Source organism: Lathyrus oleraceus, chromosome 1 (assembly GCF_024323335.1).
Source record: "Lathyrus oleraceus cultivar Zhongwan6 chromosome 1, CAAS_Psat_ZW6_1.0, whole genome shotgun sequence".
Classification (NCBI taxonomy): domain Eukaryota; kingdom Viridiplantae; phylum Streptophyta; class Magnoliopsida; order Fabales; family Fabaceae; genus Lathyrus; species Lathyrus oleraceus.
The window spans coordinates 433,361,080-433,422,027 of record NC_066579.1 but is presented as its reverse complement, the minus strand read 5'-3'; the positions used below and the strand labels follow the sequence as shown (position 1 = coordinate 433,422,027).

At 37.2% G+C, this 60,948-nt stretch overlaps 1 protein-coding gene across 1 annotated transcript; it reads right to left on the bottom strand.

The window, feature by feature from the left end:
• Positions 1-24,607: 24,607 nt before the first annotated feature.
• On the bottom strand, positions 24,608-26,713 carry LOC127080314 (heat shock 70 kDa protein). Its single transcript, XM_051020647.1, has one exon. It carries the CDS (start codon positions 26,645-26,647, stop codon positions 24,836-24,838), a length of 1,812 nt encoding a protein of 603 aa, XP_050876604.1. The 5' UTR covers positions 26,648-26,713; the 3' UTR covers positions 24,608-24,835.
• Positions 26,714-60,948: the final 34,235 nt, after the last annotated feature.

The window sequence follows — 60,948 nt, the reverse complement described above, 5'->3', positions numbered from 1 at the left end:
CTCTTCGAGCATAACCAAACTGGCGTAGGGCTAAAGCTGGGTTATAAGTAATACCTCCTCTTATCCCCAGGAGTGGTACATTAGAGAATTCTCCACAACGGTCAATGAGGGTAACATTTCCCTCGAGATGAGGACACCAACGGATGTCTGAATGGGAGAGTGACATTATCCTTTGAGACCATTTCAGATTTTGCTCATTCTTCAAGACTGATTGAGGAAGGTGTGAAATAAACCACCTAGACAATAGAGGTATGCAGCACATGAGAGTCCCTTGCCTTTTCATAGTACGAGTGTGAAGGGAATGCAGAATATCTCCGAGCAAGGTAGGCACAGGGTTATGAGTGAGAAATATCTTAATAGCATTCATATCTACGAATTGGTCTGGGTTAGGAAATAGCACCAAACCATAGATTAGCAATGCTAGAACATCTTCGAAAGCATGGACATTCATATCCTTTAAGAATTCTCGGGCCTTATTTATCAGAAATTTGGCAAGTAAACCCTTAATTCCACTTCTTGTTACCCAATTGGTTTCAATATCGGACTTTGTCATGTGTAAAGCCGCGACAACTTCTTCAGACTTCAGAATCTTTTCTAACCCATTGAAAGGTGTTCGATCAAGAATAGGTATCCCAAGCAGCCTAGAAAATTCTTCTAATGTGGGTACCAACTGATAATCTGGGAATGTGAAGCAATGATGTTTAGGATCGAAGAACTGGAATAGAACTCTCATCATATCTTCTTTGAAATCAGTGGTAACCAAATTGAGGATAGAACCATGTCTCTTGATGAACTGAGCATGATCGGAAAGTTCTGACACTAAATCCTTCAGCTGAGGAGAGATTGCTACAAAATTGATCCGGATGGTCTTCCTGGAGGCCATAACCTGTTTAACAGAGCAAAGCTAAATTCCTAAGTCCTTGAAATGGTTAGTATAATGCCGTGATGTTATGATGTTATGATGTTATGATGTTATGATGTTATGATGTTATGTAAATAACAAGCACAAGCAAGTCACACAACAATCACTCCTAGGTTTTAAGGCTTGCATGAGTTCCATAGGTAAGTACCCTCCCCACTGAAGTTTGGTTGGTTTAACCTGTCCTAGAATAGTAACCGGGTTCTAGAAGGATCTCAAATCATTGACCTTTCCTTAAGTCCACTTAAGTGCAACACCAAGTGGTTGACCGAAGCTTCCCTAAAGTCCAATCTCAAAGAGTGTAGTATCGAGTCTCAACCAACCTCAGTCGGAACCGAAGCCAGTTATCTCACTACTTTCTAATGGTTAGGATGAGTCAATTAGGGTTCTAAAGGTCTGGTTAATGCTTTGATGACACCACGCGAATGCCAAATTTTTCCTCAAGTAAACATGAGGAACATCAGGACATCCAAAGTGTCACATTAACCGTAGCCATCATTTTGACCATTCCAGTATACGCCGGATAGTCGCGATGATCTATTGCTACTTACCTAAGGCACACTAGATCCGGGTGTAGGATCTTTCACTCAAGCATAAAATATCCAAGCAATCCCTTAAAAGTAAATCAGACGATTTAAATAAGTGATCTTGTTTTTAAGGTAACCTCTCTTTTTAAGTCCCCAGCAGAGTCGCCAGTTCTGTCATACGGTGAACTGACTTGGGGTGTTTTGCTTTTAATCGCAATGTCGCGGATAGCAAGAGTCGCCACCGACTTTTCTTTTATCCAATAAGGAAAGGTGGAAAAGAACAGGAAAGACCTTAATTAGATTTTGGGTTCGGGAGGTACATTATACAAAGGGAAGGTGTTAGCACCCTTTGTATCCATGGTTATCCATGGGCTCTTAATTGCTTGATCACTTATGTTTGTCTGGAAAAAGTGGTTGTGCATTGTTTAGAAAGTGTTTTGAAAAGAGAATTTAACTTTGTAATGATTCTTGTATGAATGTATACAAAGTGGTTATCTCGTTTAGTTTTGAAAGTTGTTTAGAAAAATATAACTCGGTAGTGATTCTAGCATGAATGTATACCAAGTGGTGATTTTCTAAAAGATGTTTTGAAAGGTGTGGGGTGTGAAAAATATTTTAGGTTGTGAGCCAGCAATTAAGAGTTATACCTTCCTAGGGTCTTTAGGGGCATTTCCTATCCTTATGAGGGTAAAACTGTCCTTACTATTGAGAAGTAAGTAGTCTTGTCCTTTTGGATTTAAGGGTCATCGTAGGGTCATCGATTGGTCATTGAAGGCAACATTTGTAAGGTTACCTTAGCATTCGAAGGGACGATCATCATTTAACCGTAGGCTACACCGAAGGGTCATCGAGGGACAAAATCATATATTCGAAGGTAACATCCGAGGGACTATGATTGATTTTATGATGATTTAATCGAAGGGTCTTGGCTAAGTATATCCCCACATTCGCGGGACATGACCATTATACCGTAATACCGTAGGGCAACAAAGAGAGGTCCAAGATCACATATTCATAGGCTGTATTTTACAATCAATTAGGTAATTAGGAGGAATCCCCACATTAAAATTAATACATTAAGATTAATTAAGCAATTTAGGGTGGATCTTTGCCATAAAAATTAATACATTAAAATCAATTGAGTAATTCAGGGTGAATCTCCACAAGGGTATCCCACAAATAAAGTGGAATACCTAACAAGCAATCTTTTCCTGGGGTATGTGAACCTTTACAAAACTCAACAAAACATGTTAGAACACCAAATCTGGGTGCAATCGAGGATTACACCACACAAAAAAAAAATCACAACAGTAAATAGGGTCGGGTAAATGATGCATGGCTATGATAAAACATGAGTGAAAACTCAGAATAGAAAAGTCAGCTACTGTCACGTTCGCTCCTGCCTCGCCTAGCGAAGGCTTAGCGAATACTCGCTGCATGCTCGCTTAGCGATGTGCTAGCGAGCGGCTGCGGATTCTGGTTTTGACATCAGCACAATTTCAACCAATTTTATGCCTTATGGCTTTCATTACAGCAATTATATGGTTAATCATTTAAGGTATTCAGGTACATACCAAAATTCACATGCCAACCTTAAGATATTTTCAGAAATTTAATCATAATGCCATATGCAAATTAAGAACATAAGGCGGTAATAGCAATGCAAACCTGTTTGCAAATTGAATTGCGACCCTGGATTGGCAAATCGGATTGAATTGGGCAGAGATAACTTTGATGCCGCCGAGTTCCTTCAGGGTTTGCCTCCCGTGAGTGTTAGGGTTTGCTTACTAGGGTTCTCCTTTCTCCGTTTTTCGTCCGTCTCCTTCTGTCTCCGTCTTTCTGACTGAAGTGTCGGTATTTATAGTGATTGTGGTGACCTAATGGGCTCAGAATGAAGCCCAAAAATTCTGTTATGTCGCAAGCTTCGCTAGGCGAGCGTTGTAGCGAAGGGTTCGCTAGGCGAAGGATTTGCTCGCCTAGCGAGCAGGCCATTTGTGACCTAATGGGCTCAGAATGAAGCCCAAAAATTCTGGTATTCGCAAGATTCGCTAGGCGAAGGAGTTGCTCGCCTAGCGAGCGAGCTAGTTTGGGCCTTTTTCTAGATTGGGCCTGTAGTGAGCTGGGCTTTTGTTCCTTTAAGGTCAGTGCCTTGCAGAATAAGTTGGAGTGCTTCGAGAAATGTTTTGCAAGATTATTGGGCAAATTTTGGGGTATGACAGTGTCCCTGTGTGTAAGCATACTAATCAAATGCATTTGTCGTAACATAAAATAGTGTGAAGGAAGACAAATTTAAAAACCCTGGCGAAAGTCATCGGGAGAAAACAGATGCAATAGTTATGGAAATACATCTGGAAAGAAGATGAGCAAGGGTTTTGAAAATCGGACAGAGGGAAAAATGTGAACATTTTCTTTAACGAGTGAACAAGTCGGGTAGCTAATGGGGGCGTGAAGAGAATTTAATTCAACCCCACGTTTTATTTTGACACCCCACATTTTTATATAATACCCAAATTATTCTTGTCAGATTTTGACCCCTACTAACCTCATCTTTAGTTTTGCAAATTCTAACTAATAATAATTAAATTGTTCGAAGCACTGACTATGACTATTTCAATTCGTCTAAAAATGTACGAGCATTGGCGAGTTCTTTTTTGGAGGCACAAACTAAGACATATGACCATCATATAAAAATGAAGGGAGATGGCAGGGGTTCTTTTTTGGTGCATGTAAAACGCATATGTAAGTCAAATAACTTGCAAACCCAAGAATAAATGGGACTGTTAGTAAAATAATATTCTGAAATCATGTGACTACTTGACAATTAATTTGTTCTATCTTTTAAGTTTCATTATATAAGTTAGTGGAGTATTAGTGGAATCACATAAGTTAGTGTATTTGTTGTACAAGAGTAAATCGGTGCATAGTAATTTTATAAACACATCCTATATTAAACATATTATATTTTCACAGAGTATATTAATGTGTTTGTTGTACGCAGTAATGGATTTTCATTCTTTGTTTATTAGAGTATATTAGGGATATCTTTGCTTTGACTTTCAAACCATATTGTTAAAAGTTACAAACATCGTCAAAATCAAAACTTACCGGAATCACTCAACACATAAATACGTTGTATGGGGAAATTTAAGATTATGTTTGGATTGATGAATTTGAACAAAGAAGAAGAATGAAACTTAATGGAATTGAGTGTAAGGGAGCAAAATGGATCAGATATTCCATTTCATTGTTTGAGTATTTTTTATAATTTGACGGAATGGAACATAACTAATTAGTTCATTCAGTTGCATACATTCCATCATGCTCTATTCCGCTCCATCTATCATTTGCAAATCCAAATAATGGAATTTGATTATTGGTCACTCCGCTCTATTTCATTCCATCACATATCACCAATCCAAACATATACATAAACAAGACATAAACCAAAAGGATTGTAGTAGAACCTGTTGTGTATTGATGTCAACACCAGACAACCAATGTCCAAACACAGGATGTGAATGATACCAACTAATAAACATCTATTGTCTGCAAAATAAGTCAATCAATAACAAATGTATACAAATTCATGAATCTAATCAAACACAAAGAACACATAACTAAAAAAACTTCAAAAACAAAACAAAATATCGTCCAGTTTGTTTGAGCATATCAAACATATTAGTCTGAAAGACATGATCAACAACTTCAACACTAAAACCAGTTCCACTCTGTGGTATTGCAAACACATTAACAACACGAACAATGTACTCATCAACAAACTCTCCAAGCATCAAACCCATAACCTCCATGGGAACACCAACATTTCCTATTATATTCAAGATATAACAAAATAGATATTGATGAAACCCTAGTTTTAAAAATTGGATAGATCATGATTTGATTAGGTTAAAAAGGGAAATTTCACATTATGTAAGCATCTTTAGAAGAGCGAGGGATGAGAAGTAGACTTGCTCGGAGGAATTTAGAGTTGGGGAATCTGGAGGTGGGTGACCTAGAGCTCCACTAGCGCCAACGAACATCCGTTGAAGCCTTTCAATGTTGATTCGTAAAATCTACATTTGGATTAAGTTTTGAATTTGAAATTAGAAGTGGTTTTAGTGAGATTTTTGAAGACGGGGAAAAGAGGGATGAAGGAATAAGAACTATTGCCACTTGATCTACTTTAACACTTCTACGAAGGAAGGAGTATAAAAGATTAAAAAGTTAAGTTATTTGCGGTTGAAAATCATTTTTAAAATAAATATCGATTATTAAAAAAATTATTCAAAATAAATTTTTATTTGAAGCTGTTTTTATTGTTTATTTTATATTCTCATTTTTCTTTAATTTAGAAGCAAATGATTATAGTGATTTTTTTATGTCTAATTTAGTATATAGACTATTAGTGTAAAGTGTAATTTTTTTACAATGTTAGTAAGACATAATTGTGAAATTGTACAAAAATATTTTTAATTCCATCTTAAATTTTTGTTTTCTTTGTAATATCATTTTTGGATAGAGATGGCAAATAATAATGTTCGCTCCACAAAAAATAGAGTGGGTGGTGTCGCATCCTGCGAAAAATCAACCGGCGAGGCTCGAAAATAAAACACACACAGAGCCGCCACTAAACGTTATTTATCCCAAGATAGGGAAAGGAAACGCTCAGAGAAACCTGGAAAGACATGGTCTCGCGACCAGAGAGAAAAGGTTCGGGAGTCGGTTACGCAAGGGGAAGGTATTAGCACCCCTCACGTCCTAGGTACTCCTAGGGATCCACGTTCTAGAATAAAGAAAAGGTTGCTAAACATCACACACACACACGGGGAACGCAGGTGGGGTTAAGAGAAGGAGCTCGATAAGGTATCGCACCTTATGCCTACATATCTTGTCTGGAACAAGAATCAGAGTCTCTGTAGTTCGGCTTATGCACGCCAAACAACACAAAACAAACAGATAGATGGCAAACATGGAGCCCGACAACCACTGGATGGAATTACGTCAGCATCCGAACCAAAACACAATCAAAGCGGCAAACGTGGAGCCCGACAGCCAATCACTGGACTTACGTCGGCATCCGAACCCAAACATACGATCAGATAACAAGTTAACACACGCAAAAAGAAAAAGGTTGCCCGGAGAGGTCTCGTACGACCCCCTGCCTACATACCTTGTCTGGAACAAGGATCAGGGCGATGTAGTTCCCCTGAAAGGGAAAGAAAGAACATGCAAACTAGTAGGGAGTCAGGAACTCGAGCCTACAAGTCAAACAACACACACAAATAAATAAAAAGGCGCCCGGAGAGGTCTCGCACGACCTCCTGCCTACATACCTCGTCTGGAACGAGGATCAGGGCGATGTAGTTCCCCTGAAAGGGACTAAATTGCTAACCAGAAACCGAGGGGAAAACACGACACTAGGGAGCTGAGACTCGAGCCTAATGTTGTCATGCAAAGTCACCCTAAGTTCGGTTTTCTATCCTACTTGCATAAGCAAACTATCCTAACCAGGAAATAAGAAAGCATACAAGCATACATCATATACCAAATGAGAACAGGCATCTCAAACAAGCATGTCAATCAGAGATTCACAGAGCACACGCTATAACCAAACAAGAGGCTCAATCAAAGGGGTTTGACCGCCGAAGCGAGTCGTCTGTACATGCTGGTTTTGCTCTTAACCTTGCCATTACGAGGCTAAGGTGAAGCAGATGAAAGGATGAAGTGAGGGTAAGACCTCACAGCTCTGATCCCTGACCAGGGAGAGCTTCTGACAAATGAGCATGGGTCCAGAATGGGGGAACCCTTCTATACTCGAAGACTCTGACACAACAGATCTTGGGCTTTTGATCTCAATGCTACAACCATGTAATGGGAGCAAGGAGAAGACTCAACTGAATAGTGGGGGGTAGACTGCATACCCCTACCTTCCACCAATTGCCTTATTTAAAGGATTTTCACCTGCTTGGGCTTAAAAATAAACAACCACAATCATTGCCTCTTAAGGAGGACTTCAGACATTGATTTGCCCGGCCCGGTAACAGCCGGGTCTCCAGACTACATGAAGTCAAGAGGACCTACCTCAATGCAAGTTGCTTAAGCAACGCAAAGCAAAAGTTCACAAGGAACTGAGCAACTAAAGTACCTGGAAACAATCCAACACAGTTAGTAATCAGACAGACAAAACCAAACAGCAAGTGTTCAATCAATCAAACTATACAAAGCAATGCACAATAAAGCAAGCTCAAAGCCCAAGCCTAAGCTTCACCACCTACAAAACAATGTTATGTTAGTGTACAAACATCAACAACATCAATTAAATTTAACTTGATTCATTCTCCATGTGCATTATGCCTTTGATCCTGAAAAATCAAGCAAATATTAGCAACAAGACCACTAGGCTAAGCCTAGGGTCCAAAGCAAGAAAAAATTCCTAAACAGCAAGGTATTCACCAACCAATCTCAAATTAAAGTCAAACAAGAGCAAACATCATTGGCCTCATGTTCATATCATTCATCATGTTCATGTTATGCACAAAACAATCCACATTGGCTCAAATGAAGCATCAAACATACAAACAGAAGTATTGCATTCAAATCCATACCAAAACACATCCAAAAATTCTCAAATAAATTACACCTAAACAGGGGGTATTCAAGGTCTACCATGTCAAATTTGAGCTCAATTGGGCAAATGGAACCATGTCAATGAAAATAAACAAAAACAGACACAATTACATGCTTCAATTCACAACATCAATGCATACATCCACTTCAAAAATTCATATCTCAATGAAAACAAAAAAGAAATGGATGGGACCAAAACAGGGATGTCACATTATGTGTCTACAACATTCATACCAAATTTCATGATCATACAGTACCACATGAGCAATTCTCAATCAATCTACCAACCTATGTCACACAAGCTTGCACAATTGGTTAACAGAAATGAAAAATCACAATCAATTTGAAAATGCAATGAAAAATTCCACAAAAATTCACAAAGCATCTTAACATGTTAATTAACCATCATGCAAAATTTCACATTAATCCAACAAGTATAGGTCACTCAAAAAAATCCAGCAAGTTGACATAATGAGGTGTGACACAAATTGTCACACCTAAGTTCCAGAATTTGCTGCTCAATGACCAGGTATCAAAAATGCATGAAATTTACATGTAAATGAGCATCAATGAGTCCACAATCATCACAAAAATTTTCAAGAATTTATTTAACACTATGTGCATTTCACAATGGAATTAGTCAAAGGTAGCAAAAATGGACATGTATGGAAGAACCCTAGGTCAAACACTATTTACACCAAGCACAACTTTGACCAATAGGTCAAAAAAATTCTACACAAGTCAACAAAGTCAAGGAAAAATTCCTCACAATTTTCTGAATTTTCTCCTATTTTTTATGAATTTTTTCATGTGTTAATAATTTTTTATGATTTATTTAAATTAATTAGAATGAACAATGGCATTATTGTAAATATTGCATGGCGCCAGCGGGAAACACAGAATTTGAAAATTCAAATGGATTTGAGAATCAAACATGCTTTTGCGCAAACTTTCATCGTCTTCCTCCCAGGATTTCCAGAATTCGACGAACACAAAATCTCAACGAAAACAAACAAATGGATAACCGTTCGAATCGTCTCAACGCGTACAATCCAAATATGAACCTCATTTCAACCAATTCTTCCTATGTTCTTCAAATCGTGGAAGTTAGGGTTTGGACATAATAATTCATTTCCAGATTTCTTAAGCTACAGTTAATCATTTACAAAACTAAGACTATCACCATAACCTACGTAACATGATCTTTCTAACGCATATAAGCATGGATCAAATAGTGAGATTCGAATTTTCCAAACCTGGATATGGCAGCGTGCAAACAGCGCGAATCCGTGCTCTTCCTCCTCAAACAGTTGCGCCAATAGCTTTAGGAAGTTGAATGATGTGTTCAGAATCAATTGCTACGGTCTCTAGAGCATGAAATTCGCATTTCACCATTGATGCTCCATATGCAACAGTCGAGATTCGATGCACTTTTCCTTGCAATCTCCCAAAACAGTCCGAGAAGATGATTAGAGGAAGTGAATGCAAAAAGAATTTCACGAATTGGTTCAAGATTGAGGAAGATTGATGAAGTTTTGCATTTGGAGTGTTCTTGAGATTTTGATGAATGTGAGAGGTTTTGAGATCCAACTTTGGTAATTGTGAGAGTCTGTTAGGATTATTGTGTGATTAAGATTATATATGTTGCACTAAACCATGCTTAACCAAGTTAATTAGCCAAATTGAATTGTTAATGAAATGGCTAATTTTCCAAGTAGGGGCATAATTGGAATTTCCACATGACAGCTCATGCCACCTGTTTTGACAGCACATACACCTTCCAATTATCATATGTGAGCTGTAGAAACTTTCCTCATGCCCATTGGTTGTGTAAATCTCAAAATCACCATGTGGATGCATTTGTCCATTTTTAACCATTCCACTTTTCAAGCCAAATCTCAATTTACAAGGCCTATGCAAGAAATGATGATTCCAACACACTCTAAATTCCATTTATGAGGTGTATAAAAAAGTCCCATCTCCAAATTCCAATTATTTTGAGAGTTGGACAATTTTGCCCCTGGTCCAATTCAGCTGTCCAGTTGAAAAGTGACTTTTTGCCTTGGCCACTTTTGGACAAATCCAATGATGCACCCTTGTAGTACATATCAAATGGAGTTTGTGCATATAAAGAACTTGCAATTTGGACAAAGTATGTGGAAATTATGGCCTCCTGATTACGGGTCATTTTTGAATTTCACTGAGCCATAACTTTCCAACCATACATTGGATTTTCAAGTTCTTGGACTTTTTGGAAAGGTGAGAACAAGATCTACAACTTTCATGTTGAACAAATTTTCATTTGAAGCTTCCTTGGACACGTGGCTTTGAGGTCCAAAACTTTCCATTTTTGGAAACTTCAATTACAAGTCACTTTCTATTTTTGGCAGTTTTTGTCCTGACTTGATTTTCTTCATTCTTAAGCTTTGAGATGTCATATAACACTTGTTCCAACATGAATGAAGTGTATCCAACTCATTTCCACCTCCAAATCCATCAGATCATGTACAGTTGACCACAGTTGACTTTTCAACTGACAGATGAATCTGGCAATGCATAGATCAATTTAAGCACCAATCTCCAACTGAAATGGCTCAAGGGTGACACCCTAGCCTCAATAAGCACCATATAATCACAAAATGAACCCCATAACCATCATAAACCTCATCTCCTGATCCAGCCCTGACTGGCCCAATACAACTGATTAGGGTTGACCAGTGGTCAAAACCCTAACCTCAAGGAATCTTCTTCAATCTCCTGATGACATCCAACCATGATGATGATGATGTATCACTTCAATCAAGATGAAGACCAATATCCATGGAGAATCCTGAAACCCTAATTCACAGCCCAATCCTCAGATGGCCAGTGATCAATCAGTAAAACCCTAGGCTTGCACTTGACTTCCTCATCCTCTGATCAAGACTTGGGAAGATGGCTTGCACAATGTAACCACATGTTATGCAATATGAAATGCCTAATGCCCTAAAATGAAATGCAAATATGTTAATGCTAGTCCCCAGAGAGGAGGGCAAATTTTGAGGTGTTACAGGTGGGGCGAACATTGTGTAAGGAGAGGCTTAAAATCTTTTCTCTTTCACAGTTGGGTCATATCATGAGCATCTCCTTGAATATATCCCGAATATTTTAAAGAGATTCAACTTGAGCGATTAATACTCGAGTGTAATTTCATGTTGTTTAGGGATGAGTAATTCTTCAAAAGTGTTTTTCTTCCATCACCATACTTGTCCGCCAGCCTAATTATCAAACACTCAAAATATTTATTTTGGTTGGTTGAAGATTAATACTTGAAGTATAGTTTTGGAACTCTTGTTGATGGTTCTATTTTAAGTGAATTTTTTTTTATGATTTTAGATTTTTAGTTGTCATTTTAGTTAATTCTAGTCATTCCGATTTTTGATGGTTTTATTTTATATATTTAATTGTGAATATATGCATTATTTTTTAAGTAAAATTTGTTTAAAAGATGCTTTATAAAAAAAATGTTCTAAAAAATAAGTGAAAAATCTAATTGAAATGTTAAAAAAAGTCTATTAATCTATTAAAAGTGAAAATAAATAAAATAGGCGGACAAGCCCGCCAATCCGTCACCTTGGCGGGGCGAGCTAGATTTTTAAGTCTAATTTCACTTAGCGAGCTTATCTGCCCCGTCCCTTTTTTTGCGGGCTTAAGGCGGGGTGGGACAAACGACCTATTTTGCAACCCCTTGGCCCAACCACGCTCCCTATAAACTTCAAAGTAAAGAGTACACCCTCCTCGTCCACGCTACCGATACGATGAAATGAAATCGTGAAATACTATATGATGAAATAAAACATAAAATATTAGACTATGAAATAAAGGTGTGAAAGATTATATGATGAAATAAAATCCTAAAAGGTTAAACGAGAAAATAAAATTGTGAAAGACTATATAATAAAATAAAACCATAAAAGACTATACGATGAATTAAAATCTTAGACAATAGTAAGAAATCATAAAGAACAATGCAGCAAAGTAAAGTCATGCAAAGTCATACAACAAACAAAGATAAACAAAAACGAGGAAGGAAGCACTTCAAAGCTATCTATGATAGAAAATAGATCAATAATAAAGTAAAACTACATGTTTGAGAAATATCAATACAATCTCCGAAACCAACTGAAAAATTACAACTATTGATAAGCAAAACAATAAGGATCATTCTTCCGCACCAACCAATTCCCTACTTATGACCTCCTCTCTGGATCTAGCTTTCCACGGGGAATCATGATTCTTGGAGAAAACAACTCAATCTGACTTAAGGCGTTCTAGAAGCCAATATGTATGGATCTGACATTGTCTTTGAAAGAGTCGTCGGGATCTTTCTTTATCTCCGCCAGATAGTCTTCAAGAGCATTCATCTCTTGAGAACGATCATATTTCCCTTTTTTGAAAGGATGCCTCGAGCTCTTAAATTTTGTAGGAAGAAGAAGTCACCGCTTTTCGGACTTCAACCACCTCTTCCCCATTCTCTACCAATGATCCCTCTAAAAGAGTGACTTTTGCAGTAAGGTCAGAATGAGCTTCATGCATTTCTATGTCCTTCCAAACATCGGTTAGTTGTTATAGGAGTTGATTATATTCATAAAGGACAACATCATATTTCCCTTCAAAGCCTCATTTTCCTTAGAAAGGTTTCCAGGTGTCAACATCTCATCTCGACTGACAGCTTCCATGGACATCAAGGTAATGCCTTAATACATCTAGAAAGTAGTATCTGCCATCAATTCTAGCTTAGCCATATCCGACAGATTTTAGATATAGGAATAATCCCTTTTAGACAGGAAGAACTAGACGTCCTTAGATATATGCATAATCCCCTATGAATTTATTATGGTCCCTTTTGGTGGTGTCACTAGCGGAAGTCAAGGGATGGCCATGGGACTTCTTGCTCTACCCTTCAAAATACGGACATTGATATGTTTGTGCTTACTATACAGGTTAAGCATCCCCTCTCTTTGGATCGCCCCCATTGTTGTCTTTGTCATGATCAGATTGGAAGTCGGAGAAGGAGACGAGGAGGCATTCTTTGTCTCTTGAGATTTCTTCCTCTTGAATATATCATGGACCAACCCCATGTTATCTGCAAGATATAAAAAATAGTGTTAAAGAAAAATGATAAAAGGACAATGAAGATAAACTAAAATATATTTCCCTTCTCTCACCAAAAAGATCCTTCTTCTTTGGAGCAGTGGTTACTTCAACGATGGATCCGATATTAACATACTGCCTCTTTTATTATGTAGGTGGTACATCAGATGGGCACGCACCATATTCGTAGCCCGGACTCTCCCAAAAGGATAACAAATCCTTTTTCAACGTATTTTCTTCCGATGTAGAAGAGTCATAAGAAAAAGCGTAACTTTTCAGAGGCCGAAAGAAATAATCTCAGAGCCAGTATTTTTTAATCCTGTTTTCGCATTTCACCTGCTCAGAACAAGGGGACGGAGGGACCATTATCGAGTAGAATTCACAAAGATGAAGAGCTTATCTAGTCTAGTGAGTAACCAAGAAGTAGTGATTTTTAAAATTCTCCCAAATCTCGAGGTAAATGTCAAACACCTTCACCGTCTGACATAGCGAGAGTAACCCTTTCTCTCATTCTGCTCAAGCCGAAGTACGTGTCATATTGAAGATGTTGAAGATAATCTAAGGATAAACATTCCTCCATGATACTCGCATCAATATTGAAATATATTTACAAAGACCTAAGCTACCACGTGCATTTGGGCCAGTGTAATCCTCAAGTGATTTAAAAAGTACGCCTCAAAGTTGTTAAAAGGTTGTCTAAACTTCAATTTGGGAAAAAAATCATAAAAAGGCATTGAACACACTTCAAATGGACTACACGCCCTCTTACCATGGTCGATGGAGGAAACTAACTAGTATGAAGGTGGCCATACGTCTGAATAAACATCTTTCAAGATTTAAGCGTTGCTGAAGCTGGAAACTATCCCCGCCAATTAGCTCTCCATCCAAAAATATTGAGTATCATCGACATGCAACATAAGACCTTGTCATTCCTTTTGAGCCATGTCTACCCTACTATCAATAAAAAGACAATGGTCATCATGAATTTAGGAATGATCCCTGAAGTGAATATGCTCCCTAATCTCATTACCATTGGGTTATCGGCCATTCAAATACCAAAAAGATTTAGTGAGAGCGCGAATCCTCAGACCATTATGATACGCCTTAAGACACTTAAGATCAGTCATGGGTAACATAGAAGAGAAGGGGACTGTCATACGGTGAACTGACTTTTTGTGTTTTGCTTTGGAAAGCAAATGTCGCGGTTAGCAAGAGTCGCCACCGACTTTTCTTTTATCCAATAAGGAAAGGTGGAAAAGAACAGGAAAGACCTTAATTAGATTTTGGGTTCGGGAGGTACATTATACAAAGGGAAGGTGTTAGCACCCTTTGTATCCATGGTTATCCATGGGCTCTTAATTGCTTGATCACTTATATTATTTTTCTTGTCTGAAAAAAAAAGTGTTCGTGAATTGTTTAGAAAATGTTTTGAGAAAGAGAATTTAACTTTGTAATGATTCTCGTATGAATGTATACAAAGTGGTTATCTCGTTTAGTTTTGGAAATGGTTTAGAAAAATATAACTCGGTAATGATTCTAGTATGAATGTATACCAAGTGGTGATTTTCTAGTGTTTGTAAAGTGTGAAAAGTATTTTTTGAATTGTGAGTAAGCAATTAAGAGTTATACCTACCCAAGGTCTTTATGGGCATTTCCAATCCTTATGAGGGTAAAACTGTCCTTACTATTGAGAAGTAAGTAGTCTTGTCCTTTTGGATTTAAGGGTCATCGTAGGGTCATCGATTGGTCATTGAAGGCAACATTTGTAAGGACACCTTAGCATTCGAAGGGACGATCATCATTTAACCGTAGGCTACACCGAAGGGTCATCGTGGGACAAAATCATATATTCGAAGGCAACATCCGAGGGACTATGATTTATTTTATAGGGACATGATGATTTGATCGAAGGGTCATTGCTAAGAGTATCCCCACATTCGCGGGACATGACCATAGTACCGTAATACCGTAAAGCAACAGGGAGAGGTCCAAGATCACATATTCAAAGGCCGTTTTACAATTAATTAGATAGCCGTAATCGATTAATTAATTAGGTCCACATTAAAATCGACGAAATCAATACATTAAAATCAGCTAGGGAATTTAGGATGAATCTCCACATAAAAATTAAGTAATTCAGAATCCATCTCCATAAGGGTATCCCACACATAAAGTGGAATACCTAGCCGGCCGTTTCCTCGGGAATATGTAAGCCTTTACATAATTCAGCAAACGGGTTAGAACATCGAGATAAAGTACAATTGAAAATTGCACCACAGCATAAAAACAGCAGTCATAAAGTCAGGCCAAATGATGCAGAATTATAATAAATCTTGATTAGATAAACATAAGGCGGAACAGAAAAGAAACGAAACAGCTACTGTCCCGTTCGCTCCTGCTTCGCCTAGCGAAGGCTTAGCGAGTGCTCGCTACAGGCTCGCTTAGCGATGTGCTAGCGAGCGGCTACGGGTTTTGAGTTTGACAGCAGCATGATCTCCGGAACCCTGAACTTTATGGCATTTAATTACAGGAATAGCATGGACAAACATTCAAGATATTCAGGCATACTTAAATTCATATGTGAAATCAAATTACATATCCGAAAATTTAATCATGATGCCTTATGTATGTAGCGATTACCGATCAAAAGCATAAAGCAGTAGAGATGCGCAAACCTGTTTGCAATGGAATTGCAGCTTTGGATTGGCAAATCGGGTCGAATTGGGCGGAGGCAACCTTGGTGCGGATGAGCGGCCTTCAGGGTTTCTTTACTCGGAATTCTCTGAGTTGGTCTCCAGGGTTTCTGTCCGTCTTCCTCCGTTTTTTCGTTCTCCTTTTCGTGACTGAAGTGTCGGTATTTATAGTGATTGTGGTAACCTAATGGGCTCAGAATGAAGCCCAAAAATTCTGATGTTCGCAAGCTTCGCTAGGCGAGCGTTGTAGCGAAGGGTTCGCTAGGCGAGGGATTTGCTCGCCTAGCGAGCAGGCCATTTGTGACCTAATGGGCTCAGAATGAAGCCCAACAATTCTGGTATACGCCAGCTTCGCTAGGCGAAGGAGTTGCTCGCCTAGCGAGCAAGCTAGTTTGGGCCTTTTCTGAATTGGGCCTGTTGTGAGCTGGGCTTTTGTTCCCTTAAGGTCAGTGACTTGCAGAATAAGTTGGAGTGCCTTAGACAAATGTTTTGCAAGATTAACGGGCAAATTTTGGGGTATGACAGCTGCCCCTGTTCAATATTATTTGCCAATTAGGGTTCTAAGGCTACGGTTAATGTGACACTTTGGATGTCCTGATGTTCCTCATGTTTACTTGAGGAAAAATTTGGCATTCGCGTGGTGTCATCAAAGCATTAACCAGACCTTTAGAACCCTAATTGACTCATCCTAGCCATTAGAAAGTAGTGAGATAACTGGCTTCGGTTCCGACTGAGGTTGGTTGAGACTCGATACTACACTCTTTGAGATTGGACTTTAGGGAAGCTTCGGTCAACCACTTGGTGTTGCACTGAAGTGGACTTAAAGAAAGGTCAATGATGGGAGATCCTTTTAGAACCCGGTTACTATTCTAGGACAGGTTGAACCAACCAAACTTCAGTGGGGAGGGTATTTACCTATGGAACTCATGCAAGCCTTAAAACCTAGGAGTTATTGTTGTGTGACTTGTTTGTGCTTGTTGTTTACTTAACATCACAACATCTTAACATCACAACATCATAACATCATAACATCATGGCATCGTACTAACCATTTCAAGGACTTTAAACATTGAAAACATTTCATACATTGCATAGCATAACATCACATTGCATAACAGGTACTCTAAAGGGATCAATGTTCTCACGGTTTTCCTCCAAACAGAAAAATGGACCTCGAACAAACTGTCAAAGATCTCCAGGCTCAGAATGCTCAACTCCAGGAGATGATCTTGAACTTATCCAAGGGGCAGGAGGAACTGAAGGCTCTATTGCTCGAGAAGACGAAAGACCAGAAATCTGTGAGTTACATTAACCCGGGAAGAAGGCTTAAGGGACAGGCTGCAGGAGTCAAGATTAGAATTCCGAAGGATCAAAAAGAAGAGACAGAGAATGATTCGGAGGAGAAGAATGTTGATCTCTTCAACCATGAGGACGACGATGAAGATTATGAAAATGAACAGCACTCTCCAAAAGATGATAAGTATAACTTGCTGGAAGAACGCATGCTAGCTATGGAGGGTCGAAAGACGCCCAGTCTGGATTTCGAAAGCTTAAATTTGGTCTCTGATGTGGTCATTCCTCGCAAATTCAAGATCCCCACTTTCACTATATACGATGGGGCATCTTGTCCTCAGATGCATCTGAGAGCTTATGTGAGAAAGATTCAGCCGTATACCACTGATAGGAAATTATGGATCCATTTCTTCCAAGAGAGTCTGGCTGGCACACAGTTAGAATGGTACTATCAGCTCGAGAGCTCTGACATCCGCACCTGGACTGATTTAGCGACGGCTTTCTACAAGCACTACCAGTATAATTCTGAATTAGCACCTACTCGACTACAGTTGCAGAATATGACCATGGGCTCTAAAGAAAGCTTCAAAGAATATGCTCAAAAATGGAGAGATTTGGCTGGCAGAGTCAAACCCCCTATGACTGATCGAGAATTAGTGGACATGTTCATGAGCACACTGACTGGCCCATTCTACAGCCATCTATTGAGGAGTTCCTCATTGGGTTTCACTGAACTTATATTGACAGGTGAGCATGTTGAGCGCAGCATTCGAAGTGGAAAGATACAGGCGGCTACCTCCGATCCTCCGGAGACTCCTAATGACATCACTGCCCCTCTGCCTAACCATGACGAGACTGTCAATGCTGTGGAAGATGCTGACAACGATGGTGACTTGGATAGCTGGATTTTCCCAACGATTGGTGACGGACTCAATAACTGGAAGGCTGAAGACACTATCCCGATTTCCTTTAGTCAGGAGTAATCGTTATTGCTCATCTAATGTATCAAATTTGGTTAAATGTTTTGTCATTTTCATAAGCATATTCATATTCAATGAATCAATGGACCTTTTTGCATTCAAATATTGCGCTCTTTATCTTTCCTGTCATCTTTCAAATAAGCTATGTATTCTTGCACACACTCACGTAACAATTCGCAGACCCATATCCACGCTGGATCCTGTTGATAATAATTCTACTACTGTTCATTATGACTTTGAAAATCCGATCTACCAGGCCGAGGATGGAAGTGAGGAAGATTGTGAAGTACCTGGAGAGCTTACCAGACTACTGCAAGAAGAAAAGACTATTCAGCCGCATGGGGCATCAATCGAAATTGTGAATCTGGACCACGTCGCCCGATTTAGCTCCCATTTGACTGCTACTTGCAAATCTATCTTCAAACTACTGAGACAAAATCAAGAAGTATCTCCAAGAACCTCCAATTCTGATGCCACCAATTGAAGAAGGACCTCTAATCATGTATTTAACCGTGTTAGAAAATTCAATAGGGTGTGCTGGGGGCAACATGACGAGTCTGGTCGAAAAGAGTATGCAATATACCACCTTAGCAAAAAGGTACCGACTGTGAAACAAGATACTCACAGCTCGAGAAAGCTTGCTGTGCTTTGGCCTGGGCTGCTCGCCGACTAAGACAGTATATGTTGAACCATACCGCTTTATTGATTTCTAAGATGGATTCTATCAAATATCTATTTGAGAAACTTGCTGTCTCCTGAAAGAGCTATCACTGATACTGGTGCTAATCTGAACAACAAGATGATTACTGAACTCTGCACGCAGTTCAAAGTAAAACACCATAATTCCGAAGTGGCGGCTTGGAGCCATGATACTTGCTACAATGGATGACGAAGAATCCCCGCATCCCGTGAACACGGCCATAGTTAAAAAAATACTACGCACGTACACCCGGCAAGTCGAAAACCTGAAAAGGCGACTTGGGCAAAAAGGGGTATCCTGGTGGACTGAAAACCTGAAAAGGCGGTCCAGGCAAAAATTAGGGATTAAAGCGTATGACTATGTCCCGTTCTCGGTCAGCTTCACCCAAATCAAAGGGATTGAACAAGCCAATCGCTTTTATCCGACAGCAGGAGATGAGAGGCTTGAAGACATAATGACAGTAGTGGAATTAAAATCGATGGGACTTTTTCTGCATAACTTTCTCTTTGTTTTCTGGACGGCTTCCTCTTACTAGGATTTCTGTCTCCTTGTACTTAAATTGCCTGTTTATAGGCCCTCTTTCAAAGTCGATACCATTTCATCTTCCAAAAAGATGCTTTTGTTTTACTTTCTCTGTTTTGTTTGCATAAACGTCCATTGATTTAATTTGAATTGATATATGCATTTGAATATGATTGATGTTTACCGAAAAAACATGCATGAAATAGCAATAACAATTACTGAAAGACTTTAGGGTCGAAGATAAGGTCTAACCATGCTTTCCAACAAGTCCGGTTACAAATCCTGTTCCCCAACAAAAACTGGCTATTTCCAGAAGAGGTCGGCATCACCAGACAGACTGGTCATCTCTTCCATCCCCAGCCGGGCTCTGTGGAGTATTTCCACCATCAGACAGAAATCAAGTATCCCCCAGCTAAGAAAGGATCATCAATACAAATATCTCCGACCAGAAGACTGAGATTTATTTCCCCAGTAGAGTCCCCTGGAAGAACGTTTCAGACGCATAGTGCATTCATTACATCATTTCATAACATGCACATGCATACATTGTTCGCATTTATTTTCAAAAGCATAAAACATCTCATGCATCATGACATAGCATGAAGCTAACTTTATTTTTCAGGTTAATTATCCTCCTGATACAGTCAGAACAAAGGTCCATTCAGACGGACATCTTTATCAATTACATTCATGATTCAACTACATCTTTCAGATATACTCCATGTCAACATTCATTCTGACATCCTCCTAATGATGGCATCTCTAAGCCCACCCCAGATATTCATTGCAAATACAACATATACAAATACTATCAGATATAGCCTAGCGTACGGTTCATTCTGATTCAGCTCAACATATGACTCCTTCAACTCAGATACGATCTAGCGTACGATCCATTCTGACCTTCAACAACTCCAATACGGTCTAATGTACGATCCAGTTAGACCTTCAAGTCCTCAGATGCTACCTAGTGTACGGTACATTTCTGAAGTGTAGTCTAGCGTACGACTACCCCTTTCATCATCAGATTCAGCCTAACGGACGGCTCATTCTGCTCCAATACGGTCTAATGTACGATCCAGTTAGACCTTCAAGTCCTCAGATGCTACCTAGTGTACGGTACATTTCTGAAGTATAGTCTAGAGTACGACTACCCCTTTCATCATCAGATTCAGCCTAACGGACGGCTCATTCTGCTCAGATACAATCTAGCGTACGATCCGGTCTGACCTTTACTTCTCCAGATGCAGCCTAATGGACGGCTCATTTTGCTACTCAGATACGATCTAGCATACGATCCATTCTGACCCTTATATCTCAGATACAGCCTAATGGACAACTCATTCTGCTACTCAGATACGATCTAGTGTATGATCCATTCTGATCTTTCATCCCCAGTGAAGTCACCCGCCTAATGGACGACTCAGTCCGCTACTCAGATACGATCTACCGTACGATCCGTTCTGATCTTTACCTCTCCAGATGCAGCCTAACGGACGGTTCATTCTGCAATTCAGATACGATCTAGCGTACAATCTATTCTGATCCCTTATCCCCAGCAGCGTATAACACACTCTGACTCCCCAGCAAAATCGACAGCATAATGGAGGACTCACTATACGGTCTAGCGTATGACCCGGTATGACACCCATATCTTCAGATATCGTCTAACATACGACACAATCCGAAGCTCTCATCATCGAACTTCCTGGATGGCATCTTTAAGCCCATCTCCATCAAGACTAATTGACAAGTGCAAATTTTTGGGGCATTCTAGTGTTCAATAATCTTCCACCTCCAGACCACGAATGGCATGCACGCCATCCTAACTCTCTCGGTTCAAGAATATTGAACAGGGGCAGCTGTCATACCCCAAAATTTGCCCGTTAATCTTGCAAAACATTTGTCTAAGGCACTCCAACTTATTCTGCAAGTCACTGACCTTAAGGGAACAAAAACCCAGCTCACAACAGGCCCAATTCAGAAAAGGCCCAAACTAGCTTGCTCGCTAGGCGAGCAACTCCTTCGCCTAGCGAAACTGGCGAATACCAGAATTGTTGGGCTTCATTCTGAGCCCATTAGGTCACAAATTGCCTGCTCGCTAGGCGAGCAAATCCTTCGCTGCACGCTCGCCTAGCGAAGCTTGCGAACATCAGAATTTTTGGGCTTCATTCTGAGCCCATTAGGTCACAACAAGAGCATTCTAAATAGCCAAGCTTCAGTCAGAAAAAAGGGAACAAAAACAGACGACGACGGACGGAGACCCTGGCATAGAAACCCTAAAGACTAGTCCAGAGAGGTCGAAGTAAAGAAACCCTGACGGCGGCTCATCCGTACCGAAGTTACCGCCGTCCAACTCCACCCGATACCAAAAGCGATCTGCCAGTTCAGTGTTACAATTCAGCTGCAACAGGTTTGCGCATCACTATTGTTTTATGCTTCAAAGTTGTAATCTCTAAATACATAATGCATCATAATCGAATTTTTGGATATGTAGTTAGATTTTGCATGTGAGTTTAAGTATGCCTGCCTATCCTGAATGTTTGACCATATTATTTCTGTAATTGAATACCATAAGGCTTGCAGCATGCTGAGATTATACTGTTCTGAAATTCAAAACCCGCAGTCGCTCGCTAGCACATCGCTAAGCGAGCATGTAGCGAGTATTCGCTAGGCCTTCGCTAGGCGAGGCAGAGGCGAACGTGACAGTCGCTAATATTTTGGTTGTTATGTCCTATGCTTATCTGATCTATTCTATGTTAATCATGCGTTGTCTTGCCTGACATTCATACTGCTGTGCTTCTTTTGCGGTGTAATCCTCGATTGCACCCTGATTTGGTATTCTGACTTGTTTGCTGAATATTGTAAGGACTCACATACTCCCGAAGAGAGTAGCTGGCTAGGTATTCCACTTTATTTGTGGGATACCCTTGTGGAGATTCGTCCTGATTACTTAATCGATTCAATATGGACATGATTACTTAATTGATTTTAATGTATTAATTTTAATATGGAGATTCATCCTAATTACATAATTGATTGTAAAATATGGCCTTTGAATATGTGATCTTGGACCTCTCTTTGTTACCCTACGGTATTACGGTATTATGGTCATGTCCCGCGAATGTGGGGATGCACTTAGCAAAGACCCTTCGGTTAAATCATAGTCCCTCGGATGTTGCCTTCGAATATATGATTTTGTCCCACGATGACCCTTCGGTGTAGCCTACTGTTAAATGATGATAGTCCCTCCGAATGCTAAGGTATCCTTACAAATGTTGCCTTCAATGACCAATCGATGACCCTACGATGACCCTTAAATCCAAAAGGACAAGACTACTTACTTCTCAATAGTAAGGACTGTTTTACCCTCATAAGGATAGGAAATGCCCATAAAGACCTTGGGTAGGTATAACTCCTAAATGCTTGCTCACAATTTAAACTACTTTTCACACCTCACACTTTTCAAAACCTCCATTAGAAAATCACCACTTGGTATACATTCATACTAGAATCATTGCCAAGTTATATTTTTCTAAACAGCTTTCAAAATTAAACGAGATAAATACTTTGTATACATTCGTACAAGAATCATTACAAAGTTAAACTCTCTTTTCAAAACATTTTCTAAACAGCTTTCAAACTTAAACGAGATAAACACTTTGTATACATTCGTACAAGAATCATTACAAAGTTAAACTCTCTTTTCAAAACATTTTCTACACAGCTCTCACACACTTTTTCAGACAAGAAAAATATAAGTGATCAAGCATTTAAGAGCCCATGGATAACCATGGATACAAAGGGTGCTAACACCTTCCCTTTGTATAATGTACCTCCCGAACCTAAAATCTAATTAAGGTCTTTCCTGTTCTTTTCCGCCTTTCCTTGTTGGATAAAAGAAAAGTCGGTGGCGACTCTTGCTAACCGCGACATTTGCTTTCCAAAGCAAAAACACATAAAGTCAGTTCACCGTATGACAGGGACCAATACCATCCTCCCCGATAAAAGGATCGTCCCTTTGAGTCCTTCTACATAAACATTTGTGTTTCCACCAAAGAGGGGACTTAAGGGTTTGCTACCATCTTCAATGGAACTCCCACTAACTTTTGAACTATCGCTAATAATAATAAGGCTTGGAACGTAGTGGGCAACAACCAAAGGATCAACACTCAACATTTTTGGGTCTACTACCCCAATGCGAGACAAAGTGTCACATATATTATCACCATTGAATATTTTGATGATATTCTCTAGTTCACCGCTACATTGGCCATGGCTGGAATAAAGGAGGTAAAATACCAATTATAAATGAGGGAGATATAAGTGAGGTTTGAAAATTTGGAAGTTTGAAGGAAAAAGTATAATGAAAGGTTGCTCTAAAACACGATAAACTAAGAGTCTACATACACCAAAGGAATAAAGGAACGAGTAAAATAAGATTTGTTGCGACTCGAGTAAGAAGAATCAAAAGTTTAAAAGAGGCAGAGAAAACTATAATTTACACAAAGAGTGCAAATGTTCCCTGAAAGGTGATATGACCTTTATATAGTAAAACGAGATATGTATAGCTACAATCCAAAGTGAAGGAAATCAGGAAGATGAAAAGCAATAGTTAAATTTGCCTCGAAAATACCATAATATTTGAGTACATTTGAGCACCCTAGAGAAGAGAGCCACACCTTACTCTAGGAGCCTAGGGCCACCTATAAGGGTAATCTAGCAAATTGTCATAGTCATAGTGATGAGACTAATGTTTAATGTGCCTATTCTCAATGTCACATCATTTGACTATGTGAATCTTTTTCACTTTTGTAAACAAAGGGTCCGCCTTATGATCCCAACCTAAGGCGGCACCGACCTGATATTCTAGAAGATTTCTCATTACTACATTATGGCAAGCCTTGAGGAAATTATTATGGGTCAACCAAAGGCCCAATAACGAAAAGGCTCAATCATTAATTCAAAGTCATAAGGTGTTTAAGATACATGGCACATGCAGTCTCCAGGCTTGTATTCGATCCACATCATGAATCTTCCTTCGTTGTTGTATGTCATCCAACAGTTCTCCAAACACCACTCACACATAATACATGAGGGATGTTCTAACCATAATTTCCTCTCATACTACTTTTTATTAAAAAAAGATTTGAACGTTGGAATGTTAACCTTGTAGGTCAGCCACATCTCCGTCGCGTCGAAAACTTACTTCATCATCAAAACATCATTATTCATTTCTAGTTCTACCAATGAACACTAAAATATATTAATTTGCATTGAATAAAATAAACGAAAACTATATTATACTCTAATGTCCATTGAGTAACCGATAGACACTCAAATTAAATAATAAAGCTTTGATGTTGATGTTAAATTATTCTACCGTACTTCAAACTCTTAAATATAAACTTGTTCTTAAATCTTTTTTCCAATCCTCAAAATTAAAGAAGCTTCATATTCTTTTCCAACTCCTGTTTCTTGAACTCAAACTCATCAATTTCAGCCAATTGATTGCTATCAAACCAATCAATAGTTTCCTCCACAGCCTCCTCAAGCTTCTTCACTTTCTCTCTCATTTCGTAAACATAATTCTCAAACAAGTTCTTTGCCTTCACCTTCTTCCTCGCCTCCTCATCTTCTAGCTTATACCTCTCTCCATCCCTCACCATCCTCCTCACCTCTTCACAACTCAACCTTCCCTCCTTGTTGATGATAGTAATCTTCTTTTTCAACCCTTGTGTCTTATCTTCAGCAGTAACCTCTAAAATACCATCCACATCAACATCAAAACAAACATTGATATTTGGAATCTTTCTAGGTGTTGAAGAGAATCCTAGTAGCTCAAATTTCCCAAGCAAAAAGTTATCCTTAGTCTTAACTCCTTCTCCTTCATACACTTTGATCAAAACACTATCTTGATTATGAGAAAGTGTAGAAAAAACACTTTCCTTCTTTGTAGGGATCATTGTGTTCTTTGGAATCAAAACAGACATGGCACCATCACCTGTCTCAACACCAAGACTAAAAGGCATAACATCCAACAACAACAAATCTTCAATTTTCTTGTCTCCTTCATCATTCAATATTGCTGCTTGAACTGCTGCACCATAAGCCACAGCTTCATCAGGATTAATGCTTTTGCAAGGCTCTTTGATTTCGCCGTTGACTCTGAACATTTCCTTCAATAGTTGTTGAATCTTTGGAATTCTAGTAGACCCTCCTACAAGAACAAAATCATGAACTTGGTTTTTATTAATCTTTGCCTCACTCAAACATTTTTCCACGGTCTCCATACACTTTCTGAACAAATCTTTGTTTATTTCCTCAAACAAAGCTCTAGTAACAGTGACATGTAGATCAATCCCTCCACATAGAGAATCAAGCTCAATAGTTGTCATTGAAGTTGAAGAAAGTAGTCTTTTTGCTTTCTCACATGCTGACCTTAACCTCCCCAAAGCTTTGGAATTTTCACTGATGTTCAAATCCTTCTTATACTTTCTGTGAAACATTTCAACAAGACGGTTCACCAAATTGTTATCAAAATCAACACCACCCAAATGAGTATCTCCCAATGTAGCCTTAACCTTGAACATTCCTTCATCATTGGTCACCAAGGAAACATCAAAAGTTCCACCACCAAGATCAAACACGAGCACATTCTTCTCACCTTCTCTCCATTGTATCTTGTCAAAACCATAAGCAATAGCAGCTGCAGTAGGCTCGTTGATGATCCGCATCACATTAAAACCAGCGATTTTCCCTGCATCTTTTGTAGCCTGTCTCTGAGAGTTGTTGAAGTGAGCAGGAACAGTGATAACAGCATCTTTCACTTCATGGCACAAATAAGCTTCAGCATCATCCTTCAACTTAGACAGCACCATGGAAGATATCTCTTGAGGTGATATACGTTTCTCTTCGCCTTTGTAAGTGAGCACAATCATTGGCTTGTCTTTGTTGTTTGGGACAACCTTAAAAGGCCAAAGATTTATGTCTTGTTGAACCGATAGGTCGGAGAATCGACGACCAATCAAACGTTTGGCATTAAAAACAGTGTTGTGCGGATTAGTGGCTAACTGGTTTATCGCAGCATCGCCTATTAACCTTTCGGTTTCAGTGAAGGCGACATAAGACGGGGTGATGCGGTTTCCTTGGTCGTTTGGAATGATCTCAACGCGATTGTTTCGCCACACTGCTACGCAGCTATAGGTTGTACCAAGGTCGATGCCTATGGCTTTTCTTTTTGTTGCTGCCATGACAGATGAGAGTTTTAGAGAAGAGAACAAAAGAAGAAGAAAATGCTGTTTTGTGTAGTGAGCTGAAAATGTGGATGTAATTAGTCAAAAAACAGTATTTATAGGCATAGAAAGTGAATGTATTATATTACTATAAGAAGACTTTTAGAAGAAAAGTTGGAAAATGAGAAGGTGTATGGAAAATACAATGAAAATAGTTAGGCAAGTGTTGAGGGATTGGGTAGTGGAAGATTTGGCAATTTCCAAGAACTTTAACTAGGGTACTTTATCAAGTATTGGAATTGTAATTCAATATTCATTCATGCTTGATGAAGTCATTATTTCTACACAGAAAAAACAAAGGAATTCATGTCAGCTTTTAATATCTTGAAGACTTACTTTTTGTGTATCTTTCGGATCAATCTGATAGCAGTTGTAACAGATTGTAATGCAACCATATGAACATTATGTTTAAACATGCATTGATATGTTTCTGGTTTTTCAATTTTTCCACAGTACGCTACCAACAGTTTCTAAATCATTTATTCACCATCTTAATTGATGCAATCTGTGTCAGAGTTCGTTTAACCCATTGTTCAAGGGGCTCAACAAATCCCTTGTATCCTAAGTGCTTCTATGTAGCGATAATATTTTTTTGCAGTTGCAAGTGATCTAAGTATTCTTCTTCTTTCACTCATTTATCTCATTTATTTTATTATCAAACTTTTCCTTCAAAAGTCGATAAAATTACATAAATAATCTATTTTTTCAAATAAATACTCAAACTAATCTATTTTTCCAAGTATTTATCAAACTAATTTACTTTCAAACAAAACAAAATTTCAACCTAAAGAAAGTATTAATCCAATTGATGATGCTGAATAACACATAAGAGCATACGTCAATCTAATTAACGACAGTGTACAAACACATAGAAGAGAGAATGTTATATTTGAAAAATATTTAGGAAAATATGTAAATTTGAGTATTTATTTAAAAATATTCGTTATTTAAATAAAAATTTCTCAAAAATATATCTTTAAATGAATTGGGATATATATATATATATATATATATATATATATATATATATATATATATATATATATATATATATATATATATATATATATATATATATATATATATATATATATATATATATATATATATATATATATATATATATATATATATATATATATATATATATATATATATATATATATATATATATATATATATATTCGTTCTGGAATCAAAATGAAGTGAAAGTGGTGATGTGGAATCCTGAATTGGTCGTGCGAATCTCCGATACGGTAGCGCGGGGTAGACCAGTAAGGTTAACACTCCAACACTTAAGTCAGTTCAAAATTCAAGATGAGTGTAGTGAAAAGTGGATATTAGAAAATGTACCTTGCATTTTGCTTTAGATGAATTTTATACCTTGAGTCATGTGGATTGAATTTGCATTGATTTAGGCTTTAACAATTTATGTTTTTGACTGATCCAGAATAGTTGTCTCTAATGCTTATCGGGCATTGAGGAGTTTGGAAAACCATTATCGGTCTTGACCGACCCTATGGGAAGTTGTTCTTTTCAAACAATAAGTGGGAACGTTTGGAGTCCATTTAAAATGTAGTGGGGAATAAGTGTAACACAACTTAATTAGTCTTTTATTTATTTATTTGACTTAATTGGTTGATTTGTTTAAATAATTATTTTATGTGATTTGCGACGTGTTTGGTCGATGTTAGAATTTGTGGTGAATTGTGCTTAATTGATAAGTTTTTGTGGGATTTAATTAATTAAATTAATTAAATTAATAGAAATTGAGAGAAAAGTAAATGTTAATGTAAAAAGTGAAATAATAGAAATGAGGTAGTTAGTAATTGTCATACCCCAAAACTTGTCTTACCCTTTTCAGTTTTATCTGACTTTTGGTCTACGGTTCATCTACATACTCATTGACATTTAGATTATTCATTTACAATTGCATTTTCAAATAAGCATCATTGACTCAAAGATTTATTATTTATCACACAAGTGTTTGATTTTTGACAAATAACTTGACAAACTCCATGGGTTATGGTTCCTTTTACGGTGTTCTTAAGAATCAAGTCTAAGGTATCTTGGTGCTACTTTTGACTAGTGATGATCACTTCTCCTGAACTCAAAGTTTTAGAACCCTAATTTTGATCTTTGATACTTGTGAATCATGTGGACTACATCATAGCATTGAATTTGATTATGGATTGCAAGTTTCACTTGGTCAATCATGGAAGGTTGACTCTGGTTATCTAAATTATTGCAACTATCTCATCCTTTTAGCACTGCTACTCAACCTGCACTTTTGCTTGAAATTGAAAACTCGCTAATGAAAAAATCCAAATAACACATGTTTAGTTGTCTTTTTGTAAGAAATAAACATTTTCTAAAGGAGTACACTACTAACATTTTCTAAACCATTTATTCACCATCTTAATTGATGCAATATGTGTCAGACTTAGTTCGTATAATCCAGTGTTCAAGGGACTCAACAAATCCCTTGTATCCTAAGTGCTTAAATGTAGCGATAATTTTTTTGCAGTCACAAGTGATCTAAGTATTCTTTTTCTCTCGCTCATTTACCTCATTTATATTCATTACCAAACTTTCCCTTCAAAAACCCATAAAATAACCAAAATAACCTACTTTTTGTCAAATAAATACTCAAACTAATCAACTTTTATGTATTTTCCAAACTAATCCACTTCCAAACAAAAAAAAAATCAACACAAAGGAGACGTCAATCCAATTGACGACAATGTACAACACATAGGAGAAGACGTCAATCCAATTGGCGACAGTATACAACACATACGAGAAGACGTCAATCCAATTGACGGTGATGTACAAACACATAGGAAAGAGATTGTTATGTGTTTGTACACTGTTGCCAATTGAATTGGAGTCTCCTCTTATATGTTGTACATTGTCGCCAACCTCCTTTGTATTGGATTTTTTTTGTTTGAAAATAAATTTGTTTGAAAAATACTTAAAGTGGATAAATTTAGGTATTTATTAAAAAAATGGGTTATTTGGATAAAAAAAATCTCAATAATCTACCTTTAAATGAAGCAGGATTATATATATATATATATATATATATATATATATATATATATATATATATATATATATATATATATATATATATATATATATATATATATATATATAAGTGTGAGTGGTGATGTGGACTCTTGAATCGGTGGTGTTGATCTCCGATACAGTGGCGCGGGGTAGACCTGTAAGGTTAACACTTCAACGCCAAAGTCAGTTCAAAATTCAAGGTGAGTATAATGAAAAGTGAATATTAGAAAATGTACCTTGCATTTTGTTTGAGATGAATTTTATACTTGGGTCATTGGATTGAATTTGCATTTATTTAGGCTTTAGAAATTATGTCTCTGGTCGTCCAAAATAGTTGTCCTTAAGACTCACCAGAGATTGAGAAGTCTAGAAAGTCATTATCAGTATTGATTGGCCCTATAGGAAGTTGTTCGCTTCGAACTAGAAATGAGAACGTTTGGAGTCCATTTAAAATGTAATGGGGGCAAGTGTAGCATCCAGACTTAATTAGTCTTTTATTTATTTATTTGATTTAATCAATTGATTTGTTTAAATAATTATTTTATGTGATTTATGACGTGTTTGGTTGATGTCAGCATTTGTGGTGAATTGAGCTAAATTTTTTGTGGGATTTAATTAATTAAAATAATAGAAGTTGAGAGAATGGTATAGGTTGAGGTGAAAGTGAAATAATAGAAATGAGGTGGTTAGTAATGAAGAGATTATATTTATTTGGACCTATAGTTTAATTAAAAGAGATTTAATTAGGGTAGTGTATATTTTAAGAGAAATAGAAAATAAGAGGTTTTAGAGCACTTGTCAATAAACGTGAAAAATAAAAGAATTGAGAGGAAGAGCATTGGAGAGCTAGGGCTCGGAGAAGGAGACCCCATATAGATTGCTTGCTTGCTTTTGCTGGATTTATAAGGTAATGGGAGATTATTCATCTAAGGGTGTCTTAATCATGAAAAGGTATAGAGGTTTCCCTTAACCTCTAATTAGGTTTTTCCCTTTTTCCATTGATGAATTATTTTGCGTATTGATTGATATGAAATTTGTTTAATCATGTATATCGATCTAAAAATTATGCTATGTAAATGTAGTGATTATTGTTTATGTTAAATTGTTCATCAACATGATGTTTGGTATGAAATTGAGGGTTTTATAGAATGAACGTAATTCTGAATTTTGATGATTAATCAATGGAATAACATGCAAATTAATGGGAAATGACATGCTAATATGTGTTAATCATGTATGTATAAATTTTAGGATGTTTGGGGATGTTTGGAATTGAACTAGATGTGTTTGAAGGTTCTGCAATAGCATAGTGCATGTTTGCTTCTGTTAACAGGGTGACAGGCGTCACCTGCATGACGACTTGTGTGTTGAGATGCTGAGGGGCATCAGTTGTTTGACGGGGAGATCATCACGATCTCCAGGCAAGTGTTCAACCTTGTTAGTTGTCATAGGGGTGAAGATTGAGGGATATGGTGATGACGGACATCACCCTGGTGACGGGTTACCCGTCATCGTGTCAGTGGGTGCATTTTGGCCTACTAAGTTAGATTTTTGGTGTGTTTTTGTTGTGAGGTCAATGATTTGCTATTGTTTAGTGTGTTTTTGCGAGTATTAATTGATTAATTAAATTGTCTAATTAACCGATCGTGGTTAATTAATATCATGCATAAATGAGTATTATGTGTAATTGTGGATACATGTTCAATGTGTGAATATATGTGGTGAAAATGTAAGTATAATATTGTGTGGATTATTGTATATGCTTGTTGATGAATTGAGGTGAGTAGTTCGGAGTGAGAACTATTGTTGATGTATTGAATGCATATTTGGTTACAGTCAGAGTGAGGTTGTCTTCATTAATATGTTGATGTTGTTGTATGATTATTTATAGTCAGGGTGGGGTTATATTCATTTGTTGTGTTATTGTCATTGTATTGTTATATGTCATGTATAGTATGTTGTCATGTTGTGAAAGAGGCAAGTCATGAGTTTAGAAAGGGGACTACTGACTTGTCCCAAGCTCAGAGTGGGGGCTTGAAGCTTAGAGTGAGGGCTCGGGGTTCAGAGAGAGGATCCAATACGTATAAAGAACCAAATGTTGAGTCGGTACCGCATGTATAAGTTGAGTCGGTGTTGCATTACATTACATAAAGGTTATGTAAATGATATGTTTGAGTGTTGTTGAGTACATATGTATGGATTTGTGTGAGTTTGATTGTGATGTGGGTGAGATATAAATACATGATATTATGGTGCATGTTTTTCTATGTGTATAGTTTATGATGTGTGAATCTACCTTGAGTGTTTTGTGCACTACTTATTATTTGAACGTATTCTCGCCCGTTTTTGTGTTGTTGCATTTGTGCTCTTTTAGAGTACAGACAATCAGGTACCTGAGTAAGAGCTCGATGTAGAGGATGACAATGTGCCTCTTTATTTGCTTGTCGATCGAGTCAGATAGTTGGAGTCGCTCTGATATGTAACACGGGGGGAATGAGTTTTTCTATTGTTTTATTTTGTTGCATATCTTTTCATTTATTTCAATGGTGAACCACTTTTCAAACTAATAATGGTGTTGAGGCTTTTTAATGCCAAGTATTTATAATTTTCGATGCTTATCAAATGATTTAATTTTCAATTATGTGGTTCATGTATATTTTGTTGATGTTTGAGTAGCATCCAACTTGAAGGATTTTTGTATTATACATGTTTTATTTAATTAATTATCGAGTCGGGAAGTAGGGTGTTACATATTGGTATCATAGCAAGTCGGTCCCACCCGGCTAGGTTTTTGTAATGTTGATTACTCCCTAGTATGTGACATGTGTGTGGACACTATCGATACATTATTTATTCTAATAATTGTTTGTTGGTGCGCAAAGTAACGACTAGAAGAAATGATCACGTAATTGTTGATGCTTGGGAGTCGATAACTAAAGCGATGCAGGGTCAACAAAATCAGGCTGGTGATGAGTTTCATGGATTGGGGAAATTTCAGAGAAACAACTCACTAACCTTCAAGGGCATATGTGATCCAGAGGGTTCTCGGGCATGACTCAGAGAGATTGAGAAGATATTTTGAGTGATGACATGTACTGTGGAATATAAAGTATTGTTTGGTACTCATATGTTGTTATAGGAAGCTGAAGACTGGTGGAATAATGTACGTTAGAGACGAGAGGTCGTAGGAACTGATATTACTCGGGTTGTGTTCATAGCTCACTTTTTGGAGAAGTAATTTCCCGAGGACGTGTGCAATAAGAAAGAGATTGAGTCCATATGAAGCAAGGGAATCCAATAATTGTTGAGTATGCTATGAAGTTTGAGGAGCTGGTGAAGTTTTGTCCCCACTATAATAGTGCGGTTGCTGAGGGATCGAATTGTATCAAGTTCGAGAGTGAATTGCGTCCTAAGATCAAGCAAGGTATTGGGTATCAAAAGATCCTCCAATTTTTCATGCTGCTAAATAAGTGCAGAATATATGATGAGGCTAACAGAGCCCAATCTGCTCACTATAAGAGTTTTAGTGAGAAGAAAGAGAATAATCAAAATCATGGGAACCATATGGTGCTCCAGCTGACAAAGGAAAGTAGAAGGCTAATCAGAAGGCTATATGTGGGAAGGAGCTAAGTGGGAGATGAACTCCTACTTCTAAGATGTTTCAAATGTGGTTAGTTTGGACGTTGTGTTTTTGAGTGCAAGAACACAATTATGAATTGCTTCAAGTGTGGGAAGTTGGGTCACCAAGTTGCTGATTGTAGGAGTAGTAATATGACTTGCTTTAATTGTGGAGAGCAAAGCCATATTAGTACTCAGTTTGAGAAACCTAAGAAGGCTCAAGTTGAAGGGAAGTTTTTGCATTTTCTGGAGCAAAGACTATTGCGTTTGATAACTTGATATGAGGTACGTGTTTTATTAATAGTATTCCTTTGATTACTATTATTAACACAGGTGTGATATATTCGTTTATATCTATTGAGTGTGTGAAAATATTGAATTTGGAAGTTTCTGCTATGAGTGGTAGCATGGTCATTGATACCCCGACAAATGGTTCAGTGACTACTTTGTTGTTGTGTTTGAATTATCCTTTGACAATTTATGGTTGAGATTTTGGGATTGAATTAGTTTATTTGTATCTAAGTCAACTTGATGTTATTCTTGGAATGAATTGGTTGGAGTTCAACCGTGTTTTTTTCAATTGTTTTGATAAATCAGTGAAGTTTCTTGAATCCAAGGAGAGTACGTAGTCAAGTTTCATGACCACGAGGCAGGTAGAGATCTCCTTGAGAGAGAGTGCTCAAATGTTCATATTGTTTGCATCCTTGAGAGGGGGGAGGCGAGATAATGATTATGAATCTACCTGTTGTGAGTGAGTTTCCCGAGGTGTTCCTAGATGACATTAGTGATTTTCCACCGGAACGTAAAGTTGAATTCGCTATAGACTTAGTACCTGGTACAAGTCATGTGTCGATGATCCCGTATAGGATGTTTGCGTTAGAAATGAGTGATCTGGAGAAATAGTTAGAGGATCTACTTTAGAAGAAGTTTGTTCAACTGAGTGTTTCATCGTGGGGACCATCAGTGATGTTGGTTAAGAATAAATATGGTAGCATGAGGTTATGTGTTGATTATCAACAACTGAACAAGGTTACTATCAAGAATAAGTATCCTCTTCTGATAATTGATGACATGATAGATCAGTTGGTTGATGCTTGCGTGTTTAGCAAGATTGATTTGCGTTCGGGTTATTATCAAATTTGTGTGAAGTCAAACGATATTCCAAAAACTGCACTCAGAATGAGATATGGTCACTATGAGTATTCAATGATGCCCTTTTGTGTGTCTAATGCACCTATAGTGTTCATGGAATACATGAATATAATATTCCATCTGTACATAAATCAGTTTGTGGTTGTGTTCATCGATGATATTTTGATATATTAGAAGTCAGACGAAGAATATGAAGAGCATCTAAGAGTTGTGTTGCAAACCTTGAAAGAAAATAAGTTGTATGTGAAGTTGTCTAAGTGTGAGGTCTAGTTGAAAGAAGTGAGTTTTCTTAGTCATGTGATATCTAGTGGTGGTATCATAGCGGATCCGGCGAAGATAGATGCAGTGTTACAATGGGAGACTCTGAAATTTGTTACGGAGATCAGAAGTTTTCTTGGTTAGGCTGGTTATTACATGAGGTTTATCGAAGGATTTTTAAAGCTGACATTTCCTTTGACTCAGTTAACTCGAAAGGGTCAAGCTTATGTGTGTAGTGTTCAATGTGAGGAGAGTTTTCAAGAACTCAAGAAGAAGTTGACATTAGCTCCAATTTTGATTTTGCCAAGTCCAATTGAATCCTTTGTTGTGTATTATGATGCTTCGAAGATGGGTCTAGGTGGTGTGTTAATGCAGAATGCTCAGGTTGTGGCTTATGATTCTAGACATTTGAAGGTTCATGAGAGGAGTTATCCTACACATGATCTAGAGTTGGCAGCAGTGGTGTTCATGTTAAAATTTTGGAGGCATTATATGTTTGGTTGCAAATTTGAAGTTTTTAGTGTCCATAATAGTTTGAAGTACTTATTCGATCAAAAAGAGTTGAATATGAGGCGGATGATGTGGCTCGAATTTTTGAAGGATTTTGATTTTGGCTTGAGTTACCATCTGGGTAAACCCAATGTCGTAGTTGATGCTTTAAGCAGAAATTGGTTGCATATGTCAATGTTTATGGTTTGAGAATAGGAATTAATCGAGCAGTTTAGAGATCTGAGTCTGTTGTGTGAAAGGACCCATAATAGTGTGGAGTTGGGTATGTTGAAGCTGACTAGTGGTATCCTTGAAGAAATCATAGAAGGTTAGAAAGTCGATTTGGAATTGGTTAATCGGCTAACATTAACCAATCAAGGTAAATGAGGTGTTTTCAGAATAAATGAGAATGGTGTGATAAGATTCAGAGGCAGAGTTTGCGTACCTGATGTGTCATAGCTTAAGAATAATATTCTTAAGGAAGGAAGTATGAGTGGTCCGAGGATCCATCCTGGTGCTACTAATATGTATCAAGACTTGAAGAAAATTTTTTGGTGGCCAATAATGAATAAGGAAGTAGTGGAGTCTGTTTACACTTGCTTGACTTCCAGGAGTCAAAGATTGAACATCAGAAATCATCGGGTCTGATGCAACCTTTGAGTATTCCTAAGTGAAGGTGGGACAATATTTCCATGGATTTTGTGATGAGTTTATCGAGGAAGGTGAAAAGATGTGATGAAGTCTAGTTTATTGTTGATAGAATAAATATATTGACTCAATTCATATTTATTAAGAACAGTTATCCTTTGCAGAAGTTGGTTGAGTTGTACATTGAGAAGGTTGTTAGCTTGCATGGTATTCCATTGAGTATTATGTCGGATGGGGATATGAGATTCACATCGAGGTTTTGGTAGAGTTTACAGGATGTCATGGGTACTAAGTTGAAGTTAAGTTATGCGTATAATCCGCAGACGGACGGTTAGACAGAAAGGACTATTCAGTATTGGGAGGATTTGCTGAGAGCTTGTGTTATGGAGCGGGGAGGCATCTAGGATAGTTGTTTACTGTTGGTTGAGTTCACTTACAACAACAATTTCAATTATAGTATTTGAATGACATTGTTCGAAGCTTTGTATGGAATGAGGTTTAAGACACCTTTGTGTTGGTATGATTCTGGTACGAGTGTTGTGTTTGGACCTGAGATAGTTCAGCAAACTACTGAGAAAATCAAGATGATCCAAGAGAAGATGAAAGCTTCACAGAGTCGTCAGAAGAGTTATCATGATAAGAGGAGGAAAATACTTGAGTTTCAAGAGAGGAATCATGTGTTCCTGAAAGTTAATAAGGTAACTGGTGTTGGTTGTGCTTTGAATTTGAAGAAGCTTACGTTGTATTTCATTGGTCTGTACCAGATTATCCATAGAGTATGAGAGGTGGCCTACCAAGTTGTGTTATTGTTGTATCTTTCGAATCTTCATGATGTCTTTCATGTGTTGTAGTTGAGGAAGTATATTTTTTATCTGTCTCATGTGATTCAAGTGGACGATTTCCATGTTAGAGAGAACTTAATAGTTGAGATTTTGTCATTGAGGACCGAGGACGGTGAAGTGAAGCATTTGCTAGGCAATGAGATCACTTCAGTGAAAGTTGTTTGGAAAGTCCTGCTGGTGGCAGTGTGACGTGCGAGCTCGAGAGTAAGATGAGAGAGTCATATCCATAGTTTTTCGCATCAGAAAATTTTCGAGGGCGAAAATTATTTAAGTAGGAGAGAGTTGTAACACTCTGACTTAATTTGTATTTTATTTATTTTATTTAATTGATTAATTTGTTTAAATAATTATTTTATGTGATTTATGACGTGTTTGGCCAGTGTCGGCATTTGTGGTTAATTGTGATTAATTGTGATTAATTAATTAGTTTTGGTGGGATTTAATTAATTAAATTAATAGAAATTGAGAGAATAGTAAAGGTTGGGGTAAAAAGTGAAATAATAGAAAATGAGGTGGTTAGTAATGAAAAACTTATGTTTAGTTGGGCCAAGAGTTTAATTAAAAGAAATTTAATTATGTTAGTATATATTTTAAGAGAGATAGAAAATAAGGATTTCTAGAAATCTTGTCAGTAAACGTGAAAAAAAGAAGAATTGATAGGAAGATAATTGGAGAGTTAGGGCTTGAGGAAGGAGATCCCATAAAAATTACTTGCTTACTTTTGCTAGATTTATAAGGTAGGGGAATTATTCATCTAAGAGTGTCTTAATCATGAAAGGATAGAGAGGTTTTCCTTAACCTACAATAAGATTTTCCTTTTTCCCATTGATGGATTGTTGTGTGTATTGATTGATAAGAAATCTGTTTAATCATGTGTATTGATCTAAAATTTGTGATATGTCAATATGGTGATTATTGTTTATGTTAAACTATTCATAAGCATGATGTTTGGTATGAAATTAAGGGTTTCCTAGCATGAACACAATTCTGAATTTTTATGATTAATTCATGGAATAACATGTTAAATTAATGGGAAATAACATGCTAATATATGTTAATTGTGTATGTATCAATTTTGGGTTGTTTGGGGATGTTTGGAATTGAATTTGATGTGCTTGAAGGTCTTGTAATGGCATAATGCATTTTTGCTTATGTTAATAGGGTGGCGGGCCTCTACTGCATGACGACTTAGTCGTCATGTGCATTGAGACGCTGACGGGCGTCAGTTGTCTGACAGGAGACCTTCATGGTCTCCAGGAAAGTGTAAGTTCTTGTTGGTCTTCTGTTAGATGCCCAAAAGTGCTTATTTGAGCTATCATATGTGGGCATCTTTCACTCTATTTCCTTGCTAAATTGTCAAAACCACCTTTGTTTTAGATGAAATGCATTACATTGATAAACGATCTTGGTACCTTTGATTTGTGTGTTATTGTGCAGGAAGAAGGCATGAAATAATTGAAAATGAAGACACAAGAAAGTTGGCAAAGGAACCAAAGAAAACAAGCATTCATCAGCCAGCTCGCTAGGCGAGGGTTGTGGCGAAGCACTCGCTAGGCGAGCGCCCAGCGAAAAGCTCCAGTAAAATATCAATAAATTCGCTAGGCGAGCTGCTAGCGAAGGTGGTAGCGAGTTCGTTCAGTTTTGATGAAAAGCGCAGCCAGCACTCACTCGCTAGGCGAGGCTCTAGCGAGTTCCCAGCGAGGATTACAGTAGCCAAACCTCTCAACCTCGCTGGAGCGAGGGTTGAAGCGTGCCCTTCGCTAGGCAAAGGTTTGTTCGCTAGGCGAACATGACAGTCTGAGATAGACTGTGTCTCTGGGCGCAGGTGCCTCAGGTGCCTCAATTAGACCCTCGCTAGACGAGCCATTCTGCTCGCCCAGCGAGCATGACAGCCCAGTACAGCTCTATAAGTAGCAACACTTTTTGGAGCCATACCTTAGTTTTACCTAATTTTTCCACTTTTGTACTTTCTTAGAGATATTTTCCAACATTGTTCTTAGGATCTTTTATGCCCTAGATTTCATTTCTCTTCATCTTGTAACCATCTTCTACAAAAAGAAGGTGGATTCCCATCCAATCTCGATTATCCGACTTGGATGTTGATCAACCTTCTTCCGAAACTTGCCGACCAAGCTACCATGAAAATGAGTAGCTAAGTCATCCATTTGTCAAGGTTAGATGTAGGTGATTACTAGCTTTGTGTGTAAATGTAAGGATCTTCATTCATGTGTAAACTCTTTAATGGTGAATATATGATGAAAACTTTGTTTCTATTTAAAACTCTTTGTGTTGGTTTATGATCGAGAGATGTTTACCAACTCTTGACCTAGGTTTTCATCCAATCTTGTTTGTTAGCTAGAGATAGTAATGAATGATTTTGTTCACTATAAGGTTGAACCAAAAAGTTGTCATTTTGATAGATTGTGTTCGAGAGAAACAATGGATCAAAATGGGAAAACTCACAATTTATGTTCGAGAGAAACATATTGGGAGGACTTTGTGAAATGATTTATCATCTAAAGGAGTTTATAAGATTGTTGACCGAACAAATACATGCAAAGTGATCATCGAACCCTAACTTTGGAAATATTTCTCATTTATTCAAACCATAACTTTTACCGCAATTTATTACCTTTTTATGCAAGATAACGTGACAAACACCAAAACCCTATTGTTACTTAAGCTAAGATTAATACAACCATCGAACGGCGGTAATATCTTACAATCCCTGTGGATACGATAACAAAAACCCGACACGTAAATTTACAACCAACAAAATGGCGCCGTTGCCGAGGATTGTAAATTGATATTGCGAGCATCGCAATGGTTGCTTAAGTTTTAGCTTTCGAATTTTTGACTTGTGCTTGTAATATGTTTGGTTTAGTGTGCAGCTTACGTTTTATGCGAGGGCAAATTCCTGTGGACGAACTTCTTTTTGATCCCGAGATTGAGAGAACCGCAAGGAGGCTCAATAGCAAAACGAGACGTAGGAGGCAACAGGCTAGACAACGCCAAGAGCAAGGAGAAAGTTCTTCGACCACAAATCCACCACCATTCATACCAAACATGGAGCAACCACCACCACCACCTATTTCTACTCCATGCATAAATAGTCCAAGGAACACCGCTCAGTTTGCCAACCACACAGGAAGGCAAGCTGAGATGAAAACGGGAACTCTAAATTTATTATATGGAAGTCCATTCACCGGAATGGACCATGAAGACCCATTTGCTTTTCTCACAAAATTTTATGAGATAGCATTGGCTGCCGGAGTGGATCAGGCTCAGGAACTTCCGTTGTTCAGACGATTATTTCCCCATGCTTTGCTCGGTAAAGCAAAGGATTGGTACCTAGATCAAACACCAGCCGTAATGACAGACTGGAACGTGTTAGAAGAGAAATTCATCAAAAGATTTTTCTCCCATAACCGATTCATGGAATCCAAGACGGCCATCTCGGTGTTTTCACAAGGAACCAGTGAATCATTAAATGAAGCGTGGGAAAGATTCAAGTCCATGCTTCGGAAATGTAAAGGGCATGGATTTGATGAATTGACTCAAATCCATATCTTCAAAAATGGACTTCAACCAAACTGCAAGACGTTGTTGGATGCGACCTCGGGTGGTTCTTTATTGTCAAAAAGTGCTGAAGAAGCCACAAACATCATAAATCGAATGGCTTTAAATGATCTTCAGAGTCAAAGTCGAGGAAACTCTTTGAAGAAGTCGGGAGTGCTTGAGCTAGGGACGAATGATGCCATCCTTGCCCAAAACAAGCTCATCTCACAACAAGTGGAACTCTTAACGCAACAAATCAAAGAGTTAAGAGAACCGTCAAAAGCTAAACAAATAGCTTGTTGTGAACTTTGTAAAGGTGAACATGACACCGGATTTTGTCCACCTCCCGGTTTTGACGAAGTAAACTACATGGCCAATCAACGGGACTATCAACCGAGACAACAACAACAACAACAACAACCTTATCAACCGCACCCTCAAAATCAACAACAATTCCAAGGGAACCAAGGGTTCCAACCTAGAAGCAACTATTATCATAACCAAGGTTATGGAGGTGGTTCTTCTAGCCGTCAAAACCCTCCCCAAAATCCGTATCAATCTTAACAACCGCCGGTCGTCAATTCTAAGTTAGAAGAGACATTGACGCAATTCATGCAAATGTCAATGGCTAACCAAAAGAGCAATGACGCGGCTATAAAAAATCTCGAGACTCAAGTTGGGCAACTTGCTAAGCAACTCGCGGAACAACAAACCGGTCCTTCCTTTTCGGCAAACACGCAAACAAATCCTAAGGAGTATTGTAAGGCGATCACAACGAGAAGTGGGAGGGAGTTGATGAGTGAGAATAAAAAAAGAGTTGAAAGAGAAAATGAGGAGGAAATAATTGAGGAAAATATTGATGGTGAAGTGGGGGAGTGGAGTGAGGAGGAAGAAGTTGAAAAGAACGAAAAGAATGGTGAAGTTGAAAAGAAAAAAAGTGTGGAGGTTGAGAAAAATACAAGTGATGAAGTAGTGGTGGCGCCAGTGAAAAAACCTAGATGGAGGAGTTCAAGAATTGCTAAAGGAAAGGAGGTAGTGAGCGCTACTCCAATCCAAAACCTTCCTTATCCTCATGCTCCGTCCAAAAGGGAGAATGAACGGCATTACGCCCGGTTCATGGATATTTTTAAACAATTGAAAGGGAACATTCCGTTTGCTGAAGCCTTGGAGCAAATGCCAAAGTATGCCAAATTCATGAAGGACATACTTACAAAAAAACGGAGGTACACGGAACCAGAGACAATGTTGCTTGATGCACGATGTAGTGCCATCATTCAAAAAACCCTCCCAAGGAAGGAATCCGATCCGGGATGAGTCGCTCTACCGGTAACCATCGGAGACACCTACATGGGTAATGGCTTGATTGATTTGGGATCTAGCATCAATTTAATTCCACTGTCCATTATCAAAAGATTGGGAAATGTTGATATCAAACCTGCGAAGATGACTTTGCAACTTGCTGATAAATCTACCACTGCACCATATGGAGTGGCTCAAGACATGTTAGTCAAAGTTGATAAATTCTTCTTCCCGGTTGATTTTATTATTATTGATATGGAAGAGGATGATGATGCTCCGCTCATTCTGGGCCGACCATTCATGAAAACCGCGCGCATGATGATAGACGTAGATAACAGTTTGATGAAGGTAAGGGTCCAAAATGAAGAGGTAGCCTTCCATCTGTTTGAAGCCAAAAAGCATCTCAATGATAAACATGATTCTTTCCGAATCGATGCCACAGAGGAGAAGCTAGTGGAGGTGGCAAACCAGGTCCATATTTCTAATCCTTCCGAAAGACCTCTTATCGGAGTCTACCAACTTTCGACCAAAACTAAAGAAAAAAAGATGGAAGCATGGCTGAATGAATTAGAGGCTTGTGGAGAACTTGTCTATCATAAAGAGACAAGGGAAGGTGTGGATATGACCAATATAGTGGAGGAGCCAAAACTGGAGCCACATTTGAAATATGTGTACCTTGATGATAACTGTGCTAAACCCGTGATCATTAGCAATAATTTGTCCACAAACGAAGAGAATCAATTGATGCGGGTGCTAAAAAAGAAGGAGGTTGTCAAATTAGTAGAGGCCGGGATGAATTGTTCTATCGCAGATGGTGAATGGGTGAGCGTTGTACAAATAGTTCCGAAAAAGGGTGGTATCAGATTTTATCGAAGGTTCATCAAGAACCTCTTGAAGACAACAAAGCCCTTGAGGAAGTTGCTCAACAGAATGGATCCCGGAAAGTCAAACAACAATGTGGATCGAGAGAGCAGTGCAATTCCGCTTGATGCTCCTCTGTGAGCATCACACCGTCGAGCTTAGCCGACGTTAAACAAGCGCTAGTTGGGAGGCACCCCAACATTGTAAGTATTTACTGTTTTATGTGTTGTGTTGTGTTGGGTTTCCTAGTGCTAAAACCATGATGTATGAACATGAATTGCTGCTTTGAAAAAGCACTTGCTGTCATGATCGCTAGCTGCTCGCTAGGCGAGGCAGTAGCGAGCTGATTCGCTAGCTGCTCGCTAGGCGAAGCAGCAGCGAGCGCTGCATGACAGCACTTATTTAAAATCTCAGCAGGGCACTCATTTTGCCCCAAACACAATTTTTCTGTTTTTCGACTCTGCTGAGGAAATTTTTACAGAGCTCTCCACACTCTCTCATTTGCATCTCTCTCACTAACAACTTGGTTCCCTATTTGGAGATTGCAAACCCTACTCCACTTCACATTTCAATCTATCACTGTAACTAAGGTTTGCATGAGGGAGTTTAGGTTTTGCAATTAGTTTCTGCTTAACGCCAGCTGGCCTGTGGACAGGCCTGTGTATGGTGAGGGGGCGGGCGCTGGTGCGTCTTCAGGTGCTGCAGCTGATGATGATGATGATGCTGAGGATGATGAGGCTACCGGTTCTGAGGCCGGTAGCGAGGAGGATTCTGAGCCCTTAGAGGGTTGAGTTTTTGTATTTTTCATTTTTATGTTTATTTCTATTGTAGTTTCGGATTCTGTATTTTGTACTGTTGGGGTGTTTTGTCCCCCATGAACAATTTAAATTTTCAGTAATGTTATTTATTTATGTTTTTAATTTTGTTTGTTTAATAAATTTTTGGTTGGTTAAGTGGCAAACCTTCTAGATTGGTTGCTCCTCAAAGAAGTACCCAATGAAGGTGCATCCGAGCTTGGATGGCAATGATAAGAATAAACAAGTGAATGAGGCTAAGGTACATGGTTACCTTCGGCTAGAATGATAGAATGCATTAGGAACTTTACTCTTTTTGGTAAATTGAATATTGTCTTTTTGCAACATAATTGAATGAATGTTTCATCTAGAACTTTAAACCACAAATTGTGAGGAAACCTCCATTGTACACTTAAATGCTGGATTCTAATAAGTTTTGTTGATTCATTTGATTCATGCTTTGTCTTTTATTATTGTGAATATGTGGAAGCAATTAGAAATGATCAAGACACTTGTTTTTTATCGAGCACAACTACATCCAAAAACAACTTACCTGTGAGCAGAGAGAGTATTTGTTAACCCCTTTGAGCTTAAACAGTTGAATCTCAGCTTGAAATAAAGCGAGATTTCAAAAATCTTTTTTTTACAACCCGGAAAATCTTGATTATTGTTCTTTTGCCGTAAAAAGTTAAGAGCATTCACTTAGGGTGAGTAAGAAATAAGTTGGGGAGAATCGGTAAGTACCACAACTCTTGAAAAAAATAAAAGAAAAACCGAGCAAGCATTGAAAATAAAAATATAGAAAAGAAACATCTGTTTTGTAAATATGATGTGAAAGAAAAGAACAAAAATAGAAAGAATGAAAATGAATGCTTGCTTGGAAGAAAAATAGTGAAAAATAAAAATTGAGTTGTGGAATATGAGTTGTGAAGGTTTCAAATAAGAAACAAATGAAACAAAGTCGAGATGTGTGAATAATATACTGTGAATGTCTCTTTTGCATCGGCACTTTCGTTTCAATGGCCTTAGAAATGACCCTTGTTTGTTAACCTAACCAAGCTTCAACCGAAAAGCCCTTAGTGATCTTTATGCTTCCACATTACCATTTATGATTGTTAGACATTGTATGAATCTATTTGATTTCTTCATTGTTTGTTAGAGAGTGAGATTATTCCCGCGGTTGCAAACGCGTAAATTCTTCATTCCTTATTCGAAGAGGATAGATAGGGTGATTCATTCAGAATAATATTGTTGTAGATAGATAAATATTTCGCATAGCTATTAAGTTTTAGTTCTTGTGTATTATTTTATTCGAACCGTTGGAAACTTGTATATGCTGACTCACTTGTGTTTGAGCCGTTTTATCCAACTTCGGAGAAACCTTTTTCTTAAAGCAAATCCTCTTGTCCTTCAAGGGGCATACTTTGCTTGAGGACAAGCAAGAATCTAGTTGGGAAGAGTTGTTAGATGCCCAAAAGTGCTTATTTGAGCTATCATATGTGGGCATCTTTCACTCTATTTCCTTGCTAAATTGTCAAAACCACCTTTGTTTTAGATGAAATGCATTACATTGATAAACGATCTTGGTACCTTTGATTTGTGTGTTATTGTGCAGGAAGAAGGCATGAAATAATTGAAAATGAAGACACAAGAAAGTTGGCAAAGGAACCAAAGAAAACAAGCATTCATCAGCCAGCTCGCTAGGCGAGGGTTGTGGCGAAGCACTCGCTAGGCGAGCGCCCAGCGAAAAGCTCCAGTAAAATATCAATAAATTCGCTAGGCGAGCTGCTAGCGAAGGTGGTAGCGAGTTCGTTCAGTTTTGATGAAAAGCGCAGCCAGCACTCACTCGCTAGGCGAGGCTCTAGCGAGTTCCCAGCGAGGATTACAGTAGCCAAACCTCTCAACCTCGCTGGAGCGAGGGTTGAAGCGTGCCCTTCGCTAGGCGAAGGTTTGTTCGCTAGGCGAACATGACAGTCTGAGATAGACTGTGTCTCTGGGCGCAGGTGCCTCAGGTGCCTCAATTAGACCCTCGCTAGGCGAGCCATTCTGCTCGCCTAGCGAGCATGACAGCCCAGTACAACTCTATAAGTAGCAAGTGCCACTTTTTGGAGCCATACCTTAGTTTTACCTAATTTTTCCACTTTTGTACTTTCTTAGAGATATTTTCCAGCATTGTTCTTAGGATCTTTTATGCCCTAGATTTCATTTCTCTTCATCTTGTAACCATCTTCTACAAAAAGAAGGTGGATTCCCATCCAATCTCGATTATCCGACTTGGATGTTGATCAACCTTCTTCCGAAACTTGCCGACCAAGCTACCATGAAAATGAGTAGCTAAGTCATCCATTTGTCAAGGTTAGATGTAGGTGATTACTAGCTTTGTGTGTAAATGTAAGGATCTTCATTCATGTGTAAACTCTTTAATGGTGAATATATGATGAAAACTTTGTTTCTATTTAAAACTCTTTGTGTTGGTTTATGATCGAGAGATGTTTACCAACTCTTGACCTAGGTTTTCATCCAATCTTGTTTGTTAGCTAGAGATAGTAATGAATGATTTTGTTCACTATAAGATTGAACCAAAAAGTTGTCATTTTGATAGATTGTGTTCGAGAGAAACAATGGATCAAAATGGGAAAACTCACAATGTGTGTTCGAGAGAAACATATTGGGAGGACTTTGTGAAATGATTTATCATCTAAAGGAGTTTATAAGATTGTTGACCGAACAAATACATGCAAAGTGATCATCGAACCCTAACTTTGGCAATATTTCTCATTTATTCAAACCATAACTTTTACCGCAATTTATTACCTTTTTATGCAAGATAACGTGACAAACACCAAAACCCTATTGTTACTTAAGCTAAGATTAATACAACCATCGAACGGCGGTGATATCTTACAATCCCTGTGGATACGATAACAAAAACCCGACACGTAAATTTACAACCAACATCTTCATAGGGGTGACCGTTGAGGGATAGGGGTTATGACGAGCGTCACCTTAGTGACAAGTTACTCGTTATCGTGTCAGTGGGTGCGTTTTGGCATACTGAGTTGGATTTTTGGTGTGGTTTTGTCGCATGGTCAAATTTTGGATGTTGTTTGGTGTGTTTTAATGAGTATTAATTTATTAATTAGTTTGTGTAATTAATCGGTTGTGGTTAACTAATATTATGCATATATTAGTATTATGTGTAATTGAGGATACATGTTCACTGTGTGAATATATGTGGTGAAATGCAAGTATAATATTGTGTGAATTATTGTACATGTTTGTTAATCAATTGAAGTGAGTAGTTCGGAGTGAGAACTACTAGTGATGCATTGAATGCATATTTAGTTACAATCATAGTGGAGTTGTATTCATTTCTATATATATGTTGTTGTATGATTGTTTATAGTCAGAGTAGGGTTGCATTCATTTGTTGTGTTGTTGTTATTGCATTGTTATATGTCATGCATCATATGTTGTCATGTTGTGAAAAGGGAGAGTCACGAGTTCAGATAGGGGACTAGTGACTTGTCTCAAGTTCAGAGCGGGGGCTCGGGGTTCAGAGAGGGGACCTGGTTCGTATGAAGAACCAAATGTTGAGTTCCCGCATGCATGAGTTGAGTTGATGTTGCATTACATTACATAAAGGAACATATTCTCACATTCTTTTTGTGTTGTTGCGTATTTTCTCCTATGTAGAGGATGAAGTTGTGACTCTTTAGTTGCTTGTCTATCTAGTCGTATAGTTGGAGTCGCTCTGATATGTAATACAATGGGAACAAGTTACTTTATTATATTTTTTTGTTTCATATATTTTCATTTGTTTTGATGGTGAACCACTTTTCAAACTAATAATCTTGTTGAGGCTTTTTAATACCAATCGTGTTATAATTTCATTTGGTTATCAAATGATTTCATTTTCAATTATGTGGTTCATGTATATTTTGTTGATGCTTGAGTAGCATCTTACTTGAAGGATTTATGTACTATACATGTTTTATTTAACAAATTGTCGAGTTGAAAAGTAGGGCGTTATAACAAGTGCATTAAATGCTCTATCATTATTAAAACATTTTGCTCCTTGCTACCAGCATGTAACCTTAGGAGTAGAGGTTAGGGGATGATTCCATTACTTAAGGTATTCAAGTATTTTTGGCTCTTCGTTCCTCCTGATGGGACGATTGACTTGATGCCTTTAGATATTTCTCCTATTTTGATTTGGACTATTGATTATCGACTGACTTCATTATAAAAGGTAGGTTTTCCCCCCAAATTCCCTTTTCACTTTCCTTTTATTCTCTATTTCTTCTTTCTGGATTTCGGTATCGACTCTCTTGCTCAAGCATTTGGACCTTCTGTTGCTCACTTGTTTGTGATCTCACCTTCTATCCTTACCTCTTTTACAAGTACATCTTTGTCCTTCCTCTGTACATGATCATGGTTAATCCAAGGAATGCGCCCGTGAACGATGTGTTCGGCCTCACTAGCGAAGAGTCTTCAACGTCTGCGAGAAATGATAATTTGGAATTTGTGGAACTTCTCTTTAGCAGGAACTTCCCTATCCTCTCCCAGATACACTTCCAGGCGACTCTAGATCGAGTTTAGATTCTTTTGGTGATGATGGTGATTCGTAGACGAGTACTACCTTCTGCACCGCTTCTCTGGATCGCGGGGAATATAACTAGTGTCTTATTTGGTATGACATATCAGTGTTACAAACGGGTTGTTCCATTCAGTCTTTTGGGTCAAACCTCTCCCTTAGAATCCCTATTACTTCTAATCAACATGGTTTACTTTGTAATGCAAATACATGATTCTCTCAATTAGAGAATCTGATGGCGACAACCAACACAAACAAATACTCCTGGTGGACCCTGAGTATCTATAGACACTTTCCCCTTATAACCAGGAGGTTGTTGTGATGAAAGCTTCCTTTGAGGTGGGATCATCTTCAGATTGGATGATCTCGATAATTCTTGTAGATAAACGGGTATACAACAAGTTTGAAGGATGTTATATTCCTTTATATGACTTATCTTCCAGAAGTTGGGTGTTTGACGCCCGTTATCTGATTTTGAGAAAAAAGGATTATATCACCTTTGTGTTCCACCTTCACAACTTTATTCGGTTTCTTGGACTTTTGTGAGGGTATTCTGGTACTAGTATGAGTACCAGTGAGATATTGGTTTAGCTTCCAAGAGTATCTTCTTCCACCTCTTTGATGTAAACCATGTTTCCAAGAAGGAGGCCAATTACGGTCTTGTTTCTTTTTGTTGGCTAACAATAAAGTCTTACACAGAGAGATGGAAAAGTTCAAGACTGACTACTTCTAGGCCACTCACATTTCTCCTCTTCCCATGCAAAATTTTATGTCATTTTTACCCCTTCTTTGGATCTAGTCACATGTGTCGATCGGAGGAGACGATCCTAGTCCTCATACCACTTCTCAAAGGAGGCTAACTTTTATTCTATTTCGTATGATGCTCTTACTGATATGGAGAAGACCATGAAGGCAAATTTTCTTTCCTTTTTGCTGCTGAGATACGTTATCGAGATGTCACTGATGCAAAATTTGTCGAATAAAGGAAGAAACTCTTTTGTACCTACTTTATTATTGCTTCATTTGTGGTTTGTTGGCATACACTACCTCTTATTTGTTATTTGTTTCCCTCTTTCAATATGCACTCAAAAGGAAGAAAACCTAAGTAGCTCGCGTCGTGCCTGCACATGATGTTGGAGACCTTTTCCCCTATAGGAGGAATCCTCATGACTGCGCTGATGCCCTCAAAAGGCCGAAGCAAAAATAACCATGGCATAGATGCCTTGGCTGGGGAAAAAAGAAACGGGATAAGGCGACCATCTGGAGGAGTCCCGCTAAAATGTTGAAGTTGTTGGGGTCCACTCATGCTATTTACTTTTCAGAAAGTGCAGGGAATACTCCTCTCCTGTTACCCCATATGTTGTCTGTTTGATTACCTCGTAGCACGATAGAGATGAAATCACACCCACAAACTCTCCAAAATAGGCAAGTATAACTTGTTGATGGAGTCGACCTTCTAGTTGTTGTAGGTGATTTTGCTTATGACTCACCTTACAGCTTATCTCGAGGAACTTATTGTCTCTGATGCTTATTCTCAAAAGGTCGAGTCTTTAAAGGATCGTTATGTTCTTATTGAGGAAAAAGTTGTCATCTTTTAAATGAATTATTACGTGATGCATTTTATTTGGAACCAGATGTCTCCTTAATTGGAGGAAGTGAACCGACAAGGGGTATCGTCAGGAAGAACTTATGTTGGAGGCTTCGTCTTCGAGTGCTTAGGTAGTCATGATAGAGCTTAAATAAAAAAGGGTAATCCAATCTTGGGAGATAGGGTTTATCCAAGAGGAGCGTGCCATTTTAAAAAAACAAGTGATGGGTCTCTCTGATGGCAGTCTAAAAGAAACTACCTTCAATAATATTGTGTGTCAACTAGAGTCACTTGTACCTGACCTCCGGGCCTTTCACGGCTCTTTCAAGTGTGTTATTGTGCATGATTCGTTGTAACTTATTTCTTTGTGCATTAAATTATGTTTCTTAAAATGTTTACTTGTTGTATTTAGCTTTCACTGTGTTTGTTTGTTGTATTTAACTTTCATTGTTCTAATGTGTTATTTGCCTTTCTCGCGGTGGGGATCGATGAGACATGATCATATATTTGCAATTGCAATCTAACTAGTGCTCCGCGTCACAAAGGAAAATCCCTAGCCAATGGTAGGATTCTCGTCCATGTCCCCGAGTTACGACTCAGATCGAGGTGGACGTCTTCGGGATCCACCGCCAAATGCTTCTAAAGTGGCTAGTTCCAATAGGGGTGTGCGCCAGTAATGCAGAAATGCATGTAATTTTTTTATTTTCGCCTTTGGTGTCATAAAAAGAGATAAGGACGGAAAAACGAGTGATAGAAAAAATTACGAAAAGTATTCGTATTCATAGTTATGTCAATCTATTACAATGAAAAAGGGGAACAAATAGATAAATAGTCCTTTCAACTGTAATAATGTTTTAGTTTAGCAACATTCCAAGTCATTGGTACTTAATCCCTTTCGAGTGAATCCAATATGTGTGATCATTTCTTTGTGTTGGTCTGCACCCGATACGGTCCTTCCCAATTTGTTGCTAGCTTGACATCTCGCGCATTTTCCCTCCCATGTCGGCTTTCTGCGGTACTAAGTCCCTTATCTGGAATTATCTTGGTCGGGAGTGCCAATTGTACCAGGATGTCATGGTTTACTTGACAACGACACTGGTGAAGGTGGATAGGATCCTCTTTTATTATAACAAGCCGACCTCTTATATGATGGCTATATTATTACATTCTACCGGCAAACGTTTAGTTATCCTCTAACTTAGCTCTTCAATTTCCACTAGAATGACCACTTCTACACCATACGTGAGTCGGAAAGGAGTTTCTCATGTATTTAACTTAAGAGTGGTAAGATAAGCCCATAGGATTTGTGATAGTTCTTTGGCCCAATTACTCTTGGCCCCCTCTAGTCTTCGCTTTAGGCCTCTAACTAGCACCTCATTGGTTGCTCCAGCTTGACCATTTGTCTGAGGGTGTTCCACCGACGTGAAGTGTTGTTTGATCCTTAACTCCTCCAGTAAGCTTGTCATCCATCTGTCAATTCATTTCGTTTTACTATCTGTCATAATGGCTTGGGGAACTCCAAATTTAGACAGTATGTTTCTTTTGAAAAATTTCATAACATTCACTATTGTGATGTTTGTGAGTACATATATCGCGATCCACTTGGTAAAATAGTCCATAACTACAATCAAGTACTTAAGTTGTCCTGGCGCATGGGATAATGGATCGAGGATGTCGAGTTCTTATTGTAGGAATGACCATGGTGATGTCAGAACATGCAACTATGCAGATTGAGCATTGGAATATCCTCATGCCGCTGACATTGGTCGCACTTTGTCACGTTTTCCTGGGCGTCCTGACCCATGGTCGGTTAGAAATACCCTGCTCTCATAATCTTTTAGGCCAATGCCATAACCCCTAAATGTTTCCCGACTAACCCCTTATATACTTATAGAACGGAGTAAGTGCCTTCATCCCTTCCCTAGGCATTTCGACAAGGGTGTTGATAAGCCTCTTTTATGCAAAGTCCCTCCAAACATCATGTTTTCACCATCCCTTCTCTTTACCAGGGCCGCCTTAGACGGGTCTGACAAAAGAATCCATAGCTCAATATATTTTTGAATTGGGGACATCCAAGAAGGTGGTGCAGATATATCTACAACGACATTATCTTCCCTAAGGATTCAATGCTTGGTGTTTTTCTAGTTTCTGAGACGAAAGGGTGATTAATCCCTATTCTCCTTGTGTTAGCCAATCAAGATAATACATTGGTGCGAGTATTTTCTTCTTGCAGAACATGAGCAATTTTGAATGCCTTCAAATTAATCCCATAAATAAGCCCATGTACGAGAAGTCATATATTGGGAGATCGCGTAGATTGAGGTATATTCCCAAAGGATAAAAGACTCAAAACTTTGGTACTTTTTCATTGGAAGATAATAAGTCGACTATGTTTATCAAGTGACTTAAAACAAAATAGAGAGGGGTCAATTATGATAAGAAATATTTTTAAAACTAAAGAAAATTTTGTTTTTACTTTATTAGTTTTAAGAAAAGAGATGAAGCAAATATTAAGAATGAAAGATTAAATACCAGTAATATAAAGAGATATAGGAAAAGAAATAATACAACATAAATTATATTGGTTCGATTTTAAACCACACAACATACTTCAGTCCCCAAGGATTTACCCTGAAAGTTCCACTAATAACATAACTTTTAATCACATAATCAACCCACAACCTTCTTTATCAAGGTTTTATCTCAGGTTCAACTTGCATCTTTATAATAATATCATAGTTTACAAGAGAACATCACTCTCTCAATTTACAATGAGATCTCAAATAAAATAATAAAAAATTACATAAGAATAACTCTTCCAAAGTGTTTAGTTATCTTAACACTAAATTAATTCTAAGTAAATATAAAAAAAAAGATATTCAAAGTAATAGAAAAAGTAATATTCATGTGCGTCTTGAAGTGAACACAAGTCCTCTTTATATAGTAAACAAATTCTAATAAAGGAAAGAATTTTGGCCTGTATCCACATCATAATAGATTAGACTTCGACTCTAATCGATTATGACCTAGTAAAATAGGAAATATTTTGTTGGATTTAAAACCCTAATCAATTAAAAAGCTTTCTTAATCGATTATTGAACGAGTTTTCCCCATAATCAATTAGACAAGTGTCATAATTAATTATAGGGTGCATTTTTGCTTCGAACTTGATTAACTAGACTCCATAATCGATTAGGCTTCAGTTTAAAAAAGTTTTGCCCCAAATTGAGAGTTTCCTAAGAAGTTTTTGAAAAAGAGGAGGTTTATAAAGTAATTTGAATTTGTATGTATTTATCTTAGTAATTCCATAGCTACATGCACTCAATATTACATATGATCCTATAAGTTCTTGATGAAGCTCTTTAGCTTTTAATTATTTTTGCATAGATCACAAAAATCTTTTTCACATTTTGATTTGATTCATTTTTCATTCTTTGCTTGATGATGTTTATGAGTTTAATTTAATTATTTTTGTCATGGTCAAAATTAAGTGTACATGTACATCACATGGAACTATATTCTCCCTCCTTTTTATGATGACAATGCATATCTCAGGGAGATGGTAAAAATAAAGAAGTTAAGATGACAAAGATTGGAGTGAGTGACCCCCCCTCATAGATAAAGAAAGTATACTTCTCCCTCTTTGACATAACCAAAAAGTGGGAAAAATAAAACAAAACACATAGAACAACATATTTTTCACATAGAGAAGATGGAAGAGAAAATGGAGAAGCACATAAAGCAGTTTAATCAATGCATGATTGATTTAAAATTCTAATTCGATTATTATGAAAAAACAACTTTCTTTAGGAATAAAATTAGTAAAAATATTTTTCACTTGATTAGATAAAAACACAAACTCATTCACATGATCCATTTTTTCAACGTGATCCCTAATAAAGTGATGTGTAATCTTAATGTGTTTTGTCCGAGAGTGAAGTATTATATTCTTAGTGAGGTTTATGGAACTAGTATTGTCACACTTAATCAGAACAATTTAGAGATTAATTTCATAATCACTTAACTATTGTTTCATCTACATTATATGTGCACAACAACTATATTTCATTTTGCTTCTTTTGGCTCGCACGCTACGATTTATCCAGTGATGAAATATTCTTTCATTTTGCTTTTGGTGCAAAGCATTTTCTTCACGTGTTGGTTTTGTTCTTTACATGCTCAAAATAACGACACTCTGCTTTATGGGTGCGACACATTTTTGCTTCCTTTTGCAATTTCTCTTCTTTTTCTTCCATTTCTTGTGTGTGTTACTTCTCCTTCCTTCGTCATTATAACTTTCATAGTGAATACCACATGATTTATTCGGTTAATCTTTTTTATATTAGGATCAATTTGTAAAATCAGTGTGATTCTTTCTACGTGCTAAAAGTATACACACACTCATTAAAGAATTCTTTTCAAAACATTATAAAAAAACTCTTTAAAAAAGCCAAAAATTCGTGTTTACTAAAACATAATAGATTATAGCTCTTAAATATTCAATTAGGAAATATTACTCGATCTTTAATCAACTATGATATTTGTATAATCGATTATGATACGTGTTTCGTTTAGTAATAAATTATGGTTCGATATGCGCCAAAACTTTTCTTATTTACAAGTACATAATTAATTATAGCATTGCCATAGTCGATTATGGACCAATTTCTGCCCTTTCCAATATTTCATTTTTTAAAAATTTCTACTATCAAAAGGAGGTTTCATCATCATCTGAAAATCCACAAGAAATATGATAAACTATTTCTCTTCTACTCTCATCTTGCTCTTATATTTTTCATATACACTTCATATATTTTTAATATCGAGAGAGAAAACACTAAATAGTAAACTTGTGTAACCGTTGTTGAATTTGTGATCTACATTTTAGAAGAAATATGAAATATATGAATAAATTTAAAAGGTTTAAGTGTGTGTGTTCATCCAGACTCACTCTTGCTTATTTACATACTAATTATCCAAACTATATAAAATACAAAATAAAACATAGAATCATAGAAGAGCTTGCATAAACTTCGGTTTCTTTGATGTTGTTCTTAACAATTGGTTTTCTTGCACTAAACATCAAAACCTTCTCATTTTTTGATTTACTTCAAACTTTTTCTTCTTTAATGTTGCTTATGATAGTTTTACTTTATTCCGTCTATCATCATCAAAACTTATCATATCAGTTAAGCACATAAGGTCTCATTCTCCCCCCTTTTTTTATTATGACAAAACTTTTTTCAGGGAGGTGGTGTAGAAGATATGTTAAGAAGAAAAAGTGAAATTCTGGTACACGGATATCAAATGTTGTATGCGATGTCACAACAGTAATATCAGGACTTCACACAACAATAATAGTAAGCAGATAATGAATGTCGTATACGATGTCACGACACCAGGATCAATACATGTCACACCAGAAACAATAATAGTGTAAAGAGCAGGAAGTAAATAACACATGTCAATTGTTAACCTAGTTTGGTGCAACGTCACCTACATCTGGGGGCATCCAAGCCAGGAAGGAAATCCACTATAATAGTATTAGTTTGAAGTTCTAAACAACCTTTGGTTTTACAAACTTCTCACTTAATCACTACCCTTGGAATTTCTATCTAAGACTCTTCTAGATATGAGACCTTTCTCACTTCTCTTCAATCACACATCATTGATAACAACTGAAAATAATCAAATAACAGAAGACACACTTTTGATGAAACATAATACACTCTTGCTTAAAAGCTCATGAGTGATTCACAATTACAATTCAATAAACTTAGTCTAATTCAAGTATCAATAAGATACTAGAATGGCTCACAAATAACAACAACAACTAAACCTTAACAATAACAATTTCCAAGGCAACTTCTTCTGTCAATTATGTTCAGTAACGTACTCTTTAAATAGCCTTTGGTAAGCATGAGCTTCAGGCTAAAAAAACAGCAATTCAAAACAAGCCAAATCAAATCAGATCAAATCAAATATGATGTCTCATTAAATGTTTTGACATCTGTTCTGCATAATATTTGAGCAAATCAAATATGATGTCTCCTTAAATGTTTTGACATCTGTTATACATAATATTTGATCAAATCAAATATGATGTCGCCTTAAATGTTTCGATATCCATTATGCAGAATCACATATGATGTTTCCTTAAATGTTCTGACATTTGTTCTACAAAATCAAATATGATGTCTCCATAAATGTTTTGACATCCAGTCTGCACAATCTTTTGCAGAATTAAATCTGATGTAATATTTCCTTAAAATGTCTCAACATCCCTTTTTATGAAACAAATGCACAGTTGGAAAGGAAACAAGAGTTCCTAAAATAAACCTTCTTAGACAACCATACATGATAGCTAAATATTCAGAGAATCTTCAGATATCTCATAATAAAATAAGTCTTCTAAGAAGTAAAACAAAACATGCAAAGATGTCTGATCAACATGTCACAACATCTTGCTCAACATCTTGTTGTGATACAAGTTTTAACAAAATTTCTCCCAATCATAAAAACACAGAACTAACAATCTCCCCCTTTGGTAAATTTAGGCTAAAACAACCTTTGCATCATATAGCTGGAGAAAAGATAAAATAGCAGCAATAATCACAAGCACAAAAATCAAACACTTTGTATAACACCAAGACATATCAGAGGCACACGCAACAAAAATAAGTAGTAGAAACCCAGCCTCATAGAAAAGACATAGAGAGAAATAAACTATCACACTTCAAGCCTCCTTCAGAAACAAAATGCAAGACATTTTGTCTGACATCACAACAAGCACACAGTAACTTAAGCACAAACAAAATTCTCTGAAACAAAATGTCAGGATATTTTATCTGATATCACAACAAGTACACAAGAGCCCTGGTACAAACAAATCAAACTCCCCCTGAATGTCATGATCAACAACACATAAATAACTCCCCCTGTCACACAGGAAACATACTCCCCCTCAAAGAAACAACCTTCACATAGAAAATAAAATAAATCAAGAGCACAACTAGCAGAACTCTGCACTACCCACTCCCCCTTTTTAGCCAGAATATGACAAACCAAGCAGACATTCATCAATGGCAACAAAACAATTGAGAAAACCAGTAGCAGAACATGTGAATTGGAGGTACAGACCATGGCACACAAATGTGCAATATTCAGTGCAAATACCCACAAGAAACATACAAAATAAAACAAAAAAACAAACAGCTCAGATGTCAGCATAAACATCTTATTCATTCCTTGTTGGCTCAATCTTTAACTTAATATCTTCCATATTTTTTGAATCACCAGTATGTTGAGATGATGTTCCAATATCTTCATCAACATCAATCCCTTTTACAATAATAGAATCATCAACCACAATATTAATGGATCTCATCATGCCCTTGGTTCTGGAGTTAAATACCTTGTAAGCTCTACTATTTGTAGAGTAACCAAGAGATATCCCTTTGAGATATAGATGTCCAAGATTTTGGTGCCACAACTTGACTTCATCTTCCCTGGACATTAGGCATGTGGAAGAACAAGTAGTTTCATGTGGAACAACCTTATGTTTCCACTCCTTTCTAGTTTTAATCATTACATAATTAACCCTAGGATGTGTTGGATGTTTTGGATAACCATGCAGTCTGTAGCAGAAAGGCTTTATATGTCCATATTTACCATAATAATGACATTTCCAAGGCAAAAACTTGACTTTAGTTTGAGTTTCCTGATGTCTGGCAGGATGTTGTAACATTTGGTCGGACATCATGGGCTCATACTTCCTTTCTGGAGGAATACATTTTGTCACATGGGTTTTTCCTTGTTTATTTTGATATTGGTAATTAAAACTTATACCTTTTAAGTTTTCATCCTCTTTTCTAACTTGAAGAATTTCATCTAGCATATCAGACCCATTGTTCAACATTCTTATGGATTTGGTCATATTTTCATGTTTATAAGACAATAGAGTTACCTCATTTTCAAGATTAGTGACAATAGATAAAAGTTTCTCTTTTTCAGCCTATAGTTAAGCTATGATTCTCTTATGCTCTTCTCTTGTCTTACACACTTCTTCACTTCTGACACAAAGCTCTTTCTAGGAATCAATTAATTCTTCATAAGAGACATCCTCATCACAAGAATCTTCATTAGATTCATATCTACCAGTGAAAGTTGTATCATCCTTAGCAATTTCATCATCAGTTTCACCTTCAGAATCATCAGATGAAGAAACAGACAAGTCATTCTTTTGTTTCTTGAGATACGTGAGACATTATGATCTAATATGACCAAAACCCTCACATTCATGACACTGACTGCCTTTTCCTTGATTGGACTTTTCTTTTGTTCTTGCTTTTCTCTGGGAATCACTATTCTTGCTGATGTCATATGAGATATTCTTGACATTTGGTCTTGACTTCCTGTTCATTCCCTTCAGCACCTTGTTGAATTGTCTCTTAAGTAGTACAATATCATTATACATCCCCTCATCAGTATCCAAGTCACATTGGTCCTCTTCATCTTCAGTGTTAGATACAAAAGTTATGCGCTTGTTCTTCTTTTCAGATCTGTCACTAATACCCAATTCAAAAGTTTGGAGTGACCTAACAAGTTCATATACTCTCATGTTGCTGATGTCTTGGGCTTATTCAATAGTTGTGACCTTTATGTCAAATTTCTTAGGTAGGGACCTGAGAATTTTTCTAACCAGTTTTTCTTCTGACATCTTCTATCCCGAGGCACTAGATGAATTTGCAATTTCAAGAACATTCATGTGAAAATCATGAATACTCTCATCATCTTTCATCTTTGGATTCTCAAATCTGGTAGTGAGAAGCTGAAATCTAGACATCTTCACTTTAAATGTGCCTTCATGGGTGGTTATGAGAATTTCCCATGCATATTTGGCCACAGTACATGTGTTTATTAACCTGCATATGTTTTTGTCAACTCCATTGAACAGAGCATTCAAAGATTTGAAGTTTTCAAGAGTCAGTTTATCTTCTTCCTTAGACCATTCCTCTTCAGGCTTCAAGTCAGTAGTAGCCTTCCCATCTTTGTCCTTCACAACAGGATGTGTCCCAACCCTTGATGACAACTTTCTAAGTCTTGCTATCCATAGATTTTAGGAATGCCACCATACGTGCCTTCCAATAGTCATAGTTGGTTCCACCTAAGATGGGTGATCTGTTAACAAATCCTCGTTCCATGGTACCAGAAAGTATCTTCCCCGGATCTCACCCAGAAATAGAGCGGGATGCCTGCTTTGATACCAATTGAAATTTTGGTATATAGATATCAAATGTCGTATACGATGTCATGACACTAATATCAGGACTTCATACAACAATAATAGTAAGCAGGTAACAAATGTCATGTACGATGTCACAATACCAGGATCAGGACATGCCACACTAGAAACAATAACAGTGTAAAAAGCAGGAAGTAAATAACACAAGTCAATTGTTAACCCAGTTCGGTGCAACGTCACCTACATCTGGGAACATCCAAGCCAGGAAGGAAATACATTATAATAGTATTAGTTTTAAGTTCTAAATAACCTCTAATTTTACAAACTTCTCACCTAATCACTACCCTTGAAATTTCTATCTAAGACTCTCATAGATATGAGATCCCTCTCACTTTCCTTCAATCACACAATAATGATAACAAATGAAAACAATCAAAGAACATAAGACACACTTCCGATGAAACAAAATACGCTCTTTCTTAAAAGCTCATGAGCGATTCACAATTACAACTCAATAAACTCATTCTAATTCAAGTATCAAGGAGATACTAGAATAACTCATAAATAACAACGACAATTAAACCCTAACAATAACAATTTCCAGCATAAATTCTTATGTCAATTAGGTCTAGTAACGTCCTCTTTAAATAGCCTTTGATAAGCACATGCTTTGGGCTAAAAAAACAGCAGATCAAAATAAACCAAATCAAATCAAATCAAATCAAATTTGATGTCTAATTAAATGTTTTGAATATTTGATCAAATCAAATATGATGTCTCCTTAAATATTTTGACATCTGTTCTGCATAATATTTGATCAAATCAAATATGATGTCGCCTTAAATGTTTTGACATCTATTCTACAAAATCACATCTGATATTTCCTTAAATGTTTCGACATCTATTCTGCAGAATCAAATATGATGTCTCCATAAATATTTCAACATCCAGCACAATCTTCTGCAAAATCAAATCTGATATAATATTTCCTTAAAATGTCTCAACATCCCTTTTTATGAACAAGTGCACAGCTCGAAAGGAAACAAGAGTTCCTAAAGTAAACATTCTTGGACAACCATATATGATAGCTAAATATTCATAGAATCTTCAGATATCTCATAATAAAATAAGTCTTTCAAGAAGTAAAATAAAACATGCAAAGATGTCTGATCAATATATCACAACATCTTACTCAACATCTTGATGTGATACAAGTTTTAACAAAATTGATGTCAATCATAAAAACACATAACTAACAAAAAGGTTGGACTATACTTACTTTGAGAGTATACTTCTCCCCTTTTGATATTATTAAAAGGCAAGGAAACAAATAATCACATATGAAAGAAAATAGAGGATAATGAGCAAAATAAATGGAAATAACTCATCTAAAATGAAAGTGTTGAATTACCTAATAAAAACGAAAAAATAAGCACATATAAGCATATTTAAACAAGGCATAAGGACATATATCTTCATATGGTTGGAAACATCTAGCTTTGAGACCAGATCCTTTGGCGCAAGTCTTTGCTGGCTTTTCTTCATATTTGTTGATTTGTTTAAGGATGCCTTCTCCTTTTAAGATATTTTCTATGTTATTCCTCAAGATGATGATCTTTTCGAGTTTGTTCATTTAATAAGTTTATTTTTCCTCATCTTTGTCTTTATATTCTAAGAGGCCTCTTCTTAGAATATCTTCACAAACAAAAAATTCCACCTCTATAATATATATGAGGTTAGTTTCATCAAAGGTAACATGTTTAAATTCTTCTATAGTCGTAGTCTTTTCAAAAAATTATGAAAAGATAAATTTTGTTTCCGAGTATTAAACATCTTACATATATAAGAATAAGATAATACTCCATTATCTTTGGCATACAATTTACTCAATACAAAGTAAACTGTGTTATAAAATTTCAACAATGAAAACAACTCAAAGGCAGGATTCGAGTTCCTACCAATAGTCTTAGATCCAATAATTTTACCTTTGTTATCACCAGAAAAAACAAAGTCTTATTTCTTAAGAGTGAAAGAAGAGAGGATACTTTTATCTTCGGTCATATGATTTGAACAACCATTATCAAAGCACTATTTTGAGTTGCCAAGCAGATATGCATCACAACTTAACTTTTTGTCATTTGGTACCAAAATCTTTTTGGGTACTCTTGCATTAGTGAAATACATATTACCTATAGGTTTTCAATTACAACTACAACCATATATGTAAGATGAAGAATAA

Coding starts and splice junctions, on each gene's coding strand:
- LOC127080314 (XM_051020647.1), bottom strand. CDS start 26,647: ATGGCAGCAACAAAAAGAAAAGCCATAGGCATCGACCTTGGTACAACC.